At 57.5% G+C, this 67,898-nt stretch overlaps 2 protein-coding genes across 2 annotated transcripts; one reads left to right on the forward strand and one right to left on the reverse strand.

Annotated features, from left to right (window-relative positions):
• Positions 1 to 1,090: 1,090 nt before the first annotated feature.
• MYOG (myogenin) lies at positions 1,091 to 8,181 on the forward strand. The gene is made up of 4 exons (XM_068995811.1): positions 1,091 to 2,107; positions 3,096 to 3,657; positions 6,721 to 6,802; positions 7,669 to 8,181. The coding sequence occupies exons 2-4, from the start codon at positions 3,109 to 3,111 to the stop codon at positions 7,788 to 7,790; spliced, it is 753 nt and encodes a 250-aa protein (XP_068851912.1). The 5' UTR covers positions 1,091 to 2,107; positions 3,096 to 3,108; the 3' UTR covers positions 7,791 to 8,181.
• A 364-nt stretch (positions 8,182 to 8,545) lies between these two features.
• Positions 8,546 to 43,131, reverse strand: PPFIA4 (PTPRF interacting protein alpha 4). The gene is made up of 30 exons (XM_068995898.1): positions 42,618 to 43,131; positions 34,182 to 34,283; positions 33,911 to 34,075; positions 33,329 to 33,403; positions 31,655 to 31,750; positions 30,908 to 31,129; positions 30,352 to 30,498; positions 30,110 to 30,248; positions 29,361 to 29,440; positions 28,428 to 28,559; positions 26,813 to 26,875; positions 25,458 to 25,549; positions 22,626 to 22,767; positions 22,191 to 22,396; positions 21,520 to 21,760; positions 21,270 to 21,305; positions 20,552 to 20,685; positions 20,246 to 20,403; positions 19,506 to 19,599; positions 19,203 to 19,284; positions 18,201 to 18,401; positions 16,596 to 16,658; positions 15,081 to 15,107; positions 14,011 to 14,186; positions 13,209 to 13,306; positions 12,423 to 12,598; positions 12,129 to 12,197; positions 11,385 to 11,562; positions 10,118 to 10,205; positions 8,546 to 9,681 (listed from the first exon to the last, which is right to left on the reverse strand). The coding sequence occupies exons 1-29, from the start codon at positions 42,852 to 42,854 to the stop codon at positions 10,147 to 10,149; spliced, it is 3,690 nt and encodes a 1,229-aa protein (XP_068851999.1). The 5' UTR covers positions 42,855 to 43,131; the 3' UTR covers positions 8,546 to 9,681; positions 10,118 to 10,146.
• Between the last annotated feature and the right edge of the window lie 24,767 nt (positions 43,132 to 67,898).

Genomic DNA, 67,898 nt, shown 5'->3' on the forward strand with positions numbered 1-67,898 from the left:
GCAGCTCGGAGCAGGGAACAGGGACACGCACGGGTTAAGGCTCTGTGCACTGGGAGGGACACTCCCCAGGCTGCAACACGCTCACGTGTATCCATCCCCAAAACTCAGCAAATCCAGACCATCAGACGTGGTGGGAAAATCAGCCGAGGCAGCCCCTGGGTGTCTCTCCGTGACCCCGCTCCCTGGACCTGGCCACCGGCTTGGGAAGCTGCCCCGGAGGAGCAGGGACAAACCCTCCTCGCTGGGATTTTCTCAATGGAGGGGTATTTTTAGCTCTGGGCTCGTGGCTGCCCTCCCCGCCAGCTGTGTCGGGGTGAGCCGTCCCCGCGAGGCCCCCGAAGGTCACCCTGTGACGGATCGCAGCACGTTCTGCCCGGGGCTCACACAGCGTGGCTTTGTGTTGCCTCCCAGCCGCCACCATCCATCACGGGATAACCTGACAGCCGGCAGCAGAGCCCTAATCCCCCCTCGGCTCCGAATTACGCGGGGCACAGCCTCGGCCGCCGTGGGCACCCAGGGGACCGGGAAAAGCCGCCACGCTCGCCCATCCCCCAGCAGGTGCCTTTGTGGGGTGGGGTGGGTCATGATGGGAGCCTCTCCATAGCCCGGACACGGGGTTCCTTGATGATGGCTACTTGCCCAATGGGATTAATCATCCTTGATTTGATATCCACCGGGATGAGCCCGCCGGACCCACGGACCCCGGACCCTGGCGTGTCTTTCCGCCGTGTTCAGGGTTAGGCTCATCCACGGCATGGAGGGGCTGAAGGAGCTGCAGAGCTGCAGTTGGGTGAGCACAGCGTTATCCCTGCCCCCACATCACTGGATGAGACCCCCAAGTGGAGCTGGAGCAAGTGCAAGTGCTGGGGCTGCCACCCCATGGGGTGCCTCTTCCCAGTGCCCACCCCACGCTGCCACTGAGTGCCCTTTCTTCCCCGTGAGCTGCCTTCCCCCTCCCCTGCCTGCTCAGCCACAGGACACAGGGGACACGGTGCCCTTGGTGGCCTGTCGGGGCTGCCTTGTGCCACTTCTCCGGCTGGGGACACACGGCCGGCGCTGCCCCAGCAGTGCTGCCCCTGTTTATGAACTGCCAAATGCTTGACCTCTCCCCTGTGCAGGTCAGCCACGTGCCCGTGGAGGCTGTTATGTCACCACTGTGCCTCTCACCCTCCAAACATGCTCCTGCAATTCCAAAAAGCCCATTCATACAGTGAGCCAGGGTGCTCCTGACACCTCTCACCCAGGGACGCGGCTGCAGCTCAAGGGGCTCACCAGGGTCATGTCCACCAAGTGCCACTGCTAAAAGTGCCCCTGAGTGACTCGAGCGGCTTGATGTGATGGTGTGGAGCTGATGTGAAGCCCTCAGGCTCACTCCCAAAGCCTTCACTCCTGCCATGGGCACCTCTGCACATCTGAGGGATGAATCCTGCCTCTTCCCAACCCTTTTAGTGCTTTTTCCTTAAGCAAGGGCCAAGCTGATGCTCTGATTTCTTTCCTTCTTGAATATTTTTGAGTTTGACTGACTGTGGGGAGCACAGGGGCTGTGCTGAGGATGAACATCAGGCTGCAGGTCCTGCTTTCCTTAGCGAAGACTTTCGTAGATGTTAACACCATGGGGACAGCAAACCCCCAGGGCCGGAACCCCAAGAGAGCAGGAATCGGAGTGAGGAGGTGTTGGAAAGCTCCTGGCCCCAAAGAAATCACAACGAGGAGAGAAGAGCATCATGGCAGGTTCCAAAAAGGCCAGAAACCCACCCCAAGTGAGCAAGGGTGCTGATAGTGGGCACAGGGAATGTGCCACAGCACAGCCTCTCCGAGGAGGGGGAATTTGGGGAAGGAAAATCCCAGCAGGGTTGGCCCTGCACTTTGCTGACATTCTTTCCACTGACCGATCCCTCAGCTGGAATCTGGCCTGGAGCAGGAATAGGAGGAGATGGGAGATGGTTTCTGATGTTCCAGATGGAAAAAAAAATCCCCTCTGAATTAAAGACAAAGCTGGAGAGATGTGGCCAAGCCATTGGAGTCAGCGGGGAAGGGCTGGGGATGAGTTAAAATCCCCCTCATGCTGCTGCTGCTGGGTGTGCCTCAGTTTCCCTATCGGGAATGTGTGAGCAATGTGTCTTTTCTGGGAGAGGGGTGCATCAGGATGGCATTGGGGCTTTGGTTATCCACAGGTACAGAGGCCAGCACAGGGGAGCAGGCAGGAGGAGGCTGTGTTAGCTGGGAGAGGGTTGAGCCCAGCCTGGCTCTGCTGGAACCTGGAGACACATGGGAGAAGGTGTCCTTTGGGTTTGGTGCATGGGAGGAGCCACAAACATGGATTTTGTGACAAAAATGTGATAAGGGACTTGGCTGGGCACCTTCAAGAAGCCCTTGGTGGAGGAAAGGTTGGGCTTTGCTCTGTCCTGCCTGCTCTGTTCCAGTGGGACAGGCAGCAGGCACAGCAGCTGGAACTGGGACGGGTGAGCAGGGAGAGGGGTGTCCACAGGGATGGGACTGGAGCCTGGGGTGCTCCCTGCACTGGGACATCCCTCCCAGGGCTGGATTCCGAGGCTTCCCCGAGGCTTCAGCAGAAGTGGGATCAGTGTAACACGGAGCGGCAGGATGGGCTGTGGGGAATATGGGGCAGAGCGGGACCGGGAGGGAGGTGGGAAGGGCTGGGAAGGGGACGATACTGTGCTGGTGTTGGGTCCCACCGCAGGGAAGGCACAGATTTGGGGTGCCGTGGGATCCAGGCGGGGGCAGCGTGAAGGGACGGGGATGCCCTGGTCAGGCAGGTTGGCCACGAGGCCACCATGGCTCCCCCAGCCCAGCCGTAACTGAAGGGACCAGATGACGCAGGAATGCCGGGGGGAGCTGGCAGCCGCCCGCCGTCCCCAGTGGCACCTCGGGGCTCACACAAAGCCCTTGTTCGGGTTCAGCCGAGCTGCCCCCCCGCCGTGCCAGCCCCCCCAGCCCCGCCGGGCCGGGCACTGTAATCCCCGTGGGGAGAGCACATGGAATCAGACGGACAAGTTTTGATGTGAGGCAGCAGCTTAGGGTGGGCTCAGGTTTCCTTTGGGTTTTCTATATTTATCTCCGTGATTTAATGCCAGCGCCGGGGTTTAAATGGCACCAAGCAGTTGGCGCGGGGAGAGGGAGCAGCCGTCCCCGAGCCGCGCGCACGTCCCCGAGCCGCCCATGGAGCTCTTCGAGACCAACCCGTACTTCTTCCCGGAGCAGAGGTTTTACGATGGGGAAAACTTTCTGGGCTCCCGCTTGCAGGCCTACGAGCCCGCGGCGTTCCCCGAGCGCGCCGAGGCGGCCCTGTGCGCCGAGGGCAGGGTGGCTCTGGAGGACAAGGAGGCGCTGGCCGAGCACTGTCCCGGGCAGTGCCTGCCCTGGGCCTGCAAGGTGTGCAAGAGGAAATCGGTGTCCATGGACCGGCGGCGCGCGGCCACGCTGCGGGAGAAGCGGCGCCTCAAGAAGGTGAACGAGGCGTTCGAGGCTCTGAAGCGCAGCACCCTCCTGAACCCCAACCAGCGGCTGCCCAAGGTGGAGATCCTGCGCAGCGCCATCCAGTACATCGAGCGCCTGCAGAGCCTGCTCAGCTCCCTCAACCAGCAGGAGCGGGACCAGCGGGACCTGCGATTCCGGCCCGCCGCGGCCCCGCCCGCCGTGAGTGTCCCTGGCTGTCCCCCGGTGCCCAGCCTGGGCTGGGAGCAGCGTGCCGGGGGTGGTGCCCCATGGGGTGATGCGGTGGGGGTGACGCTCCGCGGGGTGATGCCTTTTCGGGGTCACACTCCATGGGAGCAAGGCCGTATGGGAGTGATGCTCTGTGGGGCAATGCCCTGTGGGGGTGACTTCTATGGGACGGTGCTCCATAGGGGGATGCCATTTAGGGGTGATGCTCTGCGCAGGTGATGCCTGATGTGGGCAGGGTCATTTGGGGGTGCCGTTCTATGGCAGTGATGCTCTATGGGGACAATGCCCTATGGAGGTTATGCCCTATGGGGGTGACAGTCTGTGGAGTTGATGCCATATGGGAATGATGTTCTATGGGGGTGATGTCATTTTGGGGTGCCGTTCTATGTGGGTGATGCTCTATGGGACGGACGATGCTTTAAGGGGTTGATGCCATTTCAGGGTGAAGCCCTTTGGGAGTGATGCCACAGGGGAGTGATTCTCTATGGGGACACTGCTCTACAGGGGTGACGCCCTGTGCGGGTAACCCCAAGCAGAGGCACTGCAGGAGCTCTGGGGCACTGGGTCCTGCTGGGGGGAACAGGACTCCGGCTCTGGGGCGAGGCAGACGCTGCCGGCTCGGGACACTGGTGGCTGTGTGAGTGTGGCCTGCAGGGGGGCACGGAGACAATGGTCCCACCCTGCTGAGAGCTCACATCCCTGTGGGACAGGGGCTGCTGCCGCTCTGTCCCTGTGAATGGGTGTGTTGGGGCCATGGTCCTGGGCTGGGGAGAGGTGGGAAAGGTGAAAATGGAGTAAATAACATAGAACTAAACTAAATGAAAATATAATAGAATAAATATAATATCATATTATATCATATCATATATCATATCATATCATATCTTAAATATAATATATTAAATATAATATATTAAATATAATATAATATAATATAATATAATATAATATAATATAATATAATATAATATAATATAATATATAATAATTTAACTAATAAAATTAAATACTAAACACAAAAATAGAAACGAAAATATGAAATATAAAAATAAAATATAAAGCATAAAGTATAAAATGAAATTAACACTCCCTGCTCACACTCAGGCAGAGGAAGGGATGAGAGGGGTGGCACAGGGACACCTCTGGTTTCTAGGACTGATGTGGATGAGGACACGCAGTAGTCGTGTCCTGCCGCAGCCCCCAGAGTGCCAGGACCTGTCACACCACAAGATTTTGGTTATTTAACCAAGTTTTTGAGAGGTATTTTCATCTGCCCCTGGTTCCTGGGGATGGCTGGGCGTGTGCTTCCCTGCTGCTCTGAGGTTTGGATCTGGGAATGCACAGAGAGCTGAAACTCCAGCCACAGGTGCAGGGAGCAGTGATCGATCCAGATGGAGGTCTGTGTATCCGTACAGGCATTGCTGACACGGGTTCTACAGAGACAGAGATCACACAGATAAACTGGAGGTGAAATTGATATGGATATGATAGCTATGGAGACAAATTATAGAGATTATATAAGTGGATAGAGATAATCTAGGTAGTGATAAAATTATACAGATTGTCTATAGATACATATATACAAATGACATACAGGTATATCTATAGATACAGGTCATGGAGATATAGATCATGTAGGTATGGATGAGGTAGATACAGAAATAAGTAATGTAGGTATGGATATAAATATGACATGTATGGGGATACAGATACAGATATAGATACAGATATAGATATATAGATATAGATATAGATATATAGATGTAGATGTAGATGTAGATGTAGATGTAGATACAGATACAGATATAGATACAGATACAGATACAGATATAGATAGATATGGATATGGATATGGATATGGATATGGATATGGATATGGATATAGATATATAGATATAGATATAGATATAGATATAGATATAGATATAGATATAGATATAGATACGGAGGGACTTTTTCAGAGGCCCAGAAGAGGGAATCCCAGATCTCCTCCCATACTAAGGGATTTCAGGGCCAAACCAGCAGGTACCCAGGTAATCCAATTTAGTGCTGAATAAAGAAATGAAAAAGTATTTAGGCTCCATCCTACATATTTGCAGGACTTCTCAGTATCCACTTTAATGCCAGAATCCACTTGGATACCAGAATCCAATTTCCACTTCCCAGAATCCACTTGGATTTGTAAATGTGCCCAAAACTGTGCTGAGCTGTGCCTTTGTCACTTCTGTTCTGAGCTGCCCCTTGTCCCAGGTGTAGCCAGGGGTTCACATATTGATGCAAAAGCCAGTATTCTGGGGAAAAAAAAGATCATATCTGTAAGAATTTCCTGTTTTAATGGGAAATAAGTCCAAGTGTTAATTAATTATCCTGTGCTGCCATGAGCTTGAAGACCCAAAGTGCCGTTTCTAGTCCGCTACAAAGAGCTGGGTCCATGGGGTTGCTCATATAAATCACATTTGGGCTGACACCCACTCCCAGATAAAGACACATGCCAAAAAAGTGAATTCTGGGATTTGCCGAGTAATGGTCTCATTTTTCATGCTGTCAGCTCTTTTCTCCAAAATAACCACTCAGCCCCAAATCCACAAATCAAACTGCCAAAAGCTTTTCCCAAATCCTCTTCCCCCTGGGGACAGCCTGAGGCCATCCAGCCCGCGTGTCATTTTTTATGAGCCTGATTAGGTGATTCTCAGCAAAAAGCTGTTTTGCCCAAGGACATTTGTTTGTCTCCAGCCCTTCCTCATAATCAGTGGGGAAAGAGACACCTCTTTATCTGCAGTGAGCGGGAGCCCCATTTCTCTGTGGCCAGTGTCCCAAAAAAAGGAGGTTTTTCAGCCTTTATGGTTAAGGAAGCACCTGGCCCTGATGGGTCCTGGGGACCCCGTGTGCTGTTGGCTCCTCCAGGTGGGGAGGGACGTGCCCCCCTCCACAGGGGTGTCCTGCTGTGGGATGGGCCCCCCGGGGTGTTTTTGGGGTGGCTGGTGGGGTTCGGCCGTGCCAGAGGAGGTGACACACGGTTGCTCTGGGCTCCTGCAGGCAGCCAGCGAGTGCGGGTCCGGCAGCTCCTCCTGCAGCCCCGAGTGGAGCAGCCAGCTGGAGTTCGGCACCAACCCTGCAGGTAACGCCCTCCTCGCCACCCTGGGCATCCCACGGCCTCGCTGGGCTTGCAGGGAGTGGGAAGAGCAGGGGCACCGCAGCCCTGGAGAAGAGGATCACTGAGCCAGCCCTCCCTCGGGCAGGAGATGGTCGGAGCAAAGGACAGAAGGAAACTTCTCCTCCTCTGCCCGTTCTGCTGCTGCAGAGTGATGAGCTCAGAGATCCTCCAGCACCTCCTTGGTCAATGCTCAGCACTTCAGGCTTCTCCCAGCCCTGATTTCACCAAAACACCAACCCTTGGGAGCTGAGAAATTGGGCTGCAGTAGCCTGGGGCCCTGGTGGCTTCATCCCCAGCAAGGGTTTCATCTGTTGCCATCCCTTGGCTTGCCTTTGCTGCTGTGTTGCTGGGCATGGCTGGGCATGGCTGGGCATCACTGGGCATCACTGGGTATCGCTGCCTCAGCCCTCCTTCCCTCCCCACACACCCTCGGCAGCTGCTGATCTTTTTTCCCATGCTTGCCATTATCCCCACCCCTGCCAAATCCACCTGTTATTTTCCCCAGAAGGCAGAAACTTAAATCTCATTTTCCAGTGGAGATTAAAACATATAAAGGGCCCAAAAGTTCCACTCCCTGTTGGTCTCTCATCCTTCCCCGGGGGGAGGGGGGGGCTGGCAGCAGGTCCCTAGGTCACGCTGGCCGTGGGAGGGATCATGGGGTCACAGAATAGTAGAAAATAATCAACAAATTGTTAGAGGTGGAAAAGATCATCAAGTCCAACCCTCAGCCATGTTCAGCACTAACCTACATCTCCCTGAACAGAAGGAGGAGCTCTCTCCAGCACACAGTCCCCATTCCCAGCAGCATCCTCACCCCTTTGTCTCCCCAGATCACCTCCTGGCCGACGAGGCAGCCGAGGAGCGCAACCTGCACTCGCTGTCTTCCATCGTGGAGAGCATTGCCGTGGAGGACGTGGCCGTGACGTTCCCGGAGGAGCGGGGTCAAAACTGAGCTGCCAAAACCCCCGGTGGCTCCTCGAGCTGGTAACGGGGTGGGAATGAGATGCCAGAAGGGTCCAGCTGCTGGAAATCACATCCACCCCTCCGGTGTCGTGGGCTGCACGGTGACACCACTCGGCTCCCTCCCCGCTCCCTGCGGAATGCTCCCGCTGGGCTGGAAGAACAGGCAGAGGTGGGATGGGGCTGCGGCTCCTGCAGGGGCTTCCCGGGGCCAGGCCCTGCTCCGCTGCCCGGCCGGGGACGGGCAGGTTTGGGGCCAATGTGTGTGCTGGGTTCGCTTTGCTGAGTTTTCCAGATGCTCCTTGACCAAGGTCTCTCTCCGGCCGGTGGCCGGTGGTGCCGGCCCGGAGCCCGCCTGTCTTTTCTACTGAACGCTGTGTGCAGTTGCCTTTTAGGGTTTTTTTAATTATTATTTTTGCTAACTTATTTGGATTCTTTTTTAAATAAAGGCATTCTTGTTTGGACAGCTTGGGTTTCCTTTACTGTTGTCCTGGCCTGTGTAGGTCTCCCCAGTTCCACAATCCCCAAATCCAGGTTGAAGATTTTTGTATCAGTAAATCCAGCTGGACCTTGGAACAGTCTCTCAGCTGGGAACTGGATGTGCCACGCTTCAGTCAGCCCTATACAGACCAGTGATTTCACTGGTGTTTAACTGGGGTTCAGCCCTGTGCCCCAAAGATCTTGAGGGAGCCAGAGATTAATGATATTTTTAATTTGGGCTCTAAAAAGAAGGCTCAAAGCCAGCACTGTTTTAAAATCCTGTTTATTGGAACACACATACATCCTTTCCTGACCCGATCCAGGGTTTGGAGTCCATGCAGTACCAATAATATGACGAAAGAAATAGGGCATTGATATAAAGGGCTCACTGACTCTTCAAATTAAAAAAATATTTAATACTGTATTAGGCAAATAATACACCGAAAAGACGTCGTGACTGTAGAGCCTCTCAGATATTGCACTTCCAGACAGCACATGATAAGTATAAGGTCATTCCAGCCATCAATAAATATCACATCAGAAATAGGGGCCACACAAGGCAAACGTGGCATGAGGAGACGAAGAGATCCTACCCTACGGGGAAGAAATGGGAAGAGTTAAGAGCCTCCTGGATTGACCCCTGCAGGAGGCAGGAGGGGAGAACATCTCCTCTGCACCCGGAGGGGAAGGGTGGGCACGTCCCGGGGGCGGGGGGGCTCCCGTTGTCTCCCCGGGCACCCAAGGAGGGTCCCCTCTCCCGTGGGCGCTGGGCACCGTCCCCGTGAGCCGTGTGGGGCGGTCCCAGGCGCAGCCCCCTCAAACAGGGCACCTGACAGCACCAAAATCAGCACCTCGCCCGCCCGGCCCTGGGCAGACACCGCCCTCCTCACCCCGTGCTGGGCCCCCTTCATCCCACCCAGCACCAGCCCTGGCACTGCCCCAGCCCCCCCGGGGGCAGCTCCTTGCCCGGCCACCCTGGAGGGAGGATTTTCACGAGCCTGAATCTTCCTTGGCTTCAAGTCCTGTGGGCAGCAGCATCCCTGATGCCCAGGGCTCGGGCGAGTCAGTGCAGCCCCGTGGCAGATTGGCAACACGAACCAGGCAGGAGAGAGGCTTCCAAACATCGCAGACACTTTGCAGGTGTCTGTGTTGCTCCCCAGATTGCACCACGCCAGGACGGCCTCTGGAGCACATCCATGGCCCGGCCAGCACGGGGAGAAGTGGGGGACAGGCCACGGCAGGAGCCACGGGAGCCGGGGGAAGCGGGGGGTGCACGAGCAGGAGGGACAGATCCTGTCGGTCCACAGCAGTGACAGTCTGTGGGTCTGGGCCGAGGAACAGGCACAGGCTGGGCTCTCGTCCTGGAAGGCAGCCAGCACGTGGCACACGGACATGGGGATTTGCTGAGGAGCAAAGTGGGAAAGGGCCCGTGAGGATGCTGGCTCAGCTCCACCAGTGCACCCATCGGCCAACAAACCCAGATGGAATCAGCACTGGATCCTCCTGGCACAGGGCAACCAGGGGCACAGCAGGATCCCAGGAGTGCTTGACAATCCTCCCCTCACACAAGTGGAACCCTCACAGGATGGCACCCTGGGGTCCCCAGTGGAGCTGTCTGTCCAAGCCTGGACAAACCACGCGTGGTGGGATGCTGAGCATCCCTCCTGCATCGTCTCTGTGAGCCCTGGGCAGCAGCAGCTCCCCCACCACTGAGGTCTCCCTGGCCCTCCATGGCCAGGCAAACCTTGGCGAGGGCAGCCCCCTGCCCGGGTGCTGCTGGGGCTCCTGCTCTGCCCTGGTCCCCAGGCAGCTCCAGGTCTCGGTTCCCCTCGCGCTCACCCAGGGCCTGGCTCCCGTCTCGCTGACCCTCAGCACGAGTACGTCCGAACCGTGGAGGTCTCCAGCCTTGGGGACCCGGAGGCACCGACTGGAAGGGAACCAAAGAGCAAAGCAATTAGTGACTGCTCCAATTAGCCCCCAGCTTCCCCAAATCCTGTGTTTATTGAGCAGCATCTGTGCACTGCAGCCACGTGAAGATGAGGGTCAGAGGAAGAGCCACGTTTGGCCAGCTTGGATGCTCCTGAGGCCTCAGGGTATTTGGGAAATTGCCACTTGCCATCCCTGCTCCTGGGCAGTGAGCACCCTGCTCCCTGCCTGGGTGCGATTCTGCCCCAGGTTTCACTGTCCTCAGCCAGGTGGGAACTGCACCTTCTGGGGATGGGGTGGAAAAGGTCAAAGAGAAGCTTGATCCAAACTGCTGGATGGAAAGCTGGGACATTTGAGCAAAACTTGAGGCAGGAGAAGAGCTGGGCCTGAGGTTTGGAGTTGGAAGGTGAACGCACACCTTTCTAATTCTCATTCCCACCCTCATTTCTGAGCCTGCTGAAGCCAACTTTGCTCCAGTGGGGATGCGGCAGCTGCCTTGGGACAGTGGGACCACGGTGCCGGGTCCAGGGGACAAATTGGGGTGACCTGGCTGGAGCTTCTGCCTCCCTACAGCTTTGGAAGTGACCAAGACACCTTGAAGAAAGGAGATGTGTGGTGGGGGCAGATCCTGGGACATAAAACAGGACAGCCAACAGCACAGGCAGCCAGGGTGTCCCAGCAGGTCCTGCCAGCCCTGGGAGAGCTCAGGCAAATGGAGCTGGTTAATACATCCCTTTGGGGTTTCCAGAAGGCAGAATGGACGAAACTGGCCCAGGCTGGGCAGTCCCTGGGTGACATATCCCACCCCACACCCCAATCCTGGCCCCTCCCTTGTCCTCGTAGTTCATAACCAAGAAATCACACACAGGTCTGAAAAAACCCTCCCAGAAAAACCATTTCCAGCAGGCCACAGCTCCAGGATCACATGGATTGAGCATCTTGGGTGACCAGCAAGCCTCTCTCATCTCCCTCTCCCTGTCTCCCTCTCTTCCTCCTTCTCCTTCTCCTTCTCCTTCTCCTTCTCCTTCTCCTTCTCCTTCTCCTTCTCCTTCTCCTTCTCCTTCTCCTTCTCCTTCCTCTCCCCTTCTATCCCTCTCCTCTCCTGGTCGCACATCCTTCCCCACATTCCCTAAGACTGAGCAGGGGTGGGAGAGGACCCTCTGGAGAAGGGCTGACCCACCTTCCGGGGGCATTTTCTTGGCGGGAGCAGCTGGAGGGGGCAGTGGCACGAGGCTGGTGACACGGAAGCCGGCGGGCAGGGTCTCAGCAGAGCCGCTGAGGAGGTTGATGCTGTGCACGTCCCGCGGGCGGAAGCGCTTGCGCCAGGACGGCGTCCGACGGAAGGTCTTGTCATCACCCTGCGGGGACAGCACGGGCCCGGGGTCAGTGCCAGCAGCACCTTCTGCCCCTGGGAGACAGCAGCTAACAAGGGCGGGCCTGTCCTTGGTGATCAGCTCTAGCAAAGTGTAGGATCAAACTGGCCCAAGGACACAGGACATCTTGCTGGGATCCCATGGCATTGGCTTTATCCTTTCCAGCTCATCTCTCTCTCCACAGTCTGCCTGCAAAGATGCCTTGGAGACATCAACACAAAAGTCCCAGTAAAGACTCCAAGGGATGCCGGGCTCATGGCAGAGGAGCTCCAGCCCTCAGAGCAGCTCCCCTGGACTCGCTGCAGCAGCTCCAGGTCCTTCCCGTGCTGGAACCGCAGGGCTGGAGGCAGCTCTGCAGGGGGGGTCTCAGCTGAGCGGGCACAGGGGCAGAATCCCCCCCTGCCCTGCTGCCCACGCTGGGGGCTCAGCCCAGCACACGGGGGGGTTCTGGGCTGCCAGAGCACGTGGCCGGGGCATGCTGAGCTTCTCATCCACCAGCACCCCCATGTCCTTCCCCAGTCACATAGGACATGGAGAGGTTTGGCACTCACATCATCCAGCCTCCGGTCCGTGCCCAAGGCGAGCAGGTTGTTGAACTCCCTCTCCAGCACTTGTCGAGCCTGCAATTAACCAAAAAATTATGATCCCCCATCAATGGGGAATGTGCTTCCAGCCCAAACTCCCATCCTAGGAAAGCCTGAGTGTGACAGAAAGAGCCCCCATGCCATAGGAGAGCTCTGCTTTGAAAGGCAGAGCTGGGTTTGTGACACTGGTGGGGTCACACCACAGCCATGTCCCACACTGGCCACTCTCCTCCAAAATCCCCCAAGGATGCTGGCTCCTACCTGGGTGTTCTGGGTGGGGATCTGCAGCACAAGGGCCAGGCTGTTGTGGTCAAAGTTCTCGTCGAGGGCCAGCAGGGCCCCGTGCACGCCGCTCTCCACCAGGTTGTTCCCGTACTCGCGCAGCCCGATGGACTGGATCCAGTGAATGACCTGGTCATTGGTCCACACCAACACATCTGCACGACAGCAAGGGCACAGCTCAGGGCCACCCCACACCCCACTCACAGCTCTGAGGAGATCTGGGCATGTCCTGAGGCCCTTTCCCTTTGCCACAGGCTGATCCTGGGACTCTCCTTCCCAAGCCAGCAGCAAAACCAGGAGCTCAAGTGCCAGGAACAGCTCCATTCAATTTACCAAGCTTAAAGCTGAAATAACAGGCAGAAAACAACTGTGAAAATTAATCCTAAGAAGCCACGGCTGCTGGTGTAATTAGGGGCATTATCAGTAATGAGATGTAATCCAAGCAGCAGCCAGATGTGTGTGGAATCTCAGGACAGCAACGAGGAAGGGGAGGCTGAGCAAGCTGGGGGTGTCCTGAGCAGTGAAATGGGCAGAGAAGATCATGGGATGCTCAGGCTGCATCTTTGCTTTCCCCTCCTCCCTCCTCATGCCTGCCTGGGGTCAGCTGATAAAGGCACTTGGAGCAGCACGGAGGTGCCTCTGGAGAACAGCCCTGTGGGCTCACAAACAATGGGTTAAAAATGAGGGACAGGAGAGAGACCAGCCCTGGGTATCTCCTGGGAGGTTTCTCTTCTCCTGTTCTGGAGCTGGATGGGGCGTGCTGACCTTTGATTTCGTGTTGGGTCTCCTCTCGCCTCCTCTCGAGCTCTTTGCGGTCGTAGTTGAGCCTCTTGAGGCACATGATGCCGTACTGGAGGCTGGTGCTGCAAGGACATGAGGGGACACGAGGGGTCACCCAGCCCTCCAGGACACGTGGCTGGGAGGGACCCGGGTAGGGACGTCCCTCTCTGCGTGCTCCCCTCACGCCCAAAGGGTGCTTCAGGCCAGGGGTGGGCCAGGACAGGCACAACCCAAAGCTGGAAAATGGGGAATGTCCCTCCCTTCCACAGCAATTCCCTGCTCCATCAGTTTGAGCCTGTTCCAGCTGCCTGAGAGTGCACAGATCCCAACGATCCTCACACTTGGTGGCCGGAGAGGGAAGGGGGGACCAGCCCATGGGGGCTGCTCCAGGCTGAAGGGCTCACCCCTGGAGGTGACCCTGGCAGGCCCCTGGGTCAGGGTGGGCAGTGGAAGCCCATGGCAGGGTTGGATCCCGGTGCTGGAGCCATGGCTGGGATGGCACAAGCCTTCTCCCACTGGGCTGCTGGCAGACACCAGTGGAGCACCAGGCAGGATGAGCCTGAAGTTTTGCCTGTGGTTTGCTTCACAGCCAGGCAAAGGCCTGCTCCTCTGCAGTTCTGCAGCAGGGAGTGAGGTGAAGGAGAACTTCTGCCCAGAAGAGCCATCCCAGCCCAGGGCAGTGAGTCCAGCTCGAGCCACCCAGGGCTGCCCAAGACTGGAGAATCCATCACATCCCCCCCTCCTCTGCTCCACGTGCACGCTGGGGAGCTCTGGGGGCTGGACTCACCGGTGGAAACTGTCCACCATCTTCAGGTGCACCCGCAGGTCCTTCTTGGTGAGGTGGTCCAGCATGCGCGCGTCCACCAGGCACTCCATGAAGTAGCTGCGGTACTGGGGCAGACCCAGGCTGGGAAGCCACTCGTTCCCAATCCACTCATGGTTCATGTCCCCATAGGCCAACGTCTGCAGAGAAGCACATGGAGAAGCTGGGGGAGAACCCAGGGCTTGGTGGAGCTGCAGGATCCCAGGAGATCGGTGACAGCCCGGGAGGGTCACTGGCCTGAGGCCAAGCCCAGGCCAGAGGAGTGAGCCCTGGGTGGTGCTGAAGGAGCTGGAGGGAACAGTCCTGCTGGCCATGGTCTGTGTCCTACTCATGTCCCCACAGGAGACAAAGCAGTAGCCAAAAATAAGGGCAAGGGATAACTGGACTTTATGAGCAGCTGCCTCTGGAAAAAGCACATTCATTGAAAGATGAAACAACTGAGAAATAGGTTCCAGTGCATCCCCAACTGTTTTTTAAGAATCTCTATTTTAAGAATCTCTATTTTATGACTTCAAAACAAAAAAAAAAAGGTCAGTTTTGGGAAAAAAAACCCACCCATTCACTTCCACTGCAAACTGATTTTGGGTCCAAAAATGAATTAAAATCCACCAGAAGGAAAGTAAAGCATTTGAGAGGGATAAAACCAGAAGAGATGGATCCAAGCAGGACTCTTTCCTCCCACCTTTTTGGTTCACAAAAATGATCAGTATGGATTTGGGGCTACAAAATAGGTGAAAAGTAAATGTCTATGCAGCTGGAATCCTGCCCCCATGCAGGGTGGTCACACCCCTGGGGGGTTCTCAACACAGGCTCTGGATCCCACAAAGCAGGTCCCAGGAAAAGCCACTGCCTGGAGCAGAGAGGGGCCCAGGAGGACACCCTGTAGGTGAGACATGGCCCAGAGGGTGCAGGTAAAAGCTTCCAAGGCCTCAGTGAACATCAAAGCCCCAAAAATCCCCTGGGATGTCCAGCCCTGCCCTGCCCACCCCATGCACCGCCCACCCCATGCCACAAGGGTGGCCCAGGGACCTCACCTGTGCCCAGCTGCCTTCCTCTGTGTCCTAAGTGTGACACGCAGCATGTCAACAGAAAGGACAGTGAAGTCAGTACCTGCTGGCCCTGAGCATGGGACCCCTGAGCATGGAGGGACACAGAGGGGACACAGCTCGCTCTTATGGCTTGGGGACCTCAGCCTTGTCCCCAGGGTGCTGGGGACACCCTGACCCCGCTGGGCCTGGCTCCCACCCCATCTCTGACCAAGAATACAGGAAGGAGAAGGAGAAGGAGAAGGAGAAGGAGAAGGAGAAGGAGAAGGAGAAGGAGAAGGAGAAGGAGAAGTAGGAGAAGGAGAAGGAGAAGGAGAAGGAGAAGGAGAAGGAGAAGGAGAAGGAGAAGGAGGAGGAGGAGGAGGAGGAGAAGGAGAAGGAGAAGGAGAAGGAGAAGGAGAAGGAGAAGGAGAAGGAGAAGGAGAAGGAGAAGGAGAAGGAGAAGGAGAAGGAGAAGGAGAAGGAGAAGGAGAAGAAGAAGGAGAAGGAGAAGGAGAAGGAGAAGGAGAAGGAGAAGGAGAAGGAGAAGGAGAAGGAGAAGGAGAAGGAGAAGAAGGAGAAGGAGGATAGAGAATGAGGCTTGGGCTGGAGATGGCACTGACCCTGGCGATTGTTCATCTTCCCTGGGAAACACAGAAAGAGTTCTCAGGTTCCCCCAGGTCAGATGGATGAAAGAGAATTAAGCTTCAGTTCATGTGTCACAACCCCCAGGGGGCTGCCCAAGCCAATTTGCTGATTTTGTGGCTGTTTCCTCCTTTGCCAACCTGTGCTGGTTTTCCTCAGTCTCACAGAACCTGCCAAGGGACAGTGGCACATCCCTGCCACTCAACTCAATAAAATGCCTATTTCAGAGAACCCCAAATTTGTTTGGATTGGAAGGGACCTTAGAGCTCATCCCATTCCACCCCTGCCATGGGCAGGGACACCTTCTGCTAGCCCAGGGTGCTCTAACTTGGCCTTGGACACACAATTCCCACACAAATCCAAAATGCTGCCCTGCTCTGAGACACAGATGGGGTGATCAGGTTGCAGAGAAGGGAGTGGCTCCCTCTCTCCAAAGGGGCCAGAGTTTTTGGGAGCATGGACACATCCCTGCAAGGGACCCCAAGCTGTCAGCCAGGGGCAGGGACAGTGGGGACAATGTTTGGGTGTGCTGAGATCAGTGGGGGATTAGGCCGTGACCTGGGTGCAGAATGACTCGGGGATCTCATGTGTCTGTCTGGAGATCACTCCTGGGTTTTGTCTTTAACTCCCAAACAACAGCCAGGCTGCTCTGGAAACCCAGTGAAATCCACAAGGGAAAATAAATCTGATGGGGTTTAAGCTACTTTCAGAAATTGCTGGACATTAAAGGTTGAAAGAGGGTTTCTAAAGAGCTGCAGGGTGCTGGCCAAGAGCTGACATGTGAGGGATCCCCTTCCCTCTGGGTAAACACGCCTGCAGCTGCTCGGACCCCAACAGCCGGGGGCTGCCTCCAGCAGCCTGGGGCCTGCCCAGCCTCACCGTCTTGGTGGAAGTTGCCATGGTCTCCATCTCCTCATGGGTGACCCAGACGTTTCCAGAGGACTGCAGGGAAAAGAGCAGAGGGGTCAGAGCAAACCACCACAGAAACATGGCCTTGGTTCACAACCAGCATGGAGTCATGGAATCACAGAATTGTGAAGGTTGGAAAAGACCTTTAATATCATCAAGTCCAACCCTCAACCCAGCACCACCACTGTGTTCAGCACTAACCTCAAGTACAACATCCACTCATTTTCTGAACACTTCCATGGATGGTGACTCCACCATTGCCCTGGGCAGCTGTGCCAGGGCCTGACCACCCTTTCCATGAAGAAATTTTCCCCAATATCCAACCTGCCCCTCCCCTGGCCCAGCCTGAGGCCGTTCCCTCTCCTCCTGTCCCTGTTCCCTGGCAGCAGAGCCCGACCCCCCCGGCTGCCCCCTCCTGTCAGGGACTTGTGCAGAGCCACAAGGTCCCCCCTGAGCCTCCTTTGCTCCAGGCTCAGCCCCTTTCCCAGCTCCCTCAGCCGCTCCTGGGGCTCCAGCCCCTTCCCCAGCCCTGTTCCCTTCCCTGGACGTGCTCCAGCCCCTTCAGGTCTCTCTTGTCAGGAGGTGCCCAGAACTCCCCCAGGATTCCAGGTGTGACCCCAGCAGTGCCAGCACAGGGGACGGGGACTGCCCTGGGCCTGCTGCCACCACAGTGCTGGGACAGACCAGGTGCCCTTGGCCTTTTTGCCCACCTGAGCACACCTGGGCTCATCTGGGCTCACCCGGGCTCATGTCCAGCCTCTGTCAGCACCAACCACGCTGGACCCAAGCCCAGCTCAGGCTGGTGGAGGATCAGACCACCCTGTGCTTGGAGCTGTCCTGGGGACATCCCACATCCTTGCAGCTCAACCTGGTGACACCCCACTGCCTGAGGTGACCCTGGGATGTCCATGCAGCCACAGAGAGCAGAGTAAGGAGAGCAGAGCATTTATCTCCCTTTCCACTTTAGTGTGATGCTCAAGGAGCCTGCAGGCCTGTCCCCATCAGCTGTGACCCCACACACAGCCATCTGAGGGGGACAGAGCAGCTTCCCTTCTGCCAGCTGCACATCTACGGATGTGTCTTGGCATTACTGGGCCACCACTAACCCCTCAAGGCTTTTGGGGACCAGCAAAAGACACAATCCCTCCATCCTAGCAAGGGCAGAGATCTGCAGTTGATCTGAGCTGCCCCAGGAATTTCAGATGGAAAGGCTTGTGCTGAAATGATTGGGAGGGAGGCTGTGTGGAGCCGAGCTGGCCCTGTACATCAGGAACGTCTGGATTCTGCTCTTCAGATGGAGCTTTATCCTCTCCAGGGCAGCCAGGCCCTGAGCTCTGCTCTTTGCAGGGCTGGCCTCCTGCTGACAACCCCATGTGAGGGGCAGGAGCCTTGAAACTGGAAGAGCTCCATGCTTCCAGCTGGGAATGACCTTTGTGCTGGGGGATGAGTGGCCGGTGGTTTGACCAGTCCATGAGTGGACATCACCTCATCCATGGCCACGCTGGCCACAGCGGTCCCAAGGGGAAGGAGGGAGAGGAGCCCGTGGAGGCTTCAGGGGTGGCAGGGAGCACTCACCGTGCGGGACGTGGGCGGTGCCGAGGGGCTGGTGAGGGACACCATCTCCTGGATGGCCAGGCGCAGCTTGAGGCGGTGCAGGGCGTTGCTGATGCCGATCTCCCGCTGGATCTCGGTGTCCGACAGGGCCGACATGATGGCCCCGCTCTTGACGTTGGCCCGGCACGCGGCCACGTACCAGGCTGGCATCCCCACCCAGAGCTGGGGACAGGGACAGCAGTGACTGCCTGGCACTGCCACCCTGGCTCCCGTGCCAGGGGCAAGGCCACTCTCTCTAGAGCCCAATATCAAAGCTGAATGCCCACATGGGATTCTGGGTTTGGTTGTACCTTGCAGAAGTGGCCTGTGGGCGGCCCAGCACCCCTGTGCCTGATGGGCACAGCACAGGGGAGGAGCACCCACGGAGCTTTTCACAGAATCATGAAGGTTGGAAAAGCCCTCTGTGATCAGCTCCAACCATTCCCCCAGCACTGTCACATTCACCACTAAGCCGTGCCCAAGGTGCCACATCCACACATCTTTTGAACGCTCCCAGGGATGGTGACTCCACCATTGCCCTGGGCAGCTGTGCCAGGGCCTGACCACCCTTTCCATGAAAAAATTTTCCCCAATATCCAACCTGAACCTCCCCTGGCCCAGCCTGAGGCCGTTCCCTCTCCTCCTGTCCCTGTTCCCTGCCAGCAGAGCCCGACCCCCCCCGGCTGCCCCCTCCTGTCAGGGACTTGTGCAGAGCCACAAGGTCCCCCCTGGTCCCCCCTTTCTCCAGCCTGAGCCCCTTTCCCAGCTCCCTCAGCTGCTCCTCATCAGACTTGTGGTCAAACCCAAAGCTCTATTCAAACCACAACTCCACAGGCTCTGTGAGGGATCCAGGGATCTCCTCTGCTCTCCCAGGATTTGCAGACCCCCGAGCCATGCACATGGAGCAGGCATGGTGGGACATGGTGGCACACACAGACCTGTGGGGACAGCATGGGGACAATCCACGGGCATGCTCCACCTCACCTCCAGCCAGGACACAACAGTGGGGCCGTCCCAGTGGGCAAAGGGCAATCCTTTCCTCCGAGCCTCTTCCAGGAGCTCGTGCCTGGCAGGAACAGAAGCAGAAGAGTGATTTATGGGGGGCTTGTGAGGAAGGGAGAGTTCTTGGAAGGGAACAGACCCCGGGAGCAGGAAGCAGCTGGAGACAAAGCAGAGAAGGAGGTAACAAGGCCCAAGGGAGGGTGAAGATGAGAAGATTCCTAGTCCCGTGCCATGGCCCCCCAGCAGATCAGCTTCTTGCTGGGGTAGGGAAGGAAGTTCACTCACTTCTTCCGCAGGCGCCGATCCTTCTCGGCCTGAGCCCCCAGCTTGCCCAGTCCCAGGGGGTCCTGGATGCCCCCCTCCATGTCAGTCAGCAGCACTGTTGGGCAAGCAAGACACCCTCAGGTCAGCGTGATGTCCCCGGGTCAGTGTGGCCTCCCCCAGGGCCAGTGTGGGCATTGTGACTGTCCCCATGCCAGGGGGACACACAGTGACAGCACGGGAGGTGACAGTGTCCCTTTGCAACCCACCCCCATGGCCCCCCTGCATCCCTGGGAAGCCCAAGAGGATCCCCTCCTGCCATCCCTCCTATTTCCAAATCCCAAAGTCACAGAACAGTCCCTTCTGGAAGGGACCCAGAAAGATCCTTGAGTCCAACAATGCTCAGCATAGAAGCAGTAAAGGATTTAGGAGTGAAAAAACAGCTCCTACCAAAGGGCTCTGCAAAATCCAGAAGGTCCCATGGGGAGGGAAGTCAATTTGGGGACATTAAAGATGAGATACAGTGACAGGGGGTCACTACCCACATCCCTGACAGAGCATTAAGGTGGCACCATGCTCAGGACAGAGAGGCCAAGGGGAGAAAACACCAAGCTCCAATTTCCCTGAAGCTGCCATGGCCCCAACGTGCCCAAGCCAGCAGGGGTGTCCCTGCCCTCCCTGTCACCCCAAGAGCACCCCAACAGCAGACAGAGCCAGAGGGTGTGGAGAGCCTGGCACAGACAGGGACAGGGCTGCTCACAGACCCTGCCCCGTGGCCCCTTCTCTGCTCAGCTGGATCAAGCGACCCTTCTCTTTCTTCCCAAACAGGCGCCCGATGGAGGATTTGATTCCCTTCCTCTTGGAGCCCTTGTGCAAGGAGTCCTGGCTGCTGCTGGGATTGCTGGCCTGGTCCTCCAGTGAGCTGGGGACGGGGAGGGAGAGGAAGAGCAAAGCCTTTAGGTTATTCCTGAGCAGGGCAAAAGCCACGGCAAAGCCCAGCCCAGCCCACATCCCACGAGTGCCCCAGGTATATCCTCAAACCAACAGAGACCCCAAGGATCTCCACATACCTCTTGCCATCCTCCTGGCTCAGGGCAGGGTGGCCCAGCTTCTCCAGCCGCAGTGTCCTGGGTGAGGACGGTGGGGACGTCTCACACTTGATGGTGGTTTTGTCCTCCCGGCTCTCATCCCGAGCTGCAGGCGACTGAACAAGCGGAGAGGCCATGAGGGCGGGAGGCCAGAGCCCAGCTCCATCCTTGCCCTGCTGCCTGCCTCTCTCTTGCTCCGTGGAGGCATGGCCAAAAGAGCCACCAGAGCCCTGGGGCTTTGCCACGCTCCAGGAATGGCCTGAATGAGAGCTCTGGCAATGGTTCCAGATGCCCAAGCGGATGGGGAGGATGTGGCCATGGCTGAGATCCTGGGAATGGGGAGGTGAGAGGATGCAGCCCCATGGTCCAGGTCAGGGTGTGGGGACAGAAGCTGCTGGCCCTCATCAGAGGGCTCTGAGGAGCACAGATGGGAATGTCCCAAGGACACCCTGTCGCCAGAGGGGACACAATGTTTGAGGACCCAGTGGCTTTCTGAACCTCCCCATGTCCTGCCAGACCCCCCAGGCTGCCGGCGGGAACATGTCCAAGCACCTTTTGGGATCCCCATGATCCTCCTGCTGAATCCCTGGGGTCCCCAGCTCCATCCCGCGCCTGCTGCACCCTGACCTGGTGTGGACAAAGCCAGGAGCAGGCTGGAAAAAGGGCTTGGACAAAAACCAACGGGATGGGAGCCACTCACTAGCAGTTTCCTCCGGTGCTTCCTCAAGTCGCTGGGCTGATTGCAAGGGGGAAAGCGAGAGAGACACAGAAAGGGGGGCAGTTAATGGAGCACCCCCCCAGAGCAGTCCCGGGGCCAGGCTGCCAGGCCAGAGACAGCAAACACGGGCACCCCGTTGTCCCACCCCCCCCACAGGCCCGTGTGGACAGCGGGCATCACTCCCACCTCACCGCCGGAGCCCCGCCAGCCCTGGCCCCTCCCGGCTCCTCACCAACGTCATGATCCCCATGCGGTCCAGGTCCTGCGCGGCGCTGCGGGAGCTGAGCTTGGGCGTGGAGCGGCCGCTGAGCGGGGGGGACGAGCTGGCCAGGGACAGCGCCGTCAGCGAGGTGGGGATGGAGGCCCTCTTGCACAGCTGGGTGAGGTTCAGGCCCTCCATGCTGCCGCTTGTGACCCGCGTCTCCAGCTCCTCTGCACGGAGCTCTGTGGACTCCTTCTCCTCCTGGATCATCCTGGGGGAGCAGTGGGGCTCAGGGCTCCTGGCTTCCCACCTTCCCAGGGACACCCGACCTCTATCCCGGGGAAATGCCCCTTGGTGCTGTGCCTCAACCTCCGATCTCCAGGAATGGCAGCAAGATCCATCAGGATCCATAAAAACCAGAGCTGAGACACACCCCGATTCCTTTTAATGTTCATGGAGGACTTTTTATAAAATAATGATCATTTGAAATAATGACCCTGTGAGCCAGCACTGCTGCAGCTGAGGGACAGGGAGGCATGGCAGGAAGGACCAAGCCCTGTGGCTGGATGTCCTCGAGCCATTTCCCTGGCTGAAGACACACCAAGGCCCCAGTTTTAGGCCAGCAAAGCCTCCTGGTCGTTTGTTGTCCCCCTGGAGCCATTTCAGCACAAGGCAGTGGTGGGTTTTGGCCATGGTCATACCTGATCTCCTCGTTGATGGCATCCAGCTGCTCCTGAAGCATCATGGCCAACGTCTGTGCATCTGAGTGCCCACCAGGAGAGAGCACATCCATGGAGCTGAACAGCGTCTCGCGGTCATCCTCGTCCACGTCAGAGATGTCGGGGTCGCTGTCGAAGGCGTGAGACCCCGTGGCCAGGACCCCACCTGCCTGGGCCTGCTCCCAGTCCTGGGGGAACAAGGGCCACTGTCCTACACAGCATTCCCATGTCTCCAAAAGCCAAACTGGTGACCCCCATGCAGGAATTCCATCTCAGTGTGACCCCAAGGGGAAACCCTTCTGATGTTTCCCCATCACTGCCCCAGCAGAAGGAAACTGCCCCGTGTCTCCACATCTGACCCTAATCCCAGGATGCAGGGCAGGAGCAGACCCCAGCACTGGGGTGCACCGGGGTTACCTTGGCTGGCTCCTCCCTCCGGGCACCGAATCGTCCCTTCTGTGCCCGGGGCAGCCCCGGGGCCGCTCCGAAGGGCTCGGCCGGGGCGTGGACCACAGCTCCCAGCGGGAAGCGCAGGTCGGTGGCACTGCCCATGTGGGACCTGGGAAGAAAGAGCCCTGTGGGGAACATTGCTCTGTGCAGGACACCCTCACCCTCAGGCTGCTCCCCTTGCAGCCCAGGCTGCTTGGGACAGAGGAGGAGGAGCAGGAGGAGGAGGAGACCACTGCAGGATGCCCATCCCAGCGATGTCTGCCTGCATGAAAGGATGCAAAACCAGGCTCTGGGAAAAGGTGCCCCATTCCCCCCACACTGGACCTGGAAATGCACTCACAGAATCACTCACAGAATCATTGAATCACAGAATATCCTGAGCTGGAATTGACCCACGAGGATCACATCCAGCCCCCAGCCCTGCACTGACACCCCAACAATCCCACCCTGTGCATCCCGGAGAGCCTTGGCCAAACGCTCCTGGAGCTCTGGCAGCCTCGGGGCTGTGCCCATTCATTCCCTGGGGAGCCTGGGCAGTGCCCAGCACCCTCTGGGGGAAGAACCTTTCCCTGATCTCCAGCCTGAGCCTCCCCTGACACAGCTCCAGCCCTTCCCTGGCTCCTGTCCCTGCTCACAGAGAGCAGAGAGCAGAGATCGGAGCTGCCCTGTCTGAGGAATCTGCAGCCTCTGGTGAGCTCTGACCTCAGGAGACTCTTGACTTTCCTGGACTGTCAGAAGTTCAGCCCTGGGCCCTCCCCTGCTGCTCCCTCCCCCTTTTCTGAGCACCAACCAGGGCATCCAGCCAGCTCTGCCCAAAACCCCTGCACTGGGGGCTGCTGTGGAGCCCGGGCTGAACAGGCCCCTCCTGCCCTTCCCTCTCCAGAGAGCTCAACACAACTTGTGTCTTCTCCATCCCCACGTACCCAGCAGGAGCCAGCCAGGGAGCTCTTCTCCTTTTTATGTTTATTCCAACATTTTCATGAGAAAATACCCTGATGGGGGTCAGCCTCTTCTCCCGGGCAGTGAGGATGAGGGGAAATGGCCTCAAGGGGAGGTTCAGGTTGGATATTGGGAAAAATTTCTTAACAGAAAGGGTGGTCAGGCCCTGGCACAGCTGCCCAGGGCAGTGATGGAGTTCCCATCCCTGGAAGTGTTCAGAAAATGGCAGAGGTGGCACTTTGTGATGTGATTTAGTGGGAATGTTGGTATTTGGGTGAAGGTTGGACTCGATGACCTCGGAGGACTTTTCCAACCTTAAGGATTCTGTGATTCCAGCGAATAAAATTCCACTTGAAACATCTTCCAGGTGTGAGGACATGAGCATTGTTGGGATCTCCCAGTAGGAACCAGCTGGGACTTCTTCACCCTCCTCTTCCTTGCCAGGCTGGTGCTTGGGACCAGGACCTGGTGAGTCTCACACCAGGCAGAGCAAGACAGCAGCTGGACACAAGGACACTTGGAGCCACCCACGGTGCTCATTCCATGTCTCCACTTTGCCTGGTTGTTCCTCTTGGCCCTGAAGACCCAACCACGGGGCTGATCAAGGCACCTTCCCAGGGCACAGGGTGGTTACTCCCCACACACAGTGCCATTGGAGACACGAGGTTTGTTTAGTTTAAGCTGAATTTAAGATGACAAAAGCAGCAGCCCAAGGCAGATCGTGGTTTTCCACCATGGTGGGCCTGGTTTGCAGTGCAGATACAGGTCTGGAGATAAAACCAGCACCACGAGCAGCATGGCTGGGCCAGCCTGGTGTGTCAGACAAAGGCACAGCCAAGTTCCAGGGATTGCAGAGCTGCTGACAAGCTGCTCCCCAGCTACAACCAGATAAAAACACCTTAGACAAAAGCTGACATTTCAGCTGGGGGATCATTCTGCAACTCAAGATTTCTGCTGATTTTTCCTCTGAGAAATACAAAAAATCACAAAATTGTCCATCCTGCTCTTACGGACCCATGCAAAGAGGGCCCACACATGCTCCAGACTCTGCTCCAGCACTCAGCTTTCCTTCATCCTCACAGCTTCATCTTCACCTTCCCCATTTCTTCTCTCCATGACAGACACGGGGTCTCCAGGCCTTCTCCTCTCTGCTGACAGATCCAAAGCTGGTTACACCAGCTCCTCCCTGTCTTTTCCAGCCTTGCTGAGGGAGGAATTTTCTTCACTGGTTGCTCCCATTGACCCCTTGCTGCCTTGAACCCACACTGGAAGTGCCCAGGGCAGGGTTGGTGTCCAGGTGGCTGCAGCTGCATAGTGGGGTTGTTGTGCTGTCACCCTCCTTTTCCACCCCCATTTTCCTGGAGCAGCTCTGGTATCCCAATGGACTCATCTCTGCTCCTGGTGCCCTGGGCTGGGATGTCCCCATGTCCCAGCTGACTTTAAATGAAAGGGTGTGGGAGGACCATTGCTTTGGGGAAAGAGGGGCTTCATTCTCCTTTGCCTGCAACAGCTCCAAAGCAATTCCTCCTTCTGCACCAGCCCATCCCTTGCACTCCACAGGGGAAAAGTCCTTTGGTGAACATCCAGCTTTCAGAGCAAAATAAGTCCTAAGCTCCTTGTGCAGAAAAAGAAACAATGCCCAGTGGTTTCTCACCCTTAGAAATCTGGGGCCATTCAGTTGGGCTGGGCTATTCTCAGAGTCTGTGTCCCACCCCAGGACAGGTCCAGGAGCTGACCCTGCTGTGAGGACCCTGCAGCCCAGCACTGAAGCTTGGGGGCACCAGAAACACCCAATGCCAACAGCACTCTGGGGTCTGCAAAGCAAACTGCCCCCAAAGGCAGGGGTGCCCCAGCTCTTACCTGCTGTGCACACTCTCCACAAACGTCCCACTCCTGGTCTTGAGCTGATCCACCTCCAGCCTCAGCTTGTCGATCTCGTCGGACAAACGCCGCTGTTTGGGGGATGAGACAGGCAGGGCTTGGGTTTGCTCTGGAGAGCTGCCAGGTTTGGGGCAATCCACATCCTTGGCTATTCCCACGTTGACATTCCCTTTACAGATCCCCAGCCCAGGTTAAAGCATCTTGGCCACATCAGTAAAGAAACAGCTCATGCAGGCACAGGGAGTGAGGGTGCTGGGGAGGGGGAGTCAGGACAGACAGACACAGGTGCTCAAGGGAAGCTGCTTTGGGAGACAAAGGAAAACAGGTGCCACTTGGGTGCTCTGGTTCTGCTCCAGACTGCACGTGTGTGCTCCCTTGGCAAGGGACCAGCTGTGAGGGACCCCCAGCCAAAATTGCTGCTGGCCCTGTCCCTCCTGCTCCCAGCCCCATCCCCACGGGGAAGCTGTGCCTGCACCCAGTGCTGGGAGATGCCAGGGGGAGGCTGTGGATGGACAGGGAGGGAGGGAGGGGAGAAGGGATCTCCTGGGCACAGCAGGGTCCAGTCTGGGGGACAAACAGGCTGAGCCAGGCTGGGCAAAGTGCCAGCAGTGCCAGTGAGTCCCCAGGCTCTGCCCTGCTCAGGCCTGAGCAGCCAGGCTGGGAAGCACAAGGAATAAGCACACGTCCTCCCCACAGGCAAGTGGGAAAGCAGCCCCTGATCCCCCAAACCACGCGTGAGACACGGGGCACATCCCAAAAGGGGCACATCCCAAAAGGAGCACATCTCAAAAGGGGCACATCCCAAAAGGGGCACATCCCAAAAGCTCCCGTTGCTCCACAAAGCTGCGTCCCTCCAGCTTTCAGCAAGGCCACCAGGGGTTCATGCAGACCCTCCTGAGATGCTTTATCTGAGAGCAGGCTGTGAAGGCCTACGGGGCCTCTGCAAGCTGGGCATGGGGCAGATCTCCCTCCCTCTGAGGAAGCCTCAGGGGCCAAGGGAACGTGGCTGCCTGAGCCCTCCTCTACACACGGGTGAAGCCACCCCGGCCTCGCCACTGTCCCCAGTGGGCTCAGGGATGGCTGAGTGTGACAGGAACAGGGAGGTGGGACCCAACATGCCTGGGTGGGGAACTGAGCTGGGGCTCTCCGGGGAGGGGCGTGGCAGCTTCCATCCAGCTACTGCGTGGGTGAGTGTGCGGCCTCCTGCTGCCAGGTGCTCTGGGATCCCAGCTCCTCCCAAACTGGGGCATTTTAGGAGAAGCAAGTGCCCCTGGCTGGGGGCTGGGAGTGAAGGCAGCGCTGTCACTGGGGCAGGTCCCTGCAGCCGCATTTACCTTGTCATGCTGGTGTTCCTCTATCTGCTTTTGGGTATTTTCCAGCTCTTGTAACAACGTATTCTTTAAGAAAAACCAAATAAAAGGGAACAAAAACAGGAAAGAAAAAGAGAGACCGTTTAGGAAACGGCCGTGCGGCCTCCCAGGAATGGCCAGTGTGGAATTCCCGTGTGGTGAACACCTGGAAGAGGCTCCCTGGGCTATTCCTCACCTGCCTGTGCACAGGTCCCCTCTGCAAAGCTCCTGCTTCTCGAGCAGGGTGGTCACAGCTCAACCCCTGCCCCGCTCCAGGGCCGGGCATGGCCGTGGAGGGCAATGAGGGATTTGATGGACAGGGCTTGAAGGTTAGGAAATATGTCTGAGAGAAGAAACCTCCTCGAGGAGCTGGATCAAGGGGAAAAAGGTCCCTTATATCTAAGCTAGGGAGCAGGCAGGAGGGAAAGGAGATGTGCTTATAGAATCACAGAATCACGGGATTGTTAAGGTTGGAAAAGCCCTCTAAGACTGAGCCCAACCATTCCCCCCAGCACTGCTGTGTTCACAGCTAAACCATGACCCCAAGTGTCACATCCATGTTTTTGGAACACTTCCAGGGATGGTGACTCCACCACTGTCCTAGGCAGACTACTCTAATGCTATAATTCTTTCCTTGAAATTTTTTTTCCTAATATCTAATCTAAACCTCCCCTGGAGAGTTTGTAACTGCCTGAACTAGTACTCATTTTTGGGAAGTGCTGGCAGCCAAACAGGATCATTTTTGTGTATGAAAGACCTGGAGAAACTCTCAGGGTGGGCCAGTGCCGGCACAAAACTGGGGAGCAGGCAATGCCCTTCACAAGGCGTCACCACTGTGATCCCTGCTGCTTGCTGGGGTGGGATTTGGACTCATCCTGGCAGGTTGGGTCCTGCTCTTTATCCAGACTGATGTGCTGAATGACTGGACACGCTGGCACAGCCACATTTGGTTGGGGACAGGAGGAGCAGAGCAGCGAGGGGCCAGAGCCAGCCCTGGAGGCAGCAGCTGAGGGCAGGAACCCCGAGAGAGCTGAATCACCAAGGCCTGACCTCCCACGGGCACTGCGGGTGGATCCTCGCTTGGAAGCAGCTGCTCCCAGTTCATTCCATTCACACCGAGGCAGCCACAGGCAGCTCCTCCAGGGAAACCCAGCTCCCCAGGAGTCGGGTGGGAGCTGCTCATGGACACTGCCCTGGCTCGGAGAAGGGAAGTCAGTCTGGACCTGGGGGCAGGAAGGTTTTAAGGCAGCACGTGGAGGGATGGGCACTGGGACAGGATGAACACTGCATTTTTTCCTGCAAAATGCAGTCGGGATGCTGGGCACAGGTGGCATCGGGGCTGCTCTGGCAGAGACACAGGGAGGTGAGGGAACGGAGCAGGACAAATCCTGCTGCTGTGGGACGTGCTGGGGAGGGGGTCTCTCTGGTCCAGGCGACCGGAGCAGCTCCCTGTGCTCCACCAGCCCCAGCACACCCATGTCCTGCATGTTACCATTTCTCCAGCCCTGCACAGGCACTTCCAGCCCTGGGCCATGGCTGGAGGAGGTACGGAGGGGCTGCAGACCCCTCAACCCCCAGAGGACCCTCCCCCAGGCGCTACCTTCTCCTCCAAGGCTGCCATCCTCTCCTTGAGGTGCAGCTGCAGCCGCTCATTGGACTCGCTCAGCAGCCGATCCACGGTGTCCGAGAGCCGCTTGTTGTGCTCCTCGTTCATCTTCTCCCGCTGGCGGGCCTGGGACAGACACAGTGACATCCGTGTCACATCCACGGGGCTCAGTGCCCTCCTGCCATCCTGTGCCTGCTGTGCTGTCAGATGTCAGAGCTGGCCCACCAGGCCCAGCTTTTGGGGACAAATCCACCTCTTGCAGCACTGGTTGGACCCTCTGTGGTGGCTCTGCTGCTCTCTGCCACCTCCCAGCCAGGGATGAACAGGAGGGGACAGGATTTAGGGAGATCATGTGTGCCTGCCCCTCAACACAGATCCTCCTGTGTATCTGCCAGGAATATCCACACTGGGGGCACCTTCCAGACCCCAACGGATACTGAACCTCTGGATTTTCAAATATCTGTGCTAGGGAAAAACCTCTGGGGGCTTCCCCAGGGGCACATCCATAATGTCAGCTGGGTGACCCGAGAAATGGGCTCCTGCATGGACAGCCCAGCCCCTGGCTGAGAAGCACAGAAGGGACTGTGCAGCCCAGGCCACAGCAGCTCAGCTTCCTTGCCCTTTTCATCCTGCTGATCCAGGCTTGGGGGAAGAGCTGCTGGAGCCTCTCCTTCCACCCTGCATTTGGGGTCCCAGCTTGCCCCAGGGGTTGATGCTGGGAGAGGAGTGGGTGTGGAACATTAACAGCAAGTCTTGGATGTCTGGGAAAGGGGAAACCACAGCAGGGTGCCATGAGCTCCTGGGTGGCTCAAGTTTAAGTGATCCTGGATGGGAAAGGATTAACCAGGCTGCTCTCCCATTCTGCTCCTGAACAGCAGCCCAGGTGTGCCCAGGTACCCAGGCACCAAGGCAAGGATCAGGACTCACCCTGGCCAGCTCCTGGTTCTTCTCCTCCAGCTGAGTCTCCAGCTGCCGGAGGTGCTCCTCGATGCTCCCGTGCCTCTCTTCTGCCTGGGAAAAGCAGAGCAGCCTTCTTGAATGATGCTCCCAAAAACCATGAGGGCCCTGCTGCATCCCTGTGTCCATCTCTGCATCTCAGTCCTTCCTGGGATGCTGGGCTCTCTCCCACTGCCTGCATCCCTGCCAGGGCTCCCTGTGAGCCCAAACCAGCCCTGGCTGGCACAGTGACAGGAGCTGGAGGTGCTCTGTGAGGGACTAAACACCATTCCAGAACCCAGGAAGGGCAGGGATGGCCGCATCCATCCCTCCCTCCAGGCCTGCCCCCTCCTACATCCAGCCTGGTGCTTCCTTCTCATCCTGGAGTGGGCTCACACAAGCCAAAGGGCACCCACACCGACAGGGCCATCCCTGCCTTGGAGAAAGGGGCCAAGGGAAGGGAGCAAACCCCACATGTGCAGGACACAGCGAGAGCTTTAAAGGCAGTGCCTTGTCCCTGCAGCAGTGGGGACGGCAGGGCACAGAGAGGCAGCAGCTGGCAAGGAGAGTGGGCTGCCTTGTGCTGCCAGGGGCTCCATCGCTGCAGGGGGTGGCGAGACCCAGATCCTCCTCCGGTCCCAGCACTGCCCTCCAGCTCCCATCCCTGCCCTCCTTCTCCAGTCCCTTCCCTCCCCTCCCCTCTGGTCTCTGATGTCCCCTCCAGCTCCCACCCCTGCCACTTGCCTTGGTGAGCGCAGCAATGCGCTGGGCCAGCTCTGCTTCCACCTCGGGCAGCGTCTCTGCCTTTCTCATTGTCTGCTGCAGCTTCTGCTCCGCCAGCTCCAGCAGCTCCTGCAGGTGCCGGGCCTTCTCCTCGCACTGCGGGACAGCGGGGTGGGTGCTCGGCACCTCCCACCCCCAGCACCCCCTTCTGCCCCCAGCTCCCCGTGGCAGGGGGACGCTTTGGGCCCAGCTTCGGTACCTGGCGGTGCAGGGACTCCTTGTTGGCCAACTCGTTCTCCAGTTTGTCGTTGAGGTCGTGGATGGAGGTGGCCTCTCGCTGGGCTGCCAGGTACCGTTTCTCCAGCGTGGTGATCCTCTCCTCCATGTCCTCCTTCTGTGCCAGGGCCTGGGGGAGCCATGGGGCTGTCACACCCTGCTCTGTGACAGCATTTTGGGAACAGCAGGGCCACCCAGGTCCTTCAAGCCTGGGACACCCCGAGGCCAAGGAGTGTGAAACCCCCCCTGACACAGGGATGAGGGACAGCAGAATGGCACAGTGATAAAGGGAGAGTCAAACTATTACAGGAAAACCCAGAGAGGACACAGGTCACTGCCCCAGGTGTCAGCACACCTGAGAGCCTGTCTGTAACCTCAGGGAAGCCTGGCTGGTGGACTTGGGGACAGTTTCCCAAAGGCAGTGGCCTCTTTTAGGGAACACCCTGCACACAACAGGAGTTCCAATCCCTTCCCAGCCCAGTGCAAGCTGCTGTGAGGTCCTGCCCCAGGCTGGGCAGTGCAGGGGGACAGGGACTCACCTCTCTGAGGTCCCTCTGGTACTTGCTGCTCATCTCTTCAGATTTGATCAGATCCTTCCTGGCGGTGCCCAGATCCTCCTCCAGCTCAGCCACGCTGGCAGCCAAGGCAGAGATTCGCTCCTTGGCCTGAACCACTTCAAAATTCTGCTTCTCCAGGAGCTCCTGCAGCTCCACCACCCGCCCGGCCTCGTCATCCGGGTGCACGGAGCCATTGGAGAGACGCTGCAAGGCACCAGAGAGGGAGGTGGATGTCGGGATGCTCCAAAGCTCCTGGGTTGTGGCATTGCCTGCAGCCACTCAAAGTGAGAATGTGGCCCTGCAGGGACTCGGTGAGGGGGTGGAAGTGGAGACGGGGTGCTCTGGGACCTCCATCAACAGCCTCCACAAGCCAGGGATGGGGCTTCTTACAGGAATGATGGAATAGGGATGGCTGAGGGCTTCCCAGAGCATCTGGTGGAAGGTGTCCCTGCCCCTGGTGGGGCTTGGAAGAAAATAGCCTTTAAAATAGCCTCTCTTCCCATACAAACCATTCTGTGGTCTCTGGGAAGCAGAACTCTTTGGAGCACCCGAGCACGAACTCCCCCTGCTCAGAAATGGCCTGTATCCACCAGGAGGGGCATTTCCCATGGGGCCGGACCCAGGGGAGAGGGAAAAAGGTTTTCAGCATCCAGGAGCCAGCAATAAGGAGGTGGGAGAAATGACAGCCTCACTGAGCAGGGTCAGAGCAGGGGTTTGCAGGGCTCTCACCTTCCAGGGAAGCTTCGGTGCTGGCTCCTTGGGCTCCCTCTCATCGCGCTCGCCCACGGCGGGCTCGCGGGCAGAGCCTTGCTGCAGAGCTGCCACCTGCACGGGCACAGGGACACAGCAGTGGGACACAGCAGGAGACACCCGGGCCAGCCACAGCTGAGGCCAGTCCTGCTGCACCCAGGGCTGCACCGGCTCCCTGCCAGAGCCCTGCTTGTGGCCAGGGGCACCGCAGGGAGCAGGGGAGGAACAGCCCAGAGCTGGCACTGCTGGGGTCACACCTGGAATCCTGGGGACACCTCTGGGTACCTCAATTCAGGAAGGACATTGAGGGGCTGGAGCACGTCCAGGGAAGGGAGCGGAGCTGGGGAAGGGGCTGGAGCACCAGGAGCGGCTGAGGGAGCTGGGAAAGGGGCTCAGGCTGGAGAAAAGGAGGCTCAGGGGGGACCCTGTGGCTCTGCACAAGTCCCTGACAGGAGGGGGCAGCCGGGGGGGTCGGGCTCTGCTGCCAGGGAACAGGGACAGGAGGAGAGGGAACGGCCTCAGGCTGGGCCAGGGGAGGTTCAGGTTGGAAATCAGGAAAAAATTTCTTCATGGAAAGGGTGGTCAGGCCCTGGCACAGCCACCCAGGGCAGTGGTGGAGTCACCATCCCTGGAAGTGTTCAAAAAACAAGCAGATGAGGAACTTCACAATATTGTTCAGTGGGCATGAGGGTGTTTGGTCAAAGGGGGCTTTTCTAGCCTTAATGATTCCGTGATTCTAAGAGAAAGCAAGTCAGAGATGCTGGGAAGGATCAGCACTGAGCGAGGTTTTCCTGGTGAACCCTGGACCCCAGGGCTTCCTCCCAGTTCATTTCACTGGTTTACAGCCAGACAGATCCCGAACCCAGTGCAGCAGGAGCAGGGCATAAACTGGCACCGTGTCCTGCTCTGGTGAGGGAGGATAGGGAATGGTCCCCGCAAGGAGAGGGGCCTGGGAGCCTGGGAAATACCATGAGACTTATCCTGGGAACTGGAAAGAGGAGCAAAAGTTGGCTGGCAGAGGCTGTAGGAATGGCTCTTTCCTTTTCGGAGTAGTGGCTGCGCACAAACTCCAGGAAGGAAAACAGAGTTCACGTCTATTCAAGAAAACTTATCCCTGGAAGTGTCCAAGGCCAGGTTGGACAGAGCTTGGGGCACCCTTGGATACTGGAAGGTGGCCCTGCCCATGGCAGGGGGTGGGACTGGATGAGCTTTAAGGTCCCTTCAAACCCAAATGAGTCTGGGATTCTGGGATTCTGAGATGACCATGGCTGGAGGTTGGAGACAGCGAAGTCCCAACCCCAGGACTCCAGCAGGGAAGGAGATGGGGGATGCAAGATGAGGTGCTTGAAGCAGTGTGGTTTGGGTCTCTGCCAAATCAGGGCAAGTCCCAAGTCACCCTCATTCCCCTGGGATGATTCAGATTCAGATTGTTTTTGTCAGTGACATGAATTTCAAACAGCAAACAGCAGGGAAATGTCACCTGCGAGACAAAAGGTTTACAGAATATTTACAAGGTTTCCTTAAATACAGACAAACCTTCAAGTAAACAGCAATTTTAGAACAAAAGCCTTACATCAAACCCGACCAGATGCAAATACCACATGAATTCCCAAAGGTAGTGGGGAGCATTCCCAGCCCAGCAGGTTCCCTTACCTGCCGATGGGCATCCACCAGCTGCTCCTCCAAGGTGGCCACTCGCTCCAGGGCTGCTCGAAGGCGTTCCCTCACCTGTGGGTGGGTGAAACAATGGGAAAGGCTGTTATTTATCTGGGATGAGGGTGTCCAGGATTTAGGCATGCTCCCAGGCCTGTTTGTTGGGCTGACAGCCAGGCTCAGGTGGATTCACAGGTCCAGGATCATCCAGCCCATCACAGCCGAGAGTGAAACTGCGTTGGAGACAACAGCCTGGGCCAATTCTTGGAGATCTATTGCCAGGATAGCCTGGGGAGGTCTCCTAGCAGGGGAAGGAGATGCTTGAGGTGAATGAATGAGGAGGCACAGCAAAGACTGAGCCAGGGTGCCAAATGCCACCACACCGAGAGTGACCTGGGGGAGTTCCCTCTCCTGACAGTCTCAAACCCAGAGCATGCACTGGGCAGCCCCAGCAGCTCCTCAATGCAGCTTTGGGATATCCAAGACACTCCTGCTGAGGGCCCCCATGTCACCTTAACAACACAAAGTGGCAGGCAGAGAGAGGAGGGTTGGGAGAAGGAGAGGTCCCAGCAGCTTTCCCACCTTTTCATCCAGCGCCTTGTGATGCTCAAAGAGTGACTTGAGTGCCTTGAGCACCTCGACCTCACTGGACACCCCGGATGGCGACTGGGCCTGGCGCTTGACCACCGTCATCCTGAGGGAGCGCTCATGCCGTGACACCAGGCACTCCAGGTGCTCCAGCAGGAGCTGCAGGGGGGCGAGACAGGGGCTGTCACTGGCAGGATGGGCCAGCAGCCCCTGGTGTCCCACAGTCCCAGGACCGAGGGCCTGCCAGCAGGGTCTGCAGGCTTACCCGGGTGTTGTTGCGCTCGGCTTTCAGCTCCGAGATCTCCTCCTCCCTCTCCAGGAGCTGCTCCCGGCAGGCGCTGAGCTCCCGCGTCAGCGTCGCAAACTCCTGCAGAGAGCAGGGCGGGCCGTGAGCGGGGACAGCGGCTGGGATGGAGCCAGCATCCCAGCCCCACTGCCGGACCTCCAGCACAGCATTTCCCATCCAAACCCAACCAGGGAGACACCGTAACACCGAGGGGAACGTGGAGAAACTGGTGGAGAGGCACAGCCAGGCCAGGAGGGGATTTATTCCTGGCTTCCCTCATGCTTTGGACAAGGAGAACACAGCATCTCAAGATTTATCCCACTTGGTTTGATGTCCAATGACACAAGGAGCTGCAGAGGTGCTCGATGGCATTTAAAGCATCCCAGTCAAGGCCACCAGCACGTTCCCATTCCCACTGTGCCCTGGACGCAGCTCCCACCTTGGAGCCTCCCATCAGGCTAAAACTCACCACAAAGCCACAGCCGGCTAGGATGAGTCCCCTGGCCCTCAGACAGCCTCTGCCATGACCTCAGGACCTGGAATAATCCAAAACTTCCTTCCGAAAGAAAGAGGTTGCTGCCCCAGTCCAGCATGTGGAGCCCCAGTGAGCTGCCTCCGGGGCACCCCCAGGTCCCAAATCCCAGCTGAGAGGGATGGGGCACAGCAGGAGATGTGCCAGGTGCCACCAGCTCTTGCTGCTGCCACCGCTCCCTCCAGGGATGTGACAGCCAGCAAGGAAGAGCCACGCCCAGAGCAATGCCAAAGGAATGCTGCACACCCAGCACATCCCTCGGGACAGGATGAAAACCACAATCACACTTGTGGCTGTGTTGGAGGGGACGGGAAACTCGCTTTGAAGTCCCTCGGACGAAGGAGGGTTCACTTTCCCTTAGAAAATGAAACCCAGGCACCTGGGTGAGCCCAGGAGCACCTCCCGTTGCTCCCAGTTGCTCTTCAGTGGTGCCAGGCCCAAGCGAGGTTTTCTTAGGGTGTGAAATGCAAATGTGGGAACGCGCCATGAATTCACACCAGGTTCAGTGTTGTTGGGAAGAATTTTAAAAGCCAAAGGATTTCAGAAGAAGCTGAGAAGGATTTGATGGAGCATTAACAAACCAAATTTCAAGAGGGGGCTGAGAGCTGTTTTACAGCATGAAATTCTTTTTCACTTTAATTTCCAGGTTTAGCAAATAAAACCCCTTCAAACCGAAGCAAAGCACTAAGGCTTAGGCAGAACCAAATGCTCTGCTCAGCTCTGAGTGAAACCTCCTGCAACAGCTGAAGCTCCGAGAAATCCGGAGCTTTTGCTTCTGTCTGCCCCAGCCAGGTTTTCCCTCTCCCTTCCCACATCAAACCTGTCTCACTGGTGGGGTTTGTAGCCTGGGACAGGAGCCGAGCAGGTCGCAGTGAGGGGGAAGGGAAAGAGCCGCTGTCCCCATAAGCAGCTGCTTTCCTGCCTGTCACCTGCCTCAGGCCGCTGCCACCCCACACCCCTGCTCCACATCCCTGCTCCAAAATTCCTGCTCTGGCATTGCCCCAGGGCCTGAGGTCCCCAGTTCCTTCCCAGACCCACTCCTGCCCCATCCGTTCCCCAGAGACCACTCCAGCCCTGCAGTTATCCCTCTTCCCATCCCTTCTTAGGGACCACTCCAATCTGGGATCACCCCTGTCCCCATCCCTTCCTCAGGGATCCCTCCAGCCCTGGGATCACCCTTCTCCCCACCAGTTTTCCCCCAAATCTGTCACAACGCCCCAAACCTCGTCACCAACCTCTGCCATGCCACATCCCACAGCCCCCAGAGCACAGGGAACCCTCGGCAGGTCCAGCTGCACCGGGGCCCCGCCGTGCCAGCGCAGCCCTTCCCGGAGCCGGGCTCTCCCCGGCGCTGGGATCGGGGTGGGATCCCGGCGGGATCGGGATCGGGATCGGGCTCGGGCTCGGCACAGCCCGGCCGCACACACGTGCGCGTTCCGCGGGTTATGCAAGCGCTGCCAGCAGCTCCCGAGCATCCCTGCGGATTAGAGCCGGGCCGGGAATACCGGCGAGCAGAGAGCGGCAGGGAGATGTGCCAGAGAGGTGCCTGTGCATCGCCTCAGATTTAGGGATCTGTCACTCCACCAGTCCCTCAATACGCCAAGAGACAGGCGGCAGGGCTCCAGGAGCTCGGGAAAAGCATCCTGGCAGCCGGGATGGCCCCGGGAATGTCTTCCAGCAGCCCGAGCTGTAAATGTGGGGGACGCATCAGCTCTGGGCTCTTCCAGCACCAGGGCAGGACCCTGCGGATCCAAAGCCCCTGGATCTGCACAGGTGGAAACCTCTGGCTCTGCCCCGTGGCTGGCAGGGGGCACGGATGTGGACATGGATGTTCTTCCCACTGGAGTGAACAGCGCAGGGCAGCGTGGGATGGGTGGGACGAGGCATTGGAGGCAGCTAGAGGACAGAGATGGCCAGCGCTGGGGACAGAGATGGCCAGCGCTGGGGACAGAGATGGCCAGCGCTGGGGACAGAGATGGCCAGTGCTGGGGACAGAGATGGCCAGCGCTGGGGACAGAGATGGCCAGTGCTGGGGACAGAGATTGCCAGTGCTGGGGACAGAGATGGCCAGCGCTGGGGACAGAGATGGCCAGTGCTGGGGACAGAGATGGCCAGCGCTGGGGACAGAGATTGCCAGCGCTGGGGACAGTGACCGCCAGCACTCAGCCTCCTCTCCCCGCATCCCCTCGCTGTGCTGGCCAGGCTGTACAGACGCTCCCGCAATCAGGATTTCATGCTGAAAGAGGGGATTAAAAGGGAGCAAATCCTCTGGAGAGAGAGGCAGCCCCGGCTGTGGCCAGCCCGGCGCACACGCGGTCAGCGGGTCATAGCCAGGGGTGGGCACAGCACAGAGCTCCCGCCAGCCCTCCCCCAGGGCAGCTCCTCTCCGAGCCCTCCATCCCGACAGGATGCTGGCTGCATCCTGTGCTCTGTGGCCCACATCCCGTGCCAGGCCTGCAGCATCCCATGGCAAATCTAAGAGCCCTCGGAAACTGTCCCCCCTCGGGGAAAGGCTGCAAAAATGAACATTTACATCAAAAATAGCAACAGCCCTGCGGCGAGCCAGGCCAGCAGCGAGGTCAGCCGAGTACACGGCCTGAGTGTGATGCCTTCAGAATAAAAAATAGGAATAAAACATTCCAGCACCCGCCTGCAGCCACCTCCCTCAGCCAGATGCCAGCGCTGCCACCTTGCTCTGGATCACTGGTGGGCACCAGGCGAGTTGGGGACCATGACAAGCTGTCCCCAGCTCCTGGCTGCAGTGGCACACTGTGGAGTGCAGCCTCCACCCCCATCCACACATGTGCCATGGCCCTCCATCCCAGCAAAATGGAGATAAAGAGGATCCAGACGATTTTCCTCTGCCCTGGCCATGGCTGGGAGTCTCCCAGGCGAGGCAGAGGCGCCTGCCCAGCTCTGATAAGCTGTGGGACTAAGCAGGGACACCTATAAACAGATTAGAAAGTGAAGGAGAGGTGCCTGATCTCCAATCAAAGGGTGGACAACGAGACACAGCCTGGGAGTCCCCAGGAGCTGTGCAGGAAGCCCAGCAGTCCAGGAAGGGGCCAGTTTGGATTAAAACCAAACCTCCACCGTGCAACTGACTGGGCTTGGCCCTGAGACTTGGGGTGAGAGGGAGCAGGCTGGAGGGATGGAGCAGGATGGAGGGAAGGAGCAAGATGGAGGGAAGGATGGAGGGATGGAGCAGGATGGAGGGATGGAGCAGGATGGAGGGAAGGATGGAGGGATGGAGCAGGATGGAGCAGGATGGAGGGATGGAGCAGGATGGAGGGATGGAGCAGGATGGAGGGAAGGATGGAGGGATGGAGCAGGATGGAGCAGGATGGAGCAGGATGGAGGGATGGAGCAGGATGGAGGGATGGAGCAGGATGGAGGGAAGGAGCAGGATGGAGGGATGGAGCAGGATGGAGGGAAGGATGGAGGGATGGAGCAGGATGGAGGGATGGAGCAGGATGGAGGGAAGGATGGAGGGATGGAGCAGGATGGAGCAGGATGGAGGGAAGGAGCAGGATGGAGGGATGGAGCAGGATGGAGGAATGGAGCAGGATGGAGCAGGATGGAGCAGGATGGGGGGAAGGATGGAGGGATGGAGCAGGATGGAGCAGGATGGAGGGAAGGAGCAGGATGGAGGGATGGAGCAGGATGGAGGAATGGAGCAGGATGGAGGGATTCTGTTTACACTGTCAGAGCAGGGAGGGAGACCTGGAGCAGCACACAAGGTATTGAAGTGGGATGTTGTGGACTGGGACTTGGATCTTCAGTCAGCACCAGGCACGTTGGGGGTTTGGGGTTTTCCTCCTTGCCTGCATCAGTGGGGAAGGCACAGGGAAGAGCTGGAGGGAGGCCACAAACCAGCAGCATGGAGATGGCTGGAAGAGCAAGGAGAGGTTTAAGAAGCTCCAAGGAGCTCCTGTAGCACGGCAAAGCTGAAATGCTGAAGCCCTCGGCCAGGGCCCCCTGGTGTTCCCCGGTGCCGTCCGCAGCACAGACAGGGATGCAGCAGGATCACACCCCAGCCAGAAAAATTCCCTGTTTGTGGCAGGAGCGTGGCTGCTGCTCCAATGCACCCGAGCCTGGGGACAAACCGGCTCCAGCTGTAGGATTAATGGCATTTTAAAGCCCCTAATTGGAGTGATTGCTCCTGACGGGAGCGGTGGGGGATGTGTGGGAAGGATGCCCGTGCCAGGAAATCAGCGCTGCTGACTCGGCACGCGAGGGCCAGAGCCCCATCCATCGTCTGCCCGTGCTGGCAGCCACGTCACCCCACTTCTCCTTGTGTCCCAGGAGTGGAGCAGAACGAGGAGAAAGCCCCAAATCAGAGCCGAGGAGATAAACACAACCCCGGCAGTTGTAGCATGGGATTACACAGATTAAATCCTGCTGGGTAAACCCAAGGCTTCGACCATCACCCACCCCCAGTGCTGGGCACCGGCACCTCCCAGGCCTCCTGGGTACAACACTGGGGCTCTGCGAGACCATCCATGGGGAATCGGTGTCCTCCCTTCATCAGGATGTGTATTTCCACCTGGGATTGCTCAGGGAAGAGCACTGTGCAGCCAGGAGAGCAGGAATCAAACACCTCAGCATCCCAGTCTTGTGGGAGCACAACCAGCTCCAGCAGTTTTCCACACAGCTGCCAGATCCCTCCATCCTTCCCCAAAATCTGGAGATGCTTTAAGGTCTTTCCCAGTGGGTGTTTTCCCCCACCTGGGGCTGCTGAGGTTCCCATTTAGCTGCTGGTCTTTGCAAGTTAACTCAAGATATACTTTGATTGTTTGATGTCAGGACCTTCTCCAGCTCCTGGGGGACTTCCAGGGAGTTTGGGGAATCTTAGGGGGTCTGCTCATCCCAAAAAAGCCCGATCTCAGCTCTCCAGGCAGCCCCAAGAGGCAGCGAAGGCGCACCAGAGCTTCACGGAAGGAGAAACTGCAGGAGGTTCCTGTGGCCAGTGGCAGCCTGCAGCCCTCACCCTCAGCCCTGTGAAATTTGGGAGCCTGTTCTCCCCCTGACACAGCTGGGACAGGGACTCCTGCCAAACCCCCGAGCCATGGCAGGACAGGGAGGAGCTGCATCCCGCACAGGACCCTGCACTGGGGACACATCTGGATACACCCAGAGCCCTGAGTGCCACATCCCCTGGTGCCACCTGCACCCAGGAGAAACTGAGCTGGGGGACTGGGCAGGAGGGAGGTGGGAGCAAAGCCAGGGCCTCGGGGGGCTGCTGAGAGCACCCAGAGCACGCTCAGGGCTTGGTCCTCGGCCACGAATTCCCTGCAGAACAGGGAGGGCAGGGGGGCTGGAGCTGGAGCTTTCAGCCCGATTAATTCACATTCAGCACTCCCACATGAATAAATAAATCATGTAAGAAGCATTAAGGCAGCTTAGTCTCCCCAGGAAATCGCCCTGTTCTGCCTTTTGGGGGCTGAGGGATGCCCCCATGTGCTGGGGGTGGGATGGCTCAGCCACGCAGCACAGGCAAGGGGGAATGGGAGCTATAGGCAGGAGCATCCCTGGAGCATCCCTGCCAAGAGGTTTGCCCTGGACAGGCACATCCCCTGCCTGCCCCACGCCTGGATCCACACCAGACACATATTCCCAGCCTGTCCCTTTGGATCCCGTGCTGACACAGCAGCATCCAGCTGCCACTGTGTCCTGAGAGGGTGCAGAGTGCCACATCCCCAGCTGCCACCCACCCCAGCCTCACCAGGCAGTGCATCCCCCTGCCTGGCTGCACCCAGGGGACACTACTGATGAGCCTGGGTGCCCAATCCTGCCCTCAAAGAAGGGGTTCTCCCAACAATCCAGCTTGCATCCCATCCCAATGGGGTCCGAGATTGCAGGAAGCTCCTGGGCAAAAGAGCTCACAGAGAAGGAGGAAGAGGATGGGACAGACCCATGGGTGCCCCCACACAGTGCCTTGGGGAGAGGCCCGCGCGTCCCAGTCCCACTTACCTGGTACATGCACATGCTGGGATCAATCCCATTGGGCAGGCGAGCACCTTTGGATTTGCTTCCCGTGTTCATGCCGAGCCCTCATGTCCAGAGGCGAGCACGGGGGGCACCGGGGGCCACCGTGCCCGGGCACAGAGCCCCCTGCCCGGGCAGGGACCGCAGGAGGCAGCAGGAGCTCCGGGGAATTCCCCATGGGATGCCCCCAGTCACATCCCAGGGCCGGAGGTGGCCCCGGCCAGGCACCCGGCGGGTCGTGGGCACGGCGCTGCCAGCGGGTCCCTGTGGGCTGACCCAGATTGCTCCGAGCACACCCCGAGGCTCCGAGGGTCCGTCCCCGGAGCGGGAGCGGAGGCTAAATCCGCGCATCCCTTAATCCGGGAGGCTGCGGCGGGGCGGGCAGAGCGTCAGGGTGACCTGGCTTGCTCTCTCCGGAGCGGGGAGCAGAGGGACCGAGCCCCCAGCGGGTGGTGGTGGCACTGGATGCACCCAACCACCTGGGTACGTCTCAAAACCTCTCTCAGGAAGGGAGAAACTCATCCATAGGGACCCCAGGAACTCCTGGGAAGCACTGTTGGGTGTTCTGCTCTCAGCAGCTTGGGCAGAGGCAGGACCAGCCCTGCTCTGTGTACGGAGCAGCTCTTCCCAAGCTGCTTCCCTCCATCCAGAGAACGCAGGGATGCAGAGAGCTGGCCAGCCAACAGCCCAAGCTCTGTCCTAGCTTGTGCCACCAGTTTTGACCCATTTCCCATCTCTCCAAGGTGCTCCAAACCCCAACACCCAGGCAAGGAGGATCTCAGGTTTCAGCACTGCAGAGTGAGAACAGATACAAACATTCGAAGCCTCCTGCTTCCCTTCGGTGTTGGGCTCCTCCCACACCACACCCACAGTGGAGCGGAGCAACAGTCCCCCAAAATCCCTGTTCCCCCAAGTCTGAGCCCTGGGGGCACTGTGCTGTCCTACAAGAACCCACCGGGATGGTAGGCAGCTCAGACTCATCCTGCACAGCCCTGTGACACTGGGCTCATCCACCTCATCCTCTTCTGGCATGAACATGAGATCAAGTCCAGGCCTCTGGAGTACCTGGAGGTGCTCCTGCAGGTGGAGGAACCAGGAGCAGAGCACCAGCAGAAGCCCCAAGGCAAGCCCTGATTCCCCAAGCCCTGGGCTGCTCACTGAGCACAGACCCCTGGCAGCCTCGCTGCCCTCTGCCCCTCTGCTCCCTGAGTGTCCCAGTCCCCATCCTGCACCAGCTCTGCCTCCAGTGTGCCCTCTCAGGACCAAGATCGAGACATAGAAGTCCCATTGCCCCACTGGGGGCAATGGAGCTGATGGAAAGGAGCCCTCCTGGTGAGGGAAGGGGCAGGAGTGGGGCTGCTCTGTACAGCGGGAGGAGAGTGATGGATGGTCAATGGTGAACGGTGAGTGGTTAATTGCTAATGGTTACTGCCCCCATCTGAAGTGCCAGTGTGGGCTCAGCACTTCCCAACATCCCAAGAAGTTGCCTGGAGGCAGCAAGCCAGACCTGCTGCCCGAAATGTGCTATCTGCTCCCCAAGTGCTGGCCCCCAATGGACTGACTGTCCCATGGGAAGCGAAGGCTCTGCCTTGCTGTCACCCTGGGGTGTCCTTGGGGAGGTTTTGCCCCTTCTCCAAATCCATTTCCCTGTGCACAGGGGGATTGCACTCCCACCCCTCCCCACAGTACAGAGGAGAAGGGAGCTGTCTGAGCTGGTTGTGGCTTGGCCTGAGAGAACCGACAGGATTTGCTGTTGACATGAGGAGCAACCCACGCGGCAGCGTCACCTCTCTCACACCGAGCCAACCCTCCCAGAGCCGTGAGCTAAACCCCACATCCAATGTCCCTCGTGTGCCTCAGGGCAGGCTCTGCTCATGCCAGGGGCAGGTCCTCACCTGCGGGAGTGCCGAGTTCAGCTGCCTCTGGAGCTGGTCCCGCTCCCGGAGCGTCTCCTGCAGGCGGCTCTGGGTGACAGCGAGCGTCTCGCGTGTCTCCCGCAGCGTGTCCAGCAGCTTGTCCCTCTCATCCAGCATGTTCACCATCAGCTGCTCGAAGTCAGCGTCCGCCTCCGAGCCCTGAGGGGGCCCCAGCGGGTCCCCCTCGCTGATGGTGGGCATCACCTCGCACATCATGGCTGGGCTGGCTGGGGGAGGGTCCCGAAGGGGCTGAGGCTGCGCTGAGCACAGGTCACATCACTGCGGGCTCCCGGGGGCCAGGGGAGCCAGCACGGGAGGGGACAGTGGGGTGCTCAAGGAGGGGCACTCCCCATCCCTTCCTCCTGCTAAGCAGCAGCTGGCATCACTCCAGCAGGGTGCAGGGACGTCCTGAGCACCAAGGTCCTCGCAGTCACCAGTGCCCCGCTCGCTGCTTGTCACTGCCAGCTCCCGTGTGTCACCTCTGCAGGGTCCTGTGTGTCACCTCTGCAGGGTCCTGTGTGTCACCTCTGCAGGATCCTGTGTGTCACCTCTCCGGGGTTCTGTGTGTCACTTCTCCAGGGTTCTGTGTGTCACCTCTCTGGGGTCCTGTGTGTCACCTCTCTGGGGTCCTGTGTGTCACCTCTCCAGGGTCCTGTGTGTCACCTCTCCAGGGTTCTGTGTGTCACCTCCCTGATGCCTTTCGGAGGGGCTGCAGCATCCGTGACCCACGGGGTGTTCAGAGGGGGGCAAAATGACCCTTGAGGATTTGTCCCAACGGAGAGCCCAGGCCGAGAGCAGCACAGGAAGAGTCCAGGGAATGTTTGGGCTGCCTGGGCATGCTGAGGGGGGCTCTGGTGAGGATGGGCTGTTGTCCCTAAAGCTGGATGAGGTGTCACTGCCGATGTGGAAACGTGTCTCCGTTGGGCATCACAGTTCTTCAAACACCCAGCAGTGACCTACAGGAGAGGGGACAGAGATCAGATCCCTTCTGCTGCCCCCAAAATACCCAGGAACCTGCCCAGCCCCCTCTGCCCCCATCAAACCCCCGAGAGCTGCAGCAGGTGGGCTCAGCACCCACAGGAATGGGCTGTGCCAGGTTGTACCTCCTGCTCCCACTACACCAAATCCAGGATGGTACCAAGCCACAGGAAACAGCAACCCTGGCACCCAAAACCCTGCAACTGTCTGGCATTCACATGTCCTGGGCCAGGATCCCATCCCCCCTGTGGAACTCCTGGCTGCCCAGGGCCCCTGCAGCCCCAGCATTCTCCAGCCTCAGGGAATTTGCAGAAAATCGGGCTCTAACCTGAGTTTGGCCCAAACCTGGCAGGAAGTCACAGCAGTAAATGAGTTGAATGACTGGATTCATGTTCCCCCCTCCTCTAGACAGATGTGCTGGGCCCAGCTGTTCAGTGACAAATGAACTCCAGCGCCTCCTCCCTTGGTCAAACCTCTCCCAGGGGATGGAGGCAGCAGCATCCCTGAATTCCTGCACAAGCACAGGCACCAGGGATGAGAGGCTGGAGGGGAGAGGCAGAGCTGACATTCGGACAGTATTTAGGCTGGATTAAAGTGTGGCTGGACCTGAGGACCCAGCCCTAGGGTGATGCTGGAACCCACAGCCCCACCTCCCCTTTTGCAGCCCCAAAGCATCTCAGACAAGGTGCCAGGTGGGGATTTCTACTGTCACAGTCCTGTGGGGGAACTTCAGCCCTCAGCAGCTGGGTGAGGGTCCTCAGCAGCGAGGGTGAGTGTGACACTGCCACCCCAGCCACCCTGGGGACTTGCCCACCCCGGCCACCATCTGTGCCAGGGGACAAACCATGGGCAGCTGAGCAGCAAGACACAACGTGGCAGGCCCAGGGTGAGGAGAGCTGGTCTAGTGCTGCTTCCAGGGCAGGCCCCCCTTCAGTTTTAAACTTTCCAGGTGAAACGCACAAGGACAGGTCTGAATACTCTGAGTCTGAGGATGCATCTGAGGCTGTGGCTCCCCTTGGATCCCTGGCAGTATCCAAGGCCAGGTTGGATAGGGCTTGGAGCAACCTGGGATAGTGGAAGGTGCCCCAGCCCATGGCAGGGGTGGGACTGGATGAGCTTTAAGGTCCCTTCCAGCCCACGCCAGCTGTGATTCTGTGTCACTTCCCTTTCAAACCCCCCCCACACACATGGATAAAAAGGACCTGCACACAGACCTGGGTCAGGGCAGCCTGTTCTGGTCCTTTGGGCTGGGATGAAAACTTGTGTGTCCAACAGCTCGATGGCACAGTGGGGATCGATGGCCCCGATCAAAGGTGACCCTTGTGAGGAGGTGCCTTTGTCACACCCAGACACTGCCAGGGTGGGGGAATCAGAACTCTGCTCTTGGGATGACATTGGCTCATCAGCTGAGGGGAAGTTTGACACAAAAAACTCTCTAAAAATAGAGAAGCTCTGGCAAAAGCAGCAGCCCCTCACTGTGCATCCTGTGTGTGATGCTGAGAGCCGGCTCCAGCACACAGGGACATAGGACAGGGCTGTCCCACAGGCGGTGACCTCCTCTCCTTTCACAGATTGGATCCTCAAGTGGGATAAAACCTGTTGTGGACATGTAACACTGTCCTGAAGCCTTGAGGGTTGTTCACACTCCATCCTGGCTGTTGGGACGTGGATGTCTGGGATAACTGCGGATTCATGGGATAACTGCACTGAGGACACCCATCCCTGCAGCATCCACAAAAACGAGGCTGCTGGAGGAAAAGGCACAGAGGGAGGGACTGTTCCAGCCCCGGCTCTCCTCGGGTTGAGTTGGACACGAGCCCCATCCCTGTAATTAAGCAGGGAAAATGCTTTCCAGTTCTCCTGCCCCTGGTCAGCAGCCCCAGGGGTTCCCACAGGCACGTGGCTCCCTGCCGGCTTTCCTGGGGGTAAGATGTCCCATACTCCAGGGAGATCGAGGGCCAAGAAGAGCAGAAACCAGTCCTACTGCAGGGCTAAGCGCTGGTAATTTGGGTGCAAACCCTAAATGAGGTGACTTTCATGCCCTCTCCTCTGCTGTGCCTCTGCTTGAGGGACGAGCATGGAGAAGGAACATCCAGGCTGGGGAAAGTCTGGCAGCTCCTGAGCACGACTTGAATGGCAAAATGAGCCACAGGGGCACGGCCCCGCCCAGCTGCTGCGGGGGAATTGGAAGAAATTAGCAGATGAATTAAGAGATATTAATCAAGGCACGGAGGGAAGAGCCCTGCAAGCCCTCAGGGAAGGGAAATGCTGCAGGGAATGACCAAGACATAAATCTGACCAGAGCGATGATGGGATGGAAATTTATCCCAGCTGCAAAGGAGAGACCTCCTTACCATGAGGAGACTCTGCAGATGCCAGTTCCAGCAGGGCCGTGGTGGCTTCCCGCACCCCATGGAGCTCATCCAAGGGGCTGGACCCACACGGTGCAGGAGGAGGCACAGATTTACAGCCACAGATTTTCTTCCTGCTTCCCCCATGGTTGAGCTCATGCACGGGTGGCTCTGGGGGGGGGTTGCTTCACAGCAAACCTGCTCCTTCCCACAGTCACATCCTGTCATTCCTGTGTGCTCGTGCAGGGAGATGGGGAGATGAGCACAGCCGGCCCCTCAGCCTGGCGAGGGTGATCACAGAACCACAGTGATCTTACACAGCACCGATGCTGGTCCAGGATGGACTCATCCCATTCCACTGGTCCCCAAAAGCCTCTGTGCCCTGTCCCTGAGGATGCTCAGTAAAGCATAAAACTGTCCTGGACAGGGCAACGTTGGTGACCCAAAGCTCCCCCGTGCCCAGGGTTTGGGGGTGTCTCCACTGAGGGAGGTCACATTCCCCCCTTGTCCCGGGCCACCAAGGACACACGCTGAGGTACAAGGCAGGAGCTGCTACAACCCCCTGCAGCTGGAGCAGCCCTATGAGCAGAGTGAGACCTCCCACCACCACAGAGAGCAGCCAAAGCCCCCCTGGCCTGGCCTGAAACACCCAGGCAGGTGGGGACAGCCAGCCCAGGGCTCTCAGGGCTCTCTGTGCAGAGGGGACAGGACACCCCTGCACCCTGAGAATCCATGGCAGGGACATCCAGGGGGATGCTCTGCCACCTCTGAGCATGGCTCTGGACACAACCCAGCCCCGTGTGCCCATCCTGGCAGAGCCCAAGAGTGGAAAATTCCCTGCACTGCAGTGGGACCGTTCACATCCACGGACAGACACGGGCTGCCTCCAGCATCCCCATCATGGATCCCTTTCTCCAACAACCATGGGAACTCTCTCACCCCACAGACTTGTGAGTGATCATTTCTGGATTCAACCACTACAGCTTTCACTGCAACACCACGAGTCCCAGGAGCAGCCCAGGCACTGGGAAGGGCCAACACCTGGAGTCAGGGCAGCTGCAAAGGGTTTATTTGGGATGGCACGAGAGGGAGGCAGCACCAGGCTGGGTTTGATCCCTGCTGCCTTCAAGGCCTGTGGAGCTGGAAGTGAGTTCAGTAAGCAACAGGCACAGGTGAGCGTGCAGGGATGTGCACACAGGGACAGGGATACAGCAACATCTGTGCAGCCAGGGATGTGCACACAAGCAAGAATGTGCAGGACGTTCCTTCCCAGGGTCAGCTCCTCTCCTTTCTGTCCCACTTCAAACCTTGAGGTTTTCTCCATTCTCCAAAAGCAAGAGAATCTCCCCCGTTCCCAGGCACAGCAGGAGGGGGCACAAGCAGGGTGTGTCCCCACCCAGCAAAGCTCAGCAGTTCCCAGGCAGACCCACACGTGCAGCGGTCACTTTGAAGGACCTTGGGGACATCAGCGTGGGTGACAGCCCAGACACCCCCCACACTCTGCTGTGACTGCAGCAGCAGCGAAGGCACACCCAGAGCAGCTCTTTGCTGCTGGAGGTCAGAGGGGCCTGAGCTCGCTCCCAATTAGTGCCTGTAAATCCCAATTAGTGCCTGTTCTCCCAGAGACCTTTCATCGGTCTCTGGGAGAACTCCCTAAATGCTCCTGCCTGGCTTTAGAGGGCCTTAAGTGCTGGGATAATCATCGGGTAGAGCCGTGAGGCTGCGAGGAGACAGCTGGGAGCTGAGCAAACAGACACTGCACAGCTCCAGCCCTTGCTGGGTATTTTTAGTCCCACGGGGCTGCCAGGCACAGGCTTGCTGGGAGCAGGTTTCTTGCCAGGGAAAACATGCTTGCTTTACTATCCCTCCCCCCTGCATCCCAAAACGATGCTTTCCCCTCTTTTTGGGATGGAAAACAGCACAGACGTGCTGCCTGCTTGGAGGGGCCATTTCACCACGGTGGTGCCCAGAGTGGAGCACCTGATGGGGAGCAGAAGGGGTTTTTGCCCTGGAGCTGATGATTTGATGATTTGCTCAGCACAGCTCAGCTGTGAGTCAGGCTGCCCGTGGGATGCTGGGTCCCAGGGAGCACCCTGGCTTTCCCTTCCCAACGAGGGCGAGAAGCACCCACAGCTTTACCCACACACGGAGGATAGAGACAGCCTCGTGTTTCCTCTCTGAACAGCTCCCCTGCCATCCCAGCCCTGACAAGAGGAAGAGAAAAGCCTCGGTGGCTCTGTCAGCAGGACCATCACCCAGCAGGCAGCTGGCAGAGAGGCTTTAACTCACTCCTTGGAGGCAACAAGCTCACAGAGATTGATCATCCCATAAAAACGTCACTCTGATCTTTTCCGCTCCTGGAAAATCCTCCTCAGCTGCCCGGCCTGGCCTCGGCAGTGCAGAGCTGGGGTGGCAGAGCCCACAGCAGCAGCCCTCACTCGCAGCTCCCTGGCACAGGAACAGCCTCCCCTCCGCACAACCGGCCAAACTCGGGGTCCAGCACCCACACGGACCTCCCACACTGACCCCTCCCTGCCAGATCCAGGAGGGACAAGAGTCTGATGCTGTTAGTTTTACCTTTCAGGACCTCGTTTTTCACCCCTTCCTTGTGACACTGCATTAAACGTGATCCCAGGACAGGCTGTGAGTGTTGTATCCTGGCATTCCCAGCAAGCTCACCCCAAACACTGGCCCTGCAGACAGCCACGTCCCAGCACAAGTCCTGCCCACCCTCACTGAAGTGAGACCCAATTGGGAGCAGCCAGGACATGCTGAGCCACCAGTGCCCCCTTGCCTACCCCAGGGAAGGTCAGTAGTGACCCACTGAGCACTGGGATGGCAGAGTGGGAACATCCTCCCCATCTCTACCAAGCCACAGAGCCTGCTTCCCATCTACCCTCAGTGAGAGATGTGGTAATTAGAGGTTGGGAAAAGGGAGTTGATTCTGCACACAAGACAAAGGCGATGCTGAAGAGCCCTGGCTTGACAGTAGAAATCACCGATTCGAGAGTAGGACCTGGAAATGTTCACCTGCAGCCAGGCTTGGAGCAGCCTTTGCCACATGCTCCTGTGGGTCATGGGCTTGGAGTTCCCTTCCCAGGTGCCCTCAGGAGATGTGCTGTTCATGCCACAGTGTCCAAAGGAGACACCAGCTGAGTTCCACGTGTGCCAGGAGCTACTCAGATCCCTCTGGACAGCCCCACAGCCCCCAAGGGCCCCTCTCCATCCTTCCTTCCCTCCCTCTATCCCTGTGCCCAGGCACACATCCCTTTCCACACACTCCACAGGTCTCTTAGAGTTTTACAAGCCTGGACTGGAGCAGTCCTGCTGTGAGATGAAGCATCTTGACTTCTCCATCCTGGCTGATCCCTGGGGAAAAAGCTGCTTTTCACAAGGAAAACCAACCAGCAGATACAGCTTCATCCCAGCTTTTTTCCCAAGTCCCCTCATTTATTCCTGGGATACCCTGTGGCCTCTCGGGACCTCCAGTCCCCTGAGAAGGACAAGGAAGGTCCAGTTTTCCGTGGGGCCCGTATGGTGCCGGTGCTCCCACATCCCCTCCCGCAGCCCCGCGGCCGGCAGGGAGCCACACAGATGGTCCCTGGCTGGTGCCAGGGGCAGCCTGTGGCCAGGACACCCAGGGATAACAAGGGAAATGAGGCATTCTGGCTGGAAATAAGGTGCCAGTTTTTAGCAGCAGAGGATTGGATTCCCGTTCCAAAGGGTGAGATGGATTTGCCAAGATCAGGGCTGGGAGTGTGGTGGGGACCTGAGAAAAGACGCAGCGGTGCCTCCTCTCCCATCCAGGTCTGGGAGGTCTCCTGGGGTCCCCACACCTGCAGCAGTGTGTCCTTTGTCCCCAAGGAGACAAAGTCCAACTTGTCCCTTGCTGGAGAGGCAGCAGTGGCAGAACAGGACATTTGGGCAGCGTCTCCAGGGTTTGGAGCTGTCTCAGGTGTTGGGAAGCCCCGGGAGCCCCTAAAGGGTGGGAGCAGGGGACACTGCAAGAAATAAAAGGCAGCTACTCCCAATATCTTACCTTAAAGGACACACTTCTGCCCCAAAGACTTGCTCCAAACCCATAAAGCAGTTCCCACCTCAACCCTTGCTCACTCCAAGTTGCCAAACCAGAGGAGAAACTGTGAGGAAAAATGTCCAGCTCTGACAGTTTCTTTGCAGGGAGCAGTAAACGTTAGCACTGCACTGGTATTTATACTTCCCAGTGGGAGGGGAGGCATTACACACCACTTCCAGAGGGTATTTTCAGACAGCCACCTGCTCCTCATTGTGCAGAGACACAATTGTTCCCCAGCAAAACCTCGTCAGACGAGAGCCGCAATCTGCGCCGGGCCCTGGGGGGGAGGAGGGGGCTGAAGCCCCCAGGGCTGGCACCCAAATGCGGTCACACACACATCTACAGGGCTCTGTCACCCGGGAAGGTGCTGTGGGGCCGTGTAGGGGGTCCTGACTCAGTTTCCCTGTTTCCAAAGTGGGCTGCGTGTCCTGCCCTGACCCGGGAGAAAGGCGGGATCTCGGCGTATTCCCAGGAGGAATCTGGCAGGGCAGAACTGCCGGGGTAAAGCCACACCAACCTCCCACCCCTGCACTTTGGGATGATGTGACAGACGGAAATGGGCCTGGATGATCCCTCTGACAAGTGGGATCTCCAAGCCTGGCCAAGAGACTCAGCAAGCGCAGGCTCACCTTAAGACTTCATCCCTGGCTTTGCAGCAGCCAAAGACACGGCTGAAGGAGAGGGGACCACAGGTCTGAGGATGCTGCTGAAGCCCTAAGGATCCCAGGAGCCTGTGTGGAAGCACAGGGAGTGTTCTGGAGGAGCACGGGAATGTGGTTGCTGGAGCATGAGCTGGATTTCACCCTGTGGCACAGCTGCCCTAGTTGGCATGAGAGGCTCCCCCAAACCAGCAGAAACACAAACCAAATCCCCCAAATCCTGTAAACACACCCCACTCCAGTCACCTGCACCCAGCAGCATTGCTGAAAGACAGGACTGTGGAAATCTTGGAGAAATCCCGATTCCTTTAGTGGGCGAGAGGTTGGGAAACCACCATGTGCCCTGGAAGGGAGGAGAGGGATGCATCTGATCCATGAGACCAAGCTCACATCCCTCTTCCAGGATGTGGTCTGCACTCAGATCCATCCAGAGGGACAAGGAGGGGTTTCAGCAGCCACCAACCCGACACAAAAAAGCCACAATTCCGGTTAAAAGCATTTCCTTTTCCAGCTGTTGCTCTGCTGTGTGTACACATGGCTCATCCATCCTTTTGTTCCATAACTTTGCAACCAAACCCCCTGTCCTTTGCTCTCTTAGGCCAAAGTCACAGAATCCCAGAAGCCCAGAATAGCTGGGGTTGGAAGGGACCCCTGAAGATCATCTAATCCAACCCCCTCTCAAGGCAGGGTCAAACCCCAAGCAGGTGACATAGGGACACATCCAGGTGGGTTTGGAATGTCTCCAGGGAGGGACACTCCACGCCCTCCCCAGGCAGCTGTTCCAGGGCTCTGCCCCCCTCCATGGAAAGACGTTCTTCCTCACGCTGAGGTGCTGAGTCTTTGATTTCTCCCTCACTGGAGGTTACTTTGAACAGCAGCAGAAGGAAATGCAATCCCTGCAGCGCTTCTAGAAGCAGCACATCGAGGTGATCCAGCCCCTGGTGACTCTGCCAGGGAAGGCAGCACTGGGATCCATCCCAGCAGTCAGGGTGGTTTCCAGCCCAAGGTGGCTGCAGACTCCTCTGACAGGGAACAAGGCACAGGGAAGTGATCCACAACCACGGGAAGAAAATCCTGTGCTTGTCACAGAGGTGGCATCACTGCAAAGCCCCCTTACCTTTGGGAAAGCGAGGCTTTGTGCCTCAGTTTCCCTACGAGCAGGGCACAGCTTCCATCCTTGCTGACACAGAGGGATGGCTGGTGATTTTCCATGATTTCACCAGAGGTTTTGCCACGGGTCCGTCCCTCCCGCCCCCATGACACTTCTGCTGAGGAGTTATCTCATCAGGGAGCCTGCCGGGCTGGAGCCGGGGGCCTCCCCCTCGCTGCCAAACCAGCCCCTGCCCTGCTTTAGTCACACCCCGTGAGCACTTGAGGTGCTAATTTATTCAGCGATGGGGGAAGAGTCACCAGCTCCGAGGGGGGCTGAGGAAATGTGTGCCACGGGTGCACAGATGCAATGCTGCAGAGGTGCCTCTTTGCTCACCCTGCCCTGGCACCCACACCCAGCCCAGGGCACAGGGGAGGCTGCTGCTTGGAGAGAAACCCCGGGGCAAACCCAACCTGCACCCTCAGGAGCTTCCATGCCCAAGATCCAGGGTTTCCCCCGCACCACCCATCCTGCTGGAATCTCTTCCACATCCTCAGCAGGCCCTGCCTGCCATGAGCCTCAGCAGTGATAACCACTCCCACACATCAGCTGCACATCTGCCCGGCTCCCAGTGTAAAATCCAGCCCCCAACTCCATGACTGGTGGAAAGGGAAAGCAGCTCAGTGACCTCCCCGGGGCCCAGAGCGAAATCCCGCTCGCTGCCCTGCTCAGGCAGGTCTCCAGAATTTTGCCACACAGAATCATGGAATGGTTTGCTTTGGAAGGGACCTCGAAAGCTCAACCAGTTCCACCCCTGCCATGGGCAGGAACACCTTCCATGAGACCAGGATGCTCCCAGCCCCATCCAACCTGGCCAACCATCCTTCACCAGACTCTAAATTATGAGTGGGGTTGAGGAAGAGCCCAGGGAGGAAGTCTGGAGTCAGAGAAGAGACAGTGGGGCTTTCAGTGAAATTTGGGAAGTGTTAGAGGGTGTTCAGAGCCACAGTGGACAGAGCAGGGATGCGTCCAGTGCTGCTGGCTCCAGGCTGGACCACAGCAGGCTCAGGAACGCATCCCTGCATCACACTTTGGGGCTCTGCAGGCACCACAACCTGCAAGGGAACACCAGTGGTTCTGGAGCACGACCCTGGCCCTGGGGAGGCCTCCAGAGCTCAGCAATTCACCATCAATCACCCCAGCACACAGAGACAACAGCAGTGAGACTGTGCCCCAAGCCCCCCTTGTGCTCCCATCCTACCTGCAGACAATCCAGGTGGGGCTCCCCCTTCCTCCATCCTCCCAAAGCACGGAAGGTTTCAGCCCTTCCTGTTCCAGAAGAGTGGTGACATTATGGCTTGGGCACTGGGTGACCCCAACCAGAGGTGACTGGGATGGTTTCAGTAACTCAGGTGATGGGGGTGGGGAAGATTCCCCCTTGTTTTCATCCCTTCTGTTGTCCCTTCCCTGTGCTAAGGGACTTTAGCAATTACTTAATCCCTTTGCTGATGGCACAGCTAATTCCTAAAGAGCTTTTGCCCAGCTGAAGTGGTGGGCAGTGGGATATCAGTGGGATTCTCAGCTCTGGACACTCAGGCTTTGAGGAGGAGCAGATCCAGCACCAGGACAGCTCTGCAACATCTGGCAGGGAAACCTTGCAGGATTCACCACAAGCATCTCCAGCTGTACTGGGACACGTGGGCGGACGGGATCTCAGAGCTGGGGTTGCTCAGCTCCACGCAGGACAAGGCAGGACCATGGGGTTAAACCCCTGCCTGACTGAAACCTGCTCTTCCTCCCAAGGACCCTCATGCCAGGGATAACTACAGCCCTCCCTTGCCAAGCCGGGCTCCTTCGGCACCTTGGCTGGTTTGGAAGGGGTGGATGAATCCCAGCAAGGAGCAGGCAGAGATTGAGACAAACAGCCCCATCCACCCCCAGGCCAGGCTGGAACGACCCCGGTGCCGTCCCCACGGTGCCCGGGCTGGTGAGGGCCCAGGGCGGGGTCAGCTCCCGACACCTCACCCCTGACAGCGACAGGACGTGGCAGGAGCAGCCATGCGGGGACATCTGAGGACAGTGACATTACAGGGGGCAAGGCTCAGGCACTGGAGCTCTGCTCTGTCTAAATCCACATCAAGCAGGGTCACATCTTCAACCCACACCCTGTAGGTGCAAAGTGAGCCCCTGAAATGAGCCCCAGCCAAAACCCACCTGGCACACCCGGCACACCTGGCGTAGCCAAAGCCACAGTGCTGCAGGAAGGATTCATCCTACTCCTGTCTGGCATTTTAAGCCTTGTTTCATGCAAGAAGGACTTTCTGGTGGAGTCTCTGCCCTGCACATCCCAACTCCTGACGCAGGGGAGGATGTGCCCACTCACTGCACCAGCGAGGCGGAGGGCCTGGAGACGCTGTGCTTTAGAAGGAAAATCCAAGTTGTTCCTCTTTAGGAGAATGGTGGGATTAGCTCAGCCCTTAGTAAGCATCAGAAGAATCACAGAAAGCACCTCAAAAATAGCCTGCCATGGAAAAACTCCATCTGGAGCTCATTCCTCCCAGATATAGGCCACAAGAAAGATACAAGCAATATAAAAGTCCAGTTCCCTTCAGAAATCCCAAGTACTGGAAAAGATCAGGAAGAATAAATCAAGGTTTGCATGAATGTGACAAGCTGGGTTGGATCCAGCAGGGAGCTCTAAACAGAGCCCCTGAGGGCTTCACCCAGCATGGAATGAGCAGAGAGAGGGACCAAAGGAAACACCATGTCCCACCACTGCTCCCCTTGTTTGGGGATTGGAGAAAACAGAGAAAGCTCCAAATTGCTCCGGAAAGTGTGGGGAGTGTGGTGCTTTGCAGAGGGGTGGCAGCTCTCCCCCATGGCAGCAGAGTTCTCATCTGGGCACGTATCATCTCAAAACCCAGCGCTGGGCATTAGCTCAACTCAATTTCTAACTTGTTCTCTCTCAAAACGTCAGCTCCGTGGAGCCCAGCTAATGCAGCGTCCTTGGTGTCCCCAGGCACCGCCCTGCCTGGCACGGGAGCCCCGGGAGCTCTGCCCTTGTCCTCACCGTGCTTCCCACGGGCTCACACAGCCATCCCAGCCCACCCAAGGGGGAGCCCAACCATGGCATCATCGAGCCTGACCCCTGCTTCCGTCCATCACTCCCAAAGGGCACCCAAAAAGCACTGAACCCTTTCACCCAAAGCCCCTGGGCACAGCACTTTGCCACGCCCTGTACTTTGGGGGTTCCTGCACACGCTGAGTTCACAGGAACCCAGACTGGTTTGGGTTGGAAGACACCTTTAAGCCCATCTTGTTCTACCCCCTGCCAAGGGACACCTTCCACTATTCCAGGTTGCTCCAAGCCCAGTCCAACCCAGCACCAGGAACAATCCCCTGACCCACCCCAGGAGGTGAGAGCAGGATTTGGCCAATCCATGAGACATCACCAGGAGAGGAGGGACACATTTGCAGCTCAGCAGGCTTTTAAAGGAATGAAGTGTGGGTAATTACACTGGTGCACCACTGGTGGGAAGAGCTGCAGGTGGGGTCATTTCCAACCTGGTCCCACTGTTTGCTCCTGTGGGCACTCAAAAACGTGCTGGCCAGGACACCTTAAACTCCCTTGGGGGGGAATGAAGGAAAGGGGATGTCCCAATGCCTTGGAAAACATCTGCTGCCTGAGCTGAGGATGTTATGTGCTCTCTGTTAAAAGCCAAGAGCACATCAGAGCTCACAAGGCAAAAGGACACACGTGGGGCTGGGAGTCTCTCTCCACACACAACTCAAACACAGCAGCTGAGCCAACGCTTTCCAGAGGGTTTAGTGACCATCTCTGCAGACAGCTTTACATTTCTGGCTCTTTTACAACTCAGTGCTGGACCCTGGGCACCCCCCAGTGCCTCTTCCTGCTGATGCTGAGCAGGCAGAGCCCAGCTCCAGCAGCACTGGCTGGGGGGTTCAGGCCATCCCTGAGCCCCAGCACTCAGCAGTGCCAGGCTGTGCTGCTGCAGAGCTGCAGCCCCTCCAGGGCAGCACAGGCAGAAAACCCAGCATGTGTCAGCACTGGTGGGATGCTCACCCGAGCAGAAGTGGCTCCCTGCCCAGCCTCCTGTGCCCTCCTCCCACCTCCCCACGTTCAGAGCTGCCTGCAGGCACCAGCCCACCTGAGATGACCTTCACCTGTCGTGCCGATATGGGGACATTCACTGAGTGATAGACAGAGCTCCCTGACCTTGCCTCCTCTGGGTAAATGCACCAATTTGTCTCCAGCAGCTCTGGAAGGAGCCTGGTTTGGACAGCTACAATCCCTTCCCTGCCGAAATACAGCGATTCCAGGCCAGCTCACCTGAGTGATGATTGCTGCTGGGTTCCACCTTGTCACCACCATGAGAGGACCTTCAGCCCTTCCAGATACAGCAGCAACACCTCCCTGGTGCAGGAATGCACCCAGTGAGGCACTCAGAAGGATGGAACTTACCCTGCATCCAACTGGGATGTAACTGAAGGTGGGATGTTTTTGCCTTGCCCTTTGCAAAGTGCTTGGCCCTGCTGAAGAACATGGTGGACTCTGAAAGCGTGGTGGACTCTGGGCTTGACAGGCAAAGCATTCCCAGAAGCTCTGGGAATGTATAGTAACACCCACCCTGCAGATCTCCCACCCTCATGGCATGGCATGAGGAGCTGTCCAAAGGCCCTTTCTCCCCTCTAACACCACAACCACAGTTGTTGGTCACCACATTTCAGCTCAGCAGAGCCACCTCCACCTGCCTGGACTTGCTCAGAGCTGACAGGGAGGCTCCAGGGCTGGGCTCACATCCAGCAGTGCTCTGCCTCTCCCAGGGTGCTCCCACCCCGGATGGGGAGTGAACCTGAACAGGATTCATCTCTCCCTACAGCCAAAGCCACCTTCCTCCCAGGCACTTCGGCACGGCCAAATCCTTCCATGCCTGGAGCAGGGATGGATCCGAGCCCACCTTGCTCCTCGCTGTCAGGGATTTCTGAAGAGCATCAGCCAATTCTGAGGGCTGAAATGAGATAATGGCCTAAATGTTCCAGAGATAAGGTGGAATCTTGTTCCTGAGGCTCAAGAACCAAACACCCTCCCAAACTGGCTCTCACCATCTCCTCTGCCGTTTGCAAAGTATGTGGCCTCCTCCAGCTGTGTCTGGTCTGGGGAACACGGGACAGGGCAAAGCAAGAGGGTTTCTGGGTCAATCCTAGTCTCCTGAGGGGAAACAGATGGGTTTTCTGGTGGGGACTGATGTTCTGAAAAGCAATTACACATGAAGACATCCCCAACAGACTCTGCTCTGCTCTGGCCCAGAGCCCAAGTCATCCTGGGTTTGGATTTTAATTAGCCCCGTTTTGGTATCTGCTCTCTCTTCCCTCCAGATAATGATTTAATTATTACAGACATGTCTTCGAATTAGCAGCTTCCTCTGTGGATTATTCAGATCTCCTCAATTACAGAGCCCAACTCACCACCATCACAAGAGAGGCTGGAGAGAACAAAGGGAGCCCGAAATCCTTCCTGGAAATAGGAACCACGCAAGCACCCATACAAGCAGGGGCCCCTGCCAAGCCCTTCTCCTCCACTGGACAGGAAACCTCGCTCCAAAGCACACCCAAAGAGCTGCATCATGTGTGACCAGGGCCCTGCCTTCCCACCAGGCCTTCATACTCAGCAGAGCACAAGCAAGGTGAAAAGGATGTGGGATGAGCTGAGACATGAAGCCACCTCTGTGCATCCCCCTCTAATGGGATCACAAGTTTGGGGATCTCCCAGCAGAAGGGACCCTGTGAGGACCTGGTGAGGACCCACTGCAAGCACCCTTGTGCTGGGTGTCACCCACGAAGCCCCTAACCTTGGGAGGGACCACAAGGGAGGTGGGATCAGGCAGGGAACAGGGACCAGGAGATGGGAACGGCAAGTGCAATCTCCTCCAGCAGTGGGACTGGGCAGGGGCCTGGGGCTCAGCCAGGCCGTGGGCCTGAGGGATGCTGGTTGAAGAGAAATCAGCAGAACAGGCTGCCAAAATAAACACCAGAGGTAAATGCAAAGTGAAGGAAGGGGGAAACCTTCAGAGTACAGCTCTACAGCAGATTTGGTGCCAAGGAGCAGGAGCTCACCTGCACAGAAGTCCCCAGCTGAACTGCCAGGCAGACACGTTGCTCCCTCACTGCGAGGTGTGGGCAGAGCATCTCCAGGCTGCACGAATTCCCAGCAAACCCTCCTCCCCAACTGGCACAGATCCACAGAACATTCTGAGCTGGAAGGGGCGATCCCTGTCCCCAGGCTGGGCTGGGACAGGAGGGGACACACCCAAGAGGTGCCCCATCCCTTGCTACAAAGGGCAACGAGCTCCAAGGACACCCCACGAAGCACCTTGGTCCTTTTCCACCGACACACTTTGAGTTCCTGACTCCACATCGTGCTCCTCCTGGGATCCCCAAGATTTCCCTCACCAGCACTGCTACAATCCCCACATTACTACCAGAGAAACCAGATTTTGCAGCAGCCACTGGGAAAGCTCTACTGCTTCTCCCTGCTGTAGCATGGGCAAGAGCAGAAAATCTCCTCTGGCTCCCCTGTCACTGCAATTCACACTCCAGGAGATCAGCTTAAAGCAGCTGCAGCTCCTGCTGCTGCAGGAAAAGCCCTCGAGCACAGCCACACACGAGTCTGCACCTGCAAACACAGCCCAGGGCTCCCAAATCCCAGGCCAACCCCGCATGTGTGAGCCTGGATCCTCCTCTGGATCCCTTCCTGGGCTCAGGAAAAGCAGCTGCACAGCACAAATAGCCCGGTGATTGTCGGGGTGATGTGGCCTGTTATCCCAGCTCATGGGCTGGGGGATACAGCCCTGCTGTCCCTCACATTCCTGGTGGAATTCACAGCCCTGTTCTCTGAGCAGTGAGCCCCACCCTGCACTACTGGCTCCATGCCCCACATCCCTCTGGGGTCTCCCCTGGCTGTGTCCTCTCCAACAGCCATCACAAACCTTTGAGCATTCCAAGCTCTCCCCCCCATCAGAGACCAACACACTCAAGAGCAAGCAGGGGGACAGAAAAGGCCACAATGCAACAAGGCCTTTGGTTTAATTTCCTTAAGAAACTGGGCTAAAGAAGATGGGAGTGGAAGCAACACAAGAAAAACAGAAGGATTTTCATTAATCCAATCAAACCTCCTGGAATATGATAACAGAGGCAATAGCAGACACCTCCCCTCTGGCCAAGGACAAAGAAAGGCTTCCTAGTTATGAAGAAGATGAAGAAAATTGAAGTAGAAGAAAGGAAATTACTGAAAAATGGCTGAAATGTCAGCTGTTATTAAAATGCCTTCACCTGGAGAGAAATAATGAGTGATGAGAACAGGAGAATGATGGGGAAAGCTGAACAGACAGAGAACAAGTGGTGGAGCAACCACCCAGAGAATGGCTCTGAAAGCCACCCTGGTGACCACAGGAGTGGGCTGACCTCCAGAGCTGTGCCTGGGGTGACCTGTGAGGAATTTGGGGTTCTGAGAGGCTGTGTCTGTCAGGAGGGTGACAGCACTGCAGGTGACAGCAGCCCCGGGATATCCCCCACCCCAGACGAGCGAGTCCCGAAGAGATACTGTTAAATCCCTCTGGATCTTGAACCATCCTTCCAGAGGCGCTGATCCTCCTCTCCGGCCACCCCTTCCACGCCAGCCCTGCTGTGCCCGCTCGAGGACAGGGACAGGGACGCTCCCGCTTCCCCTGGGCACCTGCAGCGCCAGCAGCACAGCCGGGACCGCAGCCGCCAGAACGGCGAGTGGGAAAGCAGCCGGCATCACCCAGGAGGGAACAGCCAGCCCTGTGAGCCGCCGGGGAGCAGCCGCCCGCAGAGGGGCTGAGCACGGGAGCGAGGGGAGTGTCGGGGCTGTGCCGCTGTCGCTGTCACGCAGCACTGCGGGACCGCCCGCTCCCAGCCCAGGCAGCTCCATCCCCGCGGGAGGCCGGGCCGGAGCCGCGCTGGCCCCGCTCTCCCAGCGCCGACACAAAGCCCGTCCCTGCTCCATTCCCGCTGATCCCTCCGGCATCGCCCCAGCTGCCGCGACAGCAATTCTGCAGCAGGAGCCGCTCGCATTCCCGGCAGCATCCTCCTCTCTTGGCATCTCCCTCCAGCGCCTCCCCGGAGCTGCGTTTGGGGACACACGGCTCCACCTCCCGCCCGGCAGAACCCCGGGCACGGCCCCGGCTTCTCCAGCCCAGCCTTGCTCGGCCCCACATTCACACCCACGGTGTGGCCACAGTCCTTCGAATTTGGTAAGATTCACGTTTTGGGAAGCAAGAAGTGAGAGTCAAACCTCACACATTTCCTGCCGAAGTAAGGTCGAGGGCAGCAGGGAGTTGGGAGCTGTGCCCGCACAGAGGTTGGACCTTTCCAAACCCAGACCGTCACCTACAGAGGAAAATACAGAGGCAGTAAAGCCATCCCAGTGGCCACCATCACCTTCAGCGTCCTCCTCCCACCACCAGTCTGGACCAGCTCTCCCCTGCCAGCCTGCTCTGGTTACTGGTGTCATCGGCACCTGTTCTGGGCCCAGGAGTCCTCTCATATTTACAGAAGTTTTGGGTACCACCAAGTGCACTCAGCAGCTGCCTCAGCGTGATCAGCCTCAGTTCAAGCCAGGCAGGATGGACAGGGGCAAAAGGAAACCATGAAGGTCCCAGCGACCCCAGGGACTGGTTAAACTGGGTGCTCACAAGCAGCTTCTGATCATGGTTTAGTGGCCATGGTAGTATTAAGTCAAAAGTTCGACTTGATGATCTTGGAAGTCTTTTCCAACCTTAATGATTCTACAAGTCTTTGATTCTATGATTTGGGGATAAATCCTGCAAATTCTCACACTTTTGGGAGAACACACTCAGACAAATGTCCAGCTCACGAGTGACCACACAGGTGCTGACCAATGTCGCTCTCCTGGTGTGCCCTCCCCATCTGCACCAAGAGAAAATGGAGAAAGCTCCAGGTTCAGGCAGCAGCATGGGAAGATCCTTCTGCTTCCTTCCCCACACCAGGGCTTTGGCAATTTGAGGCACCCCAGGGCAGCCCATGAGGAGCCAAGAGTCCTTGGAAGGAGAAAGTCCAGGCACAGAGTGATGGAGGACCTGACACACCTTGGTCTGACAGACCAGGGTGGCTCTTCCTAATGGGTGACTCCGTTTGTCCCCAGCCCGGGGCAGTGACAGCCCCTCCCTGGCATCTCCAGTGCTTGGATTTCCTGTGAGTTGCAGTGGAGAAGGGAGGAAATCAAGCAGCCGGTGTCTGCCAGCTGGTGGGGCTGGTGACTGTTCTCCAGCCTCAAAAATAAACATTGTTTTCTTGGCAACACTGGGGAAAATATCAGTGCTTGTGTCCATGGCCTGACCACACTGCAGCAGGATACAGGGCTCCCAGCGATCAGCCAGCCCTGTAAGTGCTCTCCAGCTCCTGCTCCTCCACTGCTGCATTCCAGCCCCCTAATGAACTTCCCAGCAGCATACGGGCCAATCACATGGAGATGGAGACAGGAAAATCCAAATACCTTCAATCCAAGGTCTCCTAAAGAAACACATCCCTTTAGAGCATCACCCCTGTTTTACAGCTCAGCACCTCCCAGCTGTGCTGAACTTCAGTTTGCACATCCATCACACCCAGCTCTGCTCCCGAATCCCTGTCGGTGCCACAAAGCCAGTTTGTCACTTCCCCCCAGGATCACAGCACGTGACAGCAGCCCTTGGCCTCATTCATAGTTCAAGTGATGAACTCTCCCTGCTCTACCACAAGCCAGCGGGGTCAAGAGGCTGGAGGCTGCTGGAGACAAGAGCCTGCTGCCTGCACACCAGTCTGCCCAGTGCCCTGTGTGAACTGGAAACACCAGCAAGCCCTCTGCATTCACCCACTGAACAGAGACTTGGCTCTCAAAGCAAAGCAGGTGGCTACCTTTTCTGTATCCCATGTCTCAAAGGCAGATGTGGAAAGGTAAATTGTGCATTTACAAAGGATGGAACAGACTTCCAGGACACACACACAGAGTTAACAAAGGGTTTTGAGGGTATTTTGCTTGATGCTACATGAAGCCCCCAAAACTCATCCTTTCCTCAATGAGATGGGCCCTCAGTGGCCACCAGAGAAGGTGCCATTGTTTCCTTCCTGCACCCCACACCCCTGATTATGAACACACCTCACAGCACAGAGAGTAAAGGTAATAAATGTTCATTTACCCCCAAATTGACGCAGCTGCTGCATTACCTAAAGGCCAAATCTGGAGGACAGAGTGTGACCCTCGGGAGCGCAGCAGATGTCCTGCACCGAGCCATGAGCAGTATCTCAGGAAGGAATGGAGGCTGGGCAATAGCCAAGTCACTGGAGAATTCAAGCACTGGTATTTTTAGGCAGCGGGAGGACGTGTGGGAGAGCTCTCCCCGTGCAGGCTGATGCCATTTGCTGCAGGGCACTCGGAATGAGATTTATTGTCAACGTGTGATTTGAAAGCGACACTGGCGCTCCCGGAGAGCCAGGCACTGATCAGCAGTGCTGGGGCTCGTGGCAGCCTCAGTTTAGGAGACAAAATTTCTCCATAAACCTGAAAACACGAAGGACACACGTAACAAAAGCCATTTCTGCTTGCAGGGATGCTCTGGCTGCCAACTCCAAAAATGGCCACTGTGAAAGTCTGCTAACTAAACTAACTAGAAGCAGATGATCAAAAGCAGGAAAAAATGCTCTTTTTTTAATATTGCAGCCCAAAGTGTTGGCTGTAATAGAGTTATTACCATCCAGGTTTTGATGCTGCAGAGAAGGAGAGAGAATCTTCTCTCTCCATCAAACGCAAGCTGCTCTCTGGGTGGCACATCTGGATGTCAGACAGGTAACAGCAGCAAAGCAAATCCTTTCTGGATCTGGGATCAAAGGAAAGACAGCTCAGGTCAGGAGAGATGAGCCTTCTGGCTCTAACTAAAACCTGATGGGTTAAAATGAGTAAAGCCACGTTATTGAGCACGTGGTGCATGAAGAGCCCAAGCTGCCAGAAGGGTTCTGGGACGAGGCTCTCCAAGGGATGCTGGCAGTGACCCGAGACTCCATCCCATGTCCAGTAAAGGCACATCTGCTTCCAGGTGCTGTGATGCTGGGGAGGAGCACGGACAGCAGCTCTCCACAGAACTTCCACTCATCCACTTTCTAGCACAGCCAGGTTTTCCAAGCAGCAAAGCTTGAAAATTTGGGTTGGTCAACCCCCCATGGATTGTTCAGAGGCTTCAGTTTGCTGCTCCTCTACCCCTACATGGCCTCCTCAACCCTCCCCAGCCTGCCTTAACCCAAACTGCAGATACAGCCCTGGCTGCAGGAGATGTGAGGATCGGGTCCCCTTTGCCCATCCCCTTTGCATCCAGGCTGGACATTGCCTCCACTGATGCTCCAGTCCCACAGCAACCAGGAAGGACGGGATCTCTGCTGCTGCCGGCATCTCTGCACAGGGACACAGCCAACAGTGACTCCATCCTCAGCCGGGTGGGAAACACGTCACCAGCACAGTGGGATGGCAAAGGCACCGGCAGTGCTACCTCCCAGTGATTCCCTCCCAGCAGATCCCAATCCACGGCCAGAAACCAGCTGTGGGCACACTGGAATGCCCCAGGGAAACACTCCCTTGTGCAGATACAGGAGAAAAGCAGGATTTGGCTGTGCCACCCTCACACTTCATTCCCACCAGCCCTTCCCAAGAGTAGGAGCTCAGCTTCACAGCATGCCAGGGAAAGCAAACACAGGGAGGAAAAATCCAGGAGCACCAGAGCCACTACATCCTGCAGAGAAACCATCCCAGACACCACAGCCCTGCCCGAGCCTCAAAACGACGCCATGCCCAAACGAGCCCTGAAACAGCTCCCTGCACTCTCCAAATCCAGGCTCACCCAGGGATGGAGCAGGAATTGCAAGGCACAGAGCTTTCCACCAGCCCAGGACACAGGGCTCAGGTCTATCCCCAGGGTCAGAGGACAGGAGGGCACAGAGCCCATGTGCCCTGGCTCTGGTCTCATTTGAGGACCCGAGTGGGCTCACAGGACATGGAGCCTCCGAGGTGGCTCCTGAGAGCTCCATCCGCAAACAGGAGCATCATCTCCGAATGCCTCCCAGGGAAATCACACCCGCACATGGCACTTGGTGTTATGTGGGGCAGTGTGGGACCAGAATAACTCCTCTCCTGGCTGACTGGTGTGTGAATAAATCAGCCACAGCCAAAAATAACCTCTGGACATTTTTTGACTCCTTCCTGCAAAACAGTTTGGGGGAGATGCTTGAAAGAAGCCCAGATCTACTTAGTTACAGCTGCCAGACACTGAATTACAGGGCAGATTAAGTGGATTATGGATTTTGTACAAGCCCATCTTTCCCCTCTGTGCCCACAGCCCCTGGCACTGGGAATGTCTGCATGGGGAGCAGTTCTAGGCACCACCATCAAGCCTATTTAACTCATGATCAAGGGCCTGAGATCAGGTTTATGACACCTGTGTTAATGCCGCAGCGAGGCTATGAACACCTTCCCAATTCTGCAACCAGAAAGGCCAGGCTTTGGCAGGAGAAAATCCATGTGAGGATGCTCTGCACTAATGAGACTCTGGAAAGGTGGGAGTTGGGCTGGGGCCAGACATCCCCTTCTCCCAAGCTCCAGCCATCCCGTGTTCAGCCCAGCTCCTTCCTCTGGGCTATGGACCCCCTGGGCACCCCGCGGCTGCAGAGTGTTTGTCCTGTCCCCTCACATCACATCACGATGTGGCCAGAAGGAAATCTGGAACTGCGGAGAAAATTCATTTCCACCAGGAAAGGGTGGAAATGAGAAGTTTAAACGCATGCACCTGCCGCATGGGCAGCAATTCCGGGAGGGGGCCCCTTCCCTGCCGTGCCACCCTGCCCTGGCGAGGGATGCTGCCCTCTCTGGAAGGCGGGACGTGGAGTCCAGGCAGGAAGAGGCTCCATCCTTCCTTCCCTCCCTGCCGCACATCCCCGCAGCCGCTATTGGAAGCGCTGGGCCGCGCGGACAACGCCTCACCTGCCCACGGCGGAGCTGGCCCGGGCCCCCGCGGACCCGGCACGGCTCTGCCTCCGGGACCACCGGCACGAGGGGCTGGGCACGGCTGGAGCTGCAGGGAAGAGGCACCATGCAGCAAAAATCCCTGGGAACTGCCCTCTCCTGGAAGCCGCTCGCCACGGACAGGAGGATGGGGAAACGAGCTCTCATCTGCCACTTGTTTTCTTCTTTTTTTAATTTTTGGATGCAATTAAAGGCAGCCACCCAGCCGGCACCTCCTCGCGCTTGCTAAGAGAAGCGTGGCAGGAACTGAAAACCAGGAGCAGAAAAAAAAATAATCTGCATTTCAGATAAATTCCAGCCTTGTCAGTCCTGCAGGATTACAGAGCTGGAGACAGCGACCCACGAGCTGCTTAAAACACGAGGGTGAAGATTCAGCAAAGGGAAGGGCAACGCGGAGGACACAGGGTCAGTCCCCTCCTGGCCAGTGGCTTTTGGAGAAGGTCTGACACCCAGCTCCCAGATGCTCCTGTGGGATGGGAATCACTGCCCTGCCAGTGCTGCCCAGGGCTGAGGGGCAGCAGGGCTGCTGCAGGCACAGCTTTGCACAAAAATGAGAGAGAGATGAGCACCCGCTTCATTCATAAAACCACAGAATCACGGCATGGTTTGGGCTGGAAGGGACCTTAAAGCTCAGCTCATTCCACCCCCTGCCATGGGGGACACCTTCCAAGATCCCAGGTTGCTCCAAGCCCTGTCCAACCTGGCCCTGGACACTTGCAGGGATGGGGCAGACCCAGCTTCTCTGGGCACCCTGTGCCAGGGCCTCAGCACCCCCACATGGAAGAATTCCTTCCCAATATCTAATCTAAATCTCTTCTCTTTCAGTGTGTACCCTCTTGTCCTGTCACTCCAGTTATGCAGAGTCCCTCCCCAGCTTCCTCGTAGCCCCTTCACACCCTGGAAGATGCTGTGGGGTCTCCACACAACCTCCTCTTCCCCAGGCTGAACTGCCCCAGCTTTCTCAGCCTGATTCCTCAGGACATCCTCACCCTACAAATGAACTCAAGGCTTTTACCCTGTCCCCACAAGGGTTTTAACCTGCTTGACCACAGCACAAACAGAAATAAAATCCAATTATATTAGCACAACTTTTTTTAGCAAAGAGCCTTGAATCATTTTCCACAACTTCTGCTCCAGATGGGCCCAAGCGCAGACCTGTCCCCCAACACTGCAGTTGTTTCATGTGATATTTTCCCTCCTCCCTCCCAAATGCCAGCCCGTGTGAGCACACCCACTCGGGCACCCACCTCCAAGCCTCTCGTCTGCTCATAGAGGAGGCCTTTAAGCACCAAAAACTCCCAACCACATCCCTCAGGAGCCTGGCCAAGGCTTGGACCCACCTACAGAGCCCATGGCAGAGCCCTCAGCCTGGTCTGTCACCCCACACCTGGTGCTTGGCACGTCCCAGAAATCATCTGTAAGGAGGGGGTTGTCATTCACACCTCTCTGGGAGGGAAGCTGGGCACCAGATTCAACAGCCTTCTCCTCCAGTTAATACTCCAGAGACCTCACAGCTCACTTTTGGGAGCCATCTGGGAAACCTCTGGCTCACCAAAGCATTCTTTAGGAGGAAATTATTAGTGAATTAAGGTTTCAAGGTTAGATAAAGAATACAGTGTCTTTCTGCTTTGCTGGAAACCCTGAAATGGCACTCCCCAGGCAGAGGATGGACACTCATGTCAACATCTCTCCGCGTGCACAGAGTGGAGCCCTCCAGAGGCATTTGCAGTTGGGCCCCAGTTTGGGTTAAGCTCCCTCTGAGGCTTCAAGGATGCCTCTCCCAGCTCCAGTGTGAACTTCAGCTCCATCCCAGTGTCAGGCTCTTTCCCAGTACTGACTCAGGGCCTCCACAGCCTCACCCAGCACAGCACAACCTACCAACTCACACTCACTCAGCCTCCTCCTCATCCCTGTCCTCACTTCCAGCCCCTAGTGTGAGCTGCCCCAAAGGACAAGGCTTGCAAAAAGGTCCCTCCAAAGATGCAGATGAGAAGGGTTTCAGCAGGGGCTTTACCCCTGGTGTCTTCTGAGACAGCTGAGACAGGCAGGAACCCAAATCTCCAGCAGGTCCAGTCCCTCAGCATCTGCACTGGAGCTGCTGGCAAGCACAGCTGGACCAAGCCACTGGTGAGGAGCAAGACCCGCTCACCATGAAGCCACAAGGCTGCACAGGGATGAGATGTTTAATCCCACATCTGCCAAGCCACAGCTGAGCTGGCCACTCGAGAAAGCCGGATCTGCCCATCAGTCCCACCACTGCTGTCTCAGGAATCTGCCAGTTCAGAGGCTCCCCTGCCCTGCCGCTGGTGACACTGGTCCCAGACAACCTCTGGTCTGACTCCTGGGAAAGAGCTGCAGGAGGAGCAAGCAGTGAAGCTGGGAAGGCACCTGTGCACCTGAGCACCACGGGGTGCCAGGGAGACAGCAGCAGGGACCTATGCTGATGGCTCCGTGACAAATCTCCAGGGAAGTCCCTAGAGATCAGTCCTGCTCCCCAACCAGCACACGCAGGCAGCAGCACACTGGGATGTCCCCAAGAGCACAGGTACCTGAGACTCCCAGACCATCAGAGACACAAACACACCAACTTTCCATCCCCTGCTGCCTGGGCAGCACCACAGCCAAGAAAGTCCCAAACGACACAGGCACATTCATCCACATCCCAAACTCTAGTTCACACTTGCCTCTGGACCAGCTCCTGCTCACACAGTGGCTTGGTGGTATCAAACCCACCAGGAGAACCTCATTCCAGCATCCAGCAGATGGTGGCAAACAAGCTGAAATGAACACTTTGCCAACCCTGACTTGGCCAAAACCAGGGCGTCCCCAGAAGGGTTTGCACAGCTTTAACAAAACCCAGCTCCCTAAGCCAATTGCTGCTCTAATGATGCAATTTAGGGGATAAACAAGCCCTTCAAGGCTGGTTATTCAAGAGCAAATCGTGCTGTCTGAAGGCAGCTTGCAGCAGCCGTGATGACACCAGCTAACAGAGGCTGGGAACCAGT

The sequence above is a fragment of the Aphelocoma coerulescens genome, chromosome 26, assembly GCF_041296385.1.
Source record: "Aphelocoma coerulescens isolate FSJ_1873_10779 chromosome 26, UR_Acoe_1.0, whole genome shotgun sequence".
NCBI lineage: Eukaryota > Metazoa > Chordata > Aves > Passeriformes > Corvidae > Aphelocoma > Aphelocoma coerulescens.

Excerpts from the sequence above, each read along its gene's own strand:
- MYOG (XM_068995811.1), top strand. The coding sequence starts at position 3,109 with ATGGCACCAAGCAGTTGGCGCGGGGAGAGGGAGCAGCCGTCCCCGAGC. Across the intron at positions 3,658-6,720 it reads CCGCCGCGGCCCCGCCCGCC|GCAGCCAGCGAGTGCGGGTC; the intron begins GTGAGTGTCCCT and ends GGGCTCCTGCAG. Across the intron at positions 6,803-7,668 it reads GTTCGGCACCAACCCTGCAG|ATCACCTCCTGGCCGACGAG; the intron begins GTAACGCCCTCC and ends TTGTCTCCCCAG.
- PPFIA4 (XM_068995898.1), bottom strand. The coding sequence starts at position 42,854 with ATGATGTGCGAGGTGATGCCCACCATCAGCGAGGGGGACCCGCTGGGG. Across the intron at positions 26,876-28,427 it reads TGGCAGCCTTGGAGGAGAAG|AATACGTTGTTACAAGAGCT; the intron begins GTAGCGCCTGGG and ends TTTTTCTTAAAG. Across the intron at positions 18,402-19,202 it reads CTGTTGTGTCCTGGCTGGAG|CTCTGGGTGGGGATGCCAGC; the intron begins GTGAGGTGGAGC and ends CCCTGTCCCCAG.